This window comes from Mesitornis unicolor, unplaced genomic scaffold, assembly GCF_000695765.1.
Source record: "Mesitornis unicolor isolate BGI_N332 unplaced genomic scaffold, ASM69576v1 scaffold22348, whole genome shotgun sequence".
NCBI lineage: Eukaryota > Metazoa > Chordata > Aves > Mesitornithiformes > Mesitornithidae > Mesitornis > Mesitornis unicolor.
This window is the reverse complement of record NW_010201514.1, coordinates 1-61,952: the sequence shown is the minus strand read 5'-3', so window position 1 is coordinate 61,952 and position 61,952 is coordinate 1. Positions and strand designations below refer to the sequence as shown.

General features: G+C 42.3%; 1 protein-coding gene across 3 annotated transcripts; it reads left to right on the top strand.

Annotated features, from left to right (window-relative positions):
• Positions 1-25,547: 25,547 nt before the first annotated feature.
• On the top strand, positions 25,548-61,631 carry FYN (FYN proto-oncogene, Src family tyrosine kinase). 3 transcript variants are annotated; one of them, XM_010190131.1, is made up of 11 exons: positions 25,548-25,805; positions 26,406-26,502; positions 29,936-30,034; positions 31,128-31,231; positions 34,892-35,041; positions 38,839-38,994; positions 42,555-42,734; positions 44,518-44,594; positions 44,705-44,858; positions 52,914-53,045; positions 61,229-61,631. In XM_010190131.1, exons 1-11 carry the CDS (start codon positions 25,559-25,561, stop codon positions 61,435-61,437), a joined length of 1,605 nt encoding a protein of 534 aa, XP_010188433.1. In that variant the 5' UTR covers positions 25,548-25,558; the 3' UTR covers positions 61,438-61,631. The 3 variants fall into 3 exon arrangements, with proteins under 3 accessions (XP_010188433.1, XP_010188432.1, XP_010188434.1); XM_010190130.1 differs by lacking the exon at positions 38,839-38,994 and adding an exon at positions 38,204-38,368 and having other exon boundaries at positions 25,559-25,805; XM_010190132.1 differs by lacking the exon at positions 38,839-38,994 and having other exon boundaries at positions 25,559-25,805.
• The last annotated feature ends 321 nt before the right edge of the window (positions 61,632-61,952 follow it).

Genomic DNA, 61,952 nt, shown 5'->3' with positions numbered 1-61,952 from the left:
CTCTTCGACTTGTCCAGTGCAGGTGGGTTGTGACCAAGAACAACAGGGGAACAAGACCTGCGGGACAGGAGGAAAAAAGTATAAGCTAGGAGAAAAGGAGTAAATGAAGCTCCCTTAAGTCATTTAAACATGAACGTGTAACTCTTGAGTGCTTAATCTACTCTTGGCAAGTGGTGACAGGTAACTAATTTTCCCTCTTCCCTCTCCCACACCCTCCCAGTGTCTTCAGAAAGGACGTGTGACAGGAGTAATAAATCTCATTATTTTAACAGGTTACAATGAGAATTATGGATTAAAAGTGCTATGGATGCCTCAGGATAGAGAATTTGGCTGTTCCTAGGATCCCTAAAATATAGTTTCACTAGCATTGTTTTTAAGAACTTCCTAAATTATTCAGGCCCCTTCACGTATCTCTTTGACACAATAATTTTAAGCAAAGCAGTGTTAAAGGCATCAGGCTCCAATCGAGCAAGCCTCATTGCTCCTACCACTTGCAGAGAGCCACAGCCTGGCACTGAATGAGCTTAGGCTTTGGGGAAAGTCTGGATCTAAATCCAGACTGGATTACCTTTCCTCTTCATCTCTGAGCTGGAGCTTTGTGTTGCTGTTTTAAGGAAAGGCCTAGAAGGAGAAGGGGAGTTCAGGCTAACGTGCATAATGGTGTCGCCATCCTGTTGTATGCTACAAGACTGATCAGTTTGGGTGCCTTTGGCTTGGGAGGGGAGAGACATGGGTGAGAATAGCAGGTCCCCGTGTGCTTTGGGCAGCCAGGTGTCTGGAAAACCAGCGTCAGCTCTGAGGCAGTAGGAGCTCCCTCAGAACAGAGACTTGGGACATGAGTCTTGCAGGTCCCCAGGCCAAGGACACAAGCTCATTGGTTGCTGCAAGACTAATGCATGCCATAACTGCAAATAAGGATGGCAACCAAGCTAGATAAAGCACTTCCATGGATTAGCAGGTTTGTCAAAACTTTTTCCAGGTCTCTTGATAAAATCTGTCAAACCTGGCACATGACTGTCAACAGAACTAAGGCCTTGTTTGTCCTGTAATTTTACAGTACTCTACAACTTCATAACAGGTCCCTGTATATGGAGTGTGTTACCTCCCACATAGTGTGCTTTAAGTGTACAAGAAGTTGCTGTAGCATAAAAAGTGTGCACTGAATTTCCACCTAGTGCTAACTGCCAGTGGTAAACCACAGTTTACCACGCAGTTGTTCGGTTTTTCTTGCATCCCGTCTCTTAACGTCACCAGTTGAATTAGAGCACAGGTTCTAAAAAAAGGCAGGAATTTGAACGACACCATTTCCCTGCAAAACGTTTACCATGCTTTTGTTACATTACTGAATTGTTGCATTTGTCTCTGGTTTCTAAAAGGAGCGAGAGGAGGATTTTAAGTAAGTGCAGCAGGTTTACATTTTGGATACTCCAAACTCTTAACCATCTTTGTGGCTCTTTGCTGGATCCACTCGAATAAGTCCATGTCTTTTCTGTACTAGGGAGCTCCAGGTTTTAAGGAATTCCCAAACTGAACCCAGCACTCTGGGTGTGTCTTATCAGTGCTGAGTAAAGGGGAAGGACCACGTTCCTCAACCTGCTGGAAGTGCTGTTTCCAATGCAGGCCAGGATGCTGATGGCTGCCTTTTCCATAAGGGAGCATTGCTGGCTTATGTTCAAATTAGTGTCCACTGGAACACACAGGTTTTCTCCTGAAGAGCTACCTTCTGGCTGATCAGCCCTTAACATGTACCCGCCAGCATGGTGTTATTCCTCCCTAAGCAGCGGACTTTGCATTTCCCTTTGGTGAACTTCATGAGGCTCCTGTTGGCTCATTGTTCCAGCCTGTCAAGGTACCTGTGAATGGCAGCACAGCCACCTGGAATATCAGCCACTGTTCCCAAACCTCCTGAGGATGTACTGCCATCATGTAGATCACTAATCACCAGGTGGGCTTTGACTTTCCTAACCCCATCTGACCCTGCTTCCCTCTCTTGTGCACTTCCATTTCATGTTTGTGTTTAGTCAGAAGCTCCTTGTTCATCCATGTGGGCCTCCTGCTGTCTGTGCTTGACTCCCTGTGTGTTGAGATGGACCGTTCTGGAGCTCACAGGAGGTGATCCTTGAAAATCAACCGTGTTTCTTGGACCACCTTTTCCTCCAGGGCTGTATCCCATAGAATTCTTCTGAGCAGATCCCTGAAGAGGCCAAAGTCTGCTCTTTGTGAGAGTTGTGATCTGGCCTTTTGGAAAAAAGACCATCCACCATCTCATGGTCGGTGCAGCCCATGCTGTCCTTGACCTGCACATCTCCTAATCTTTCTTTGTAAGTATAAGGTTCAGCACAGCATCTCCCACCATTGGCTCTGTCACCTGTGTTAGGAAGACACCATCAATGCCTTTCAGGAATCTCCTGAATTTCTTGAGCCCTGCTGCTTCAGGTGGGCATTTTCAGCCTTTCCACATGTTTTATGTATCTGTAGCTACTATTTCTTTGTGCAAACTATGTGGTTGTTTTACATGATTAGACTTTTGAACCCCATCCTGAAATTATGTCCTATGGAAAGCAGTTTGGAAAAGAAGGCCAAGTGAAGCTTGTGCCAAAATGTAATGTGTAACCCACCTAACATGTTGGGTTTTATTTCCTCCCCTTTTCTCACGCTTAAATGTAAAATAAGCATTATACTTTAGGAACCAGGCAAAGGCTAATTTGCCTCATTTGAATGTGAAAAGGAGCCCACATCCTTCCTGTGCCCTGCAAAGAATGCAAAAAGACTTTACAGAGAAAACAGATGTACTAATATGTATCACTTGTTGGGGGCAGGGGGAATCCAGGGTGCTCCCATTAAAGCAATGCTGAACTTGCAAGAAAACAAAAGCACCAGTGTACAAAATATAGCACTGGAAGGCTGACAAAGTTGGAACTGTTTTGTTTTGCTTACATTTATGCTCCTGGCATCTGAAAAGCTGCTCTGAAAAAATGTATACAAAATAAAACATGTAGCCTCATTTTTCACGCTCAAGAAAATCTTCACTGAAGATCGTTAAGTGCCCTAATGCAAACAAAAAGCAGAAGCTCCAGCCCAGCCTCAGGGAAATCCTCTGCGTTTCAGAAGAGTATACTACTGACATCATAAACAAAACAAACATAAATTTTTGAATTATCCCTTGATTTTACTTATATTTTTAACTCCTCTACCTCTCTAATGCATAAATATGAAAATGTTAGTCCTGTCATCTCACCAAAAATGTAAGATGTAGTGGAGAGGGTTTTAATGGTTTACTGATTTTTAATGGTTCTCTATTTTCCTTCCTAGAATAGTAAGGAAGATAGCAAACAATTGAACTCTGGATGTTATTTCTACAGCTATGCAATCCACTCCAGAGTACTGCCCTTTCCTGATCCATCTGTTTATCCCTTCCTGAAAATTCTACAGTAAGTAGTCATCACTGACTTGCGAGTCTGTTGGTGCTCAAAAGTCCCCAAATTTGGCCCTGTAGCAGTATAAAGTCCTTTGCTAGCTTTTAGCTTGCAGACAGGAGGCAGTTATGTGTGGCCATTTACAATTTATTATGTACATGTATTGTCAGTCGCAGTAATCAATGGGCTAAGTATAAGAGAATGCTTGGAAGTTTCCTCTTGAAAAGCTACCTCAAACTTCCTAAATTAAAAACTGGTTTTGCAAAAGCAGAGAAGCGAGTCAGATTTCTTTTTTCAACAGTAGTAGCTGGGTAACATGGATTGGTTCAGCACTGTATAAAGACGTTGTGCTGCTTCCCTAAATGCAGCACAATGACCATTTTCTTAGAGTCTGCAGTACTGAGGTTCAGGGCCAAAGACCTTTCAAAATTTATGATTCCTGCTTTGTGTACTGTTTGCATCTTCAGGAAGTGTTCTTAATGCACAAGAGTTTTAGAACTATGGCATTGACGCAGAAATTACCAGCCATGGATAAGACAGGCTTAATAACCTTGAAATGAGGCATTTTAAGCCTACTTACCTGAATCACTTACATGAAGGTGAATGCAGTACAACAGCTTGAGGTGTTTGAATTGCAGTTTACCTGCAGGATTGTTTTGTAGGATCAGGATAAATAAAATCCTGGCCTTGAACTAATATCTGTGTTTTGAAACAAACATCTCAGTGCAGAACACTGCAGAAGGAAGGAAGCAGAATAGAAACTAGATCACTTTCCTGCATTATTTCTTGTAAATGAAGTCTTCTTATGTGTGGAATACACATTTCCTGTTATAAAAATATTCTAACAGCCTGCAGTAGCCAAACAACTGATAAGCTACTGTCGCTGAAAACTGGAGTGGTAGTAGAAGAGCATGTTTAGAGGGAAGCGTTCAAAGCCTGCAGATGATCTGATCTCTTGTGCTCTGAAAAGATAGTGAGCATGAACTACATAATATACTGCTGTGATTGTCATAACAACTGCAGCTTTGCAGTATGGAAGAAATAATAAACAACTTTGGTGCTTCATACAAATAGCAGTGTAAAGATGTGGATGCATTTGGTTCTTGCTTTTTTTTGTATCATCTGTGCATTTAGACAAAATCGTGTGGGTATCTTATCCTCTCTTTTTCATGTGCCTTAATCCTAGAGTGTGGGTACTTTCTTTATCTCAGTCTACAGTCAGACTGGTTTGTAACCCTATTCCACAAGTTGTTGTACAGCACCATTAAGCCACACTAGCTGCGTTGTCACTGCACTGTTATAGCAGCCACAAAGTTGGGAATCCAATAGCAACAGAATCATCAATCATAGAATGGTTTGGGTTGGGGGATCTTTAAAGATCATCTAGTCCAGCACCCATGCCCTGGAAAGGACATCTTCTGATAGACTAGGTTACTCAAAGCACCGTCCAACCTGACATTAAATCTTTACAATGATGGGGCATCCACAACTGCTCTGGGCAACCTGTTCTCATCATAGAAAATGTTTCCTATGACCAATCCAAATCCACCCTCTTTCAGTTTAAAACTGTTGCCCCTTGTCCTGTCACTACAGGTCCTGGTAAAAAGTCGTCTTCACATCTTTCTTTCCCAACTCTGTCAGCCTGTCCTCACAGGAGACATGTTCCAGTGCTTCAGTCATTTCATGGCCCTTCTCTGGACCTGCTTTAGCAGGTCCAACATCTTGTACTGGGCACCCCAGAACCAGATGCAATATGCTAGATGGGAGTCTCACAAGAATAAAGTAAAGGAGGATCACCTTCCTTGACCTGCTGACCACACTTCTTTTTATGCAGCCCAGGATATGATTGGCTTTCTGGACTGCAAGCGTACATTGTCAGCTCATGTCCAATTTTTCATCCACCGTTGTCCCCAAGTCCTTCTCCACAGGGCAGTTCTCAATCCCTTCATTGACCAGTCTGTACACACACTGGTGGCTGCCATGACCCAGGAGAAGAACCTTGCTCTTGGCCTTGTTGAACTTCACGAGATTCACAGGGGCCCATTTCTCAAGTCTGTCAAAGTCCCTCTGGATGGCATCCTTTCCCTAAAGTGTATCAGCTGCACCACTCAGCTTGGTGTCATCTGCAGACTTGCTGAGGATGTACTCAATCCCGCCATCTATGTCGTCAATAAAGATATTGAACAGTACCAGTCCCAATACAGACCCCTGAGGGACACCACTTGTTGCTGATTTCCATTTGGGCATTGAGGTATTGGCTGCAACTCTTTGAATGTGACCATCCAGCCAATTCCTAATCTGTCTAATAGTCCATCCATCCATCATGTCCATGTCTCTCCAATTTAGAGACAAGGATGTTGCATGGAACCATGTCAAATACCTTACAGGAGTGAAGGTAGATAATACTTGCTGATTTGTAGTCTTAAAACCCTTATTCCCTGAATATCACAACATTTACACAGGTTTCAACATAGCCAAAAAGGTTCCGCAGCCTCTGATGACCAGACAGACTGCATACCACACTTTGTGGCTACATTCTGGGAGCAGGTCACATAAAGGATGGTAGAGGAAGAAGGGCAAAAGTCTGTTTTTAATTTGTGTAGGGGTGGCTTGATATTCTAGATCAAGTAGTTTCAGTGGCTGTGACACATGATCACACTTCTCTTAGACACTGTGCTTCTTATGGACTTTCAGAATGGTAATTTTTATCTGTCTCTTCATCATGGTCAGATAGTACATGCAGACTTTCATTGTGGTAGAGTGACCCACACAAGGAGCTGCAGAAAATGGAAGTGAGGATCCATTTCTTCGAAGACTTTCTCTTCCTGAAAGCACTCTAGGCACACAGCAAGGGGAAGCCTTGAGGATCTCATCTGGTTTTTGCATTATAGCATTGCACACAATCTGTCTGCAAGGACTGATGGGGAGCTGGAGGAATGGAAGAAAAGGAAAATTGTGAGTAGCAGAGATGGAAGCCTTTCTTAGGAAGGGAAGTAAAAGAGGTAGGAGGAAATGAGTCTGGGATCTGGTTTTGTTTTCTGTTTTCATTGTATAAAGTTGAGGGACGAGCTACATTCAACCCTGGTATTTTCCCTTATACATTCTGAAAAACTGTACCATTGTTGTGTGGGCTTTTTCTCCTTTCCTTTTTATATGGAAGTTATTTATATGGAAGCGACCAGGTGGAGAAGCTTAATCTTTTACTCTCAAGATAGTCATCATGCCTTCCTTGATCCCATTTTCTACCATAATTTTTCTTTCCCTTGAAAAAAATATCCCCAGCTTCTATTCTTGCTGACCCTGTGCAGAAAAATCAGTGTTGCCTCAATGTTCTCTGACATCGAACTATGCAGCCTCATAGTTGCAAAATCTAGGGCATTTAAGTGAGTGGCAAGGCAGGTAGGTTTCATCCTGGGAATCATACTGAAAGCAGGTCCATGCAGTCCCCTAAGTTTTAGAAGAATGGGAGAAAGGGAAGAAAAGCAATGTGCTTTAAAGTGAGGGAATTATGTTGGTAACTTTTGAATGTACTGTGGCCACAAAGGACTGAATTATGCTGTTTCTGGGGCTTTAGATTAATATCTTCTATGGAACAGATATTTCATGCGTGTTATGTGCAAAGACATAATTATGTATACAAGTCATGTAAATTTAAACTATAAATGAAACACTGTGTATACATCCAAATGATACTTTAGAAGCGTTTGCCTTGGTTCTCCCTTTCTTAGACAGCATTATTAGTTTTGCTGCTGAGAGTTGAGCACACGTTTGGCTGTGCTTTGCATTATGCTTTGTTTTCTCTTATTGTTTTCTTCAGCGAGGGAAGAAGATTGGGTAAACCTCTTTTCTGGTCTCTGTTGACATCAGCACATTCGATCTGCCTGCGTCCAAAAGAATTATGTCAAAGCAATTGCCTGCGTTTGTTTCTTAGCGTGTTCTCCAGCAGCACTGTCGCTTGAGGGTCAAACTGGAATACATTAAACTGGAATTGGGGCAGAAACTGCAGCCAGCCTCAGGTCAATGATGCCTCTTGAGATTTGCGAAAGTGACACTTCTGGGGTTCATTGCATTCACTTTTGTAGCATTTCTGCGTCTCGTCTAGGTGACTTACAAAGGCGGATGGGATGGTTACTCTCACATTCTTCCATTTAATTCCTTCTCTCTGTGTCTGGAGTAAAAGGACAAGTCTTGCATCTGACTTATTTCTTAATATTTCAAAAAGATTGTTTCAAATTCACATGTTAAGGCTCTTTGCTTCTATGTAGTTTCTATGCATTTACGTTTAGGAAGATTACCACAGTTACATCATCTGTAAAAATAGATTTGTGAAGCCTAGCCTATGTGATCTTTGTAAGGGTACATCTTTTGACATAAGCAAGCCTTTACAAGGCTTAAAAACACGGTTGCACATCTGCTTAACGGAACGTCCTAACGCTATAGTATGTAGCTGGGGTTGTGTCAAAAGAAGAGGGAGAAAAATGAATCCAGGAGGACAGAAAGTATTAAGATGTTCAAATACACAATTCAAACTGTACTTCAGCAGGCTCTTATTCACCTTTTATTAGTAGCTCTGAAACTTTGCTCTTGATCAGATCAGTTTTCCCAAAACTTTTGCTTTTTTAGTGACTAAAGAGTTGCCAATCACACTTTTGAGTCCTGAGATCTGTTAATAAAAATACCAGGTATAGCAGAGACCAGGTGGTGACATGTATCTGAATGCATGTACACATGTGTGTACACACCACACTTGAAGAGGCCTTTTTCCTCCCTAATATTTTACAAGCTTTTTTGCCTTAGTTCTTTCTGTAGAAGTTTTGTACCACAATAGTTTGCTTAAGATGGGATGTTTATTTTATGTTTGTAACATTGCACTGAGACTTTACTATGCTATGAATGCTGGTTTTTAGCTGGCATCATTTACTGAAAGTGACAGAGAGTTTGAAAAATTTTTTACCACCTGTTGAACAGAAAAATATCTGTAGAATCATAATTAAACATAACTAAATGTTTGTATGAAATAATACCTTCTAAATCTCTGGAGTGGCATATTTAAACCAACGCTGAGCTCAAGTAATTGAGATTATTTTATGTGTTTTATTTGCAGAATTTACACTGCAGCACTCAGTCATAAGTGGGTTCATTCCAGAAGCATAAAATGAGCTGATGCCAGTGACTGGCACAAATCAAACACTCCCCAGCCTTGGCCACTCCTGCATATTGACGAGATTAATACTTTCTGGCCAAAGGCCCAGGTTAAGACAGACAGCATGGACAAAGGCTTGCACTGCATCCTTAAAAATCACCAAACTTAAATGTTGGTAGTCTGTGGGATGAAGCAAATTCAGTAGCCAGGGCTCCCCGTTGAGTATGTGGTCTTTAGGAGCCCACCTGCCAGACCCCGTCCTTGGGACGCAGAGCCAGAAGTTTTCTTGGCAGTACACAGTTCCCTCGGCCAGGTGAAGGGGAAGGAGATGACATGTGGACATCCCAAGTGAGCTGGGAGGTGCCTGCAGGAGCGGTGCTCACGTCCACTCACCATGCTTCAAGGCACCAACTTGCCTTCCTGGAGAAGATAGCTAGTCCATCAATTCATCCCACAGGGGTGCGGTTGGGTGAGGAAATATCTGTGAAGTATGGAGGACTCCCTCCCTCAGCCTAATTCTCTGAGGTTACCTTCTGTGGCTGGGCGATCCTGGGATGGGATCCTAGGCAGATCCCTGGGATGAGATTCCAGTAGCAGGCAGCAGGTGAAGTGAATTGCTGAAGCAAGGTCTTGTGAGGTTTTGTGTGAAGCCCAGTGCTGGGAATTCAGAGACAGCTGCCTGCAGGTCCTGCAGAAAATGGGCAGTTGGGTGTCATCTGTACTTAGATGACACCTCAGCTCCAAAAAGTAGAGTTTCATGTGAAGATATTGTGTAGGCCATGAAAGAGAAGGCTGCCAGGATTACTAGTCTGAGAGGGGAGTGAATGTCTCCTAATGGAATCACAAAGCACTGTCTGGTACAGTGACCACTCACCTGACATCCAGTTTTATGCAGGCTGTAGATCTCAGCTGCAGGAGCTCCTGCTTCATGCCTAATAACCCAGGCTGCATGGGTGTGAATCCTTTTTAAATCAAGCAGTCATTTTCACAACTTTGTAGAGATGGACAGTACATCACAGCCTGTGGTGTAAAGGATTAATTACTGCTTAATTACCCGTAACAGATCATTGCTGAAAAAGCAAAACAAAATTGCCTGTTCACAGTCTCAATTGGATTAGTTTCCAGTACCAGTGCATTTTCCACCTTTGCTAGACTAGAGCCCACTGTTACCAAATTTATTCCCCATATGAATGCTCCTATACAGGGAACAAAATAACAGAATTCACTTAAAGCGTTTTGTTTACAACAAAACATTCTGCTACCTAGTGTTTTCAGTTCTTTAATCCTTGTCCCCTGAACACCCTTCCAATTTTTCCAACACTTTATTTGAAAAATGAAGCAGCAGAACCTGATACATTATTCACGGAGCAGAGGAACAAGAGCCAAATCCAGCGCCACTGTAATCTACCTACTCATCTTTTGATTTTCATTTGTTTGTACAGCTGAGGCTCTCATTAGCCCTTTTGGCCACAGCCTTGCGTGGGGAATTCATGTCGAGCTGATTGCCTCCCAGGACCCCCAGTCTCATATCCAGTCTCTGCTTCGGAGGATAGAGTCCTCTCTCTCCCTCTCATCCTGTAAGTATGGCCTGTATTCCTTATTCTAAAAAGGTGATTCTGCACTTGGCCATGTTAACACCTAACCTGGTTTCTCCCATCTCTCTACAGAACCCTATTTCTCTATGTCAGGCTTATCCTTTCATTCTTTGGTTTTTACCCTCCCCAGTCTCACATCTGACCATAATGACTTAACTTTAATCCAGATCACTGATAAGACTATTAAATGGTAAAGGAATAATCACCAATACCTGTAGAAACCCAATAGGAACCCATCTGTTTGCTAATAATTAGTTTCTCTTTTACACTTTGGCTTCCTTAAGTCCTATGTTGCTTGTTCTATCCTATGCAAAATACTGGCAACGCAGCCAAGTGGCCTGTAATTACTTTCTACCCTCTTTAAACAGTGGCCCAGCATCAGCCTTCCTTCTGCCCCTGGTCCTTCCCTAGGGGCCCAGAACTGCTTTAGATGCAGCAGTAGCAGCTCCAAGAATAGCTCTGTAAAGCTCCTGAGACAAGTTTGCTTCTAGCAACTAATCTGAAACACCTAGAATCGTGTATCTGCTGCTTAATGTCCCCTCTCCAGGGGCTGCTGTTGTGGGAAGTTATTTCATCATCATCATAAACAGATCATCCGGCCTTTTACCTGCGTGCTAATCAGAAATACTTATTGAATAACTTCTGCTGCTGCTCTATTATTATGAAAGATTATATCACTTTTATTGTTTAGGATTTGTCTTTCATAATCTGATTAGAAAAAATATATATATCTGATTCTATGTGCCTTAATCTTTCCTAGTTTCTTCTTGTTTCCTCTATTTAATCTTTATTTTAGCCTTTTAACTCGTTATTATCTTTTCCCCTTTTCCCCTTCATGTGTTGGTTTTGTATATAACGTTTTATATGATCTTTCACTTCGCTGGTAAACCCGGCTGTTGGGTATTTCCATTGTGTGTTATTTTTATGTAGTCCAGTCTTCTTTTCATGGTTGCAGCATTATGGACATTTAGCAAATGTCTTAAACCGTCTGCAGATGTCAGCAACTTTCTGTATGTTCTGTCTTCAGCCTGATTTGACATTCACTATAGTTTTGTGAAATGGTCTCTCAGAAAGCATGCACTGTGATTTTAATTTACGCGTATATGAAGACGCTATGTTCATATATTGCATAAAATTTTCCTAGTGTGGATTAGATCGCAGACAGTATTCGTTATGTGCACCAAAAGCATTGGTCCTTTTCAGTCTAAACAAGCAGTAACCTTCTGGTTTGTGATCATTTCTTCCCTTCTGAGACAAGGTCTAGGGCAGGGATTGTCTGGCTCCTCTGCTAAACCACATATGACTCACAGGCAGTTCAGGTGTAGCAACATCATACAACCAGGGGTGAGCTGTGACTGTGCCAGCACTGCAGCTCCTGCCTGCTGCTGTCCCTGGCTGAAGCAGGGAGCAAGTCACAGACTCACAGAATGGTTTGGGTTCAAAGCCACCTTAAAGATCATCCAGTCCAACCCCCCTGCCATGGGCAAGGACACCTCCCATCAGACCAGGTTGCCCAAAGCCCTGTCCAACCTGGCCTTGAACACTTCCAGGGAGGGGGCATCCACAACTTCCCTGGGCAACCTGTGCCAGTGTCTCACCACCCTCACAGTAAAGAATTTCTTCCTAATGTCTAATCTAAATCTAGATCTTTCTGTTTTAATCCATTAGCTTTGTCCTGTTGCTACCTGCCCTTGTATAAAGTCCCTCTCCATCTTTTCTGTAGGCCCCCTTCAGATACTGGAAGCCTGCTATAACGCCTCCCCAGAGCCTTCTCTTGTCCAGGCTGAACTTCTCCAACTCTCTCAGCCTGCCTTCATGGAAAAGGTGCCCTAGCCCCCTTATCAACTTCGTGGCCCTTCTCTGGGCTCACTTCAACAGATCCTCATCCCTCTTATGTTGAGGGCCCCAGAACTGAACACAGTACTCCAGGTGGGATATCATAAGAGCGAAGTATAAGGGAGTCAACAGGTCCTGTTGCACCTGGCGTGGTAGGGTGACTGCCTTGGGGTTTAGTTGTGTGTGGTGCAGTTTAACTTTGTTCCCTGAGCTCTTCATGTAATGGTCTTTATGCTGTAAACGGCTCCTGAATTCTCCATTCCTTTTGATGCTGCAGGGCCTATACTGTATATGACTTATTTAGCTAATTGGCAAGAGCTTTAGTTCACAGGGTTAGGAAGGCTGATCTTTCCTTTAAAATAGGAGTTAGTAACTTGTCGTTTGCAGCCTTTTGGAAAGTACAGGCATGTTTTAGTGCTAGTGACTTAAGGTCTCCAGCATAAATAACACAAGGGGATTTTTATACTTCTCTTACACAGGTGTTGAAGAAGCCTATCACCCTGTGCTCTGCAGTGACTCCAATGGTCTGTCACAGATACCAACTAATACCCCATCTTGGGTGTATCTTGATTCATAAATATCCAAGATTACTTACTTCTAAGTTGTCAGTCACTTGGATAGGCATCATTTGTGACATATAGGGCCTATCGACTCCCCTCTTCCCTTTGAACTTATTAAATTGGTTACAACTTTCTCTTTTAGTATTCTAATAATCTAAATGTAGATTAAATCTATTTTTTTTCAGAAGTATTATTTTTGCATTGCTACTGTGCAAGCAGAGGGTTTATCCAGTTTTTTAGAATCTTGTAATTAGCATATAGGCACCTGAAAAAGGTCATCAAAACCTTTGCTTTGGTTAATATTGTGCTTGATGTCATGTTTTTGTGCTGAATGTGCTTTTGGTTTCTTATTTAATCAGACTTGCCTGGCCAGCCTGGTGTGCATTTATTCGCTATTCAGAGGTCACTTTCTCTTTACAACACAACCCACAGATCTAATGTCTGCCCCTGTGCTGTTCACCTTGCTGTTAACTTCAGCAGTTCAGGTATTTTTGTCTCTGTAGGCTAGGAAACAGGGAAGAAATCCAGACAGGTTCTCCAGATCTCCTGAATTATCAACATTTGTGTAGTTCACAAGGTTCATCACATAACTGTCACCTCCAGTGAAACCCTGCCTGTCTGTTCCAGATTACCATCCAGTCCTGCACTTCCCTTTTGTGTCTTAAATACAAAGAAACAGAGAAACCTCTGCTGTCTGCTGCTTCCTCACGCACTGCTCTTTTCATGTTCCTGATGAGAATGGTTGGAGCTGTCCTCAGGGGCACTTTGGGTCAGCGCTTTTCAACTGCTCATACTCAGAGAACCAGTTAAACTGGGGAGTGTGTGCAGGCAGTGTGAGGGGGAGCTCAAGCACTACCAGCAAATGCTGCACAATGTCCAGTGCATGTGCATTTGCCTGGTCATGTGTCTGCTATGGGCCTTTGGGCCACCTGATGATTTATGGACCCCAGTGCTCCCTGGATCACAGGTCAAGGAACACCATTGTAGATAATCCCACATGCTAGGTTGAGCATATGTCCATTTAGGCAAACATCGACACTTTGTTCTCTCTGACTAACAGGATCTTCAGGTGGGTTTTTAGAGCTTTGCAAATACACCTTCATTCACAGGCCACATTTAAAGTACAGTTTCTTCTCCTAAGTTGTGAAACTTGAGAAAGAATGAAAGAGGGACCAAGAGAAATAAAAAAATCACATTTCCTCAGGCTTGAGGTGAGTGGCTATTAAAAAGTAATAGAAAACTGTACTGAAAGAGACTCACCAGTCCTCCTGTCAGAGTCAGTACCATGCCTGGCAGATACTCGTGTAGCCTTCACATCGCCTTAGGCAATCTCTTCCAGGTTGTTTTGCTGTCCTTGCGAAGAGGAAGGATTCTCTTCCCTGACATCTAACCTAAATATCCACAGCTTCCATTTAGTCCATTATTTCAATGTCACTTTCTGCTTGGGCCATTAAGGATTAAAGTAGGACTTCCTATAGCTGTGCTAAGGAGATTGCAGTAGCTTTAAACTAAAGGACCAGGTTATGGACCTGTAGCTTAGAGTCAGTACACATGAGCATTCCTTGCAGATCATTTCTTGCACAGTATTTGTAATGACCTCAGGTTTATTATGAAATCAAATTGTCTCTTCTACTTGCCCTCAGACATAGACATAACGCTTAAAAGTAGATCTACCATAGGCTTAGTGATACTTAGATATTTTGACCAAAGTGGAAAGGCCCTTTAGCTTTTTGCTGTCTGACTGGAAAATGCTCACTAACCCAGTAGAATCTCTTTTTCATGGCCCTTAGATGGCATATGATCCCTTTTTAAGCCCAGTCTTCTCCGCCTAACAGAAGGCACCTTCCCTCATTATTTCTCCCCCTCCTCATCACCCCTTTTTTAAACTCCGAGTCCTGTCTCTTGAAGCACCTGTGACGTTCTGCCATGTTTCTTGTTGGCTCATTCTCCTCCAGGCTGTGATGTTCCAATTCAAGCAGCAGCCACCTAAGAGTCAGGGCAGGCTGCAGGATTAACCAGCAAAAATGAAACCTCATCAGTCCTACAACCATGCACATGGATACAAAGACAAAGAGGACAATACATCAAGGAGAGAAGGCATCTGTCCAGCACTGTTGTTTTATGTTCCTCCGTTTCTGCTGCTGGTGTCTTAAATGCTGTTATCTTTTCATCAGACAGGAGGAGAAGGAAACAGAGAGAGACAGAGAGCAACAGGCCTTTTGGGGTCTGTGTGTATCAGTTTTGGTACTACCTCCTAGAGATCCCTGAGGTAGCAGTGGGATGTAGGCAACCTCACTGGGCTTTGTGATACTGCAAGGTCCACTCTAAGCTAAACAATACTGATCCACCTTTGGAGCCAGAGGGACTTTGCTGTAGGTCACTGGTTCCCAGCAGATACCAAGGAGGGGGACAGTATCTTCTCTTTTTCCAACCATTCTTGTGGATCCTGCGTCTATTCCCCTCCTGTTACTCATCTCCTGCTCTGCAGATTGCCCTATCCAGGTTTGTGTAGGTTATCTCTGTTTCTAGGGGCATTTCTCAGCTTTTTGGCAGTAGGGACTGTGTGGTTAAAAGGAAGGAGAAACAGACCATAGACTTCTTATAAGACATCCTTGGTGGTACAGATGCAGTTTGCAGCAGCATAGGATTGTAGAATATGGGGACCTGCAGTCTAAAGGGTAGCTGGCAAAACAGAGTTGAGAATTGCTGGTCTTAGCAGCCTCACGGCTGGACTGTATGCATCAACACTGTCACTCTTCTGCAAGAAGGAATACAAATTAAGACCTGTCTCCTTCCACATCCCATTGTCCAGGGTACTTTTCACTAACATCTCAGCCTCCCACTCTCTTGTTATTCAGATTTCAAAATCTCTGCTAAAACTGAACTAGGTGGTAATGTGTCATCCTTGTAATCCTGACAAATTAATCTCATTTCTTGCCTGTCCGCTTAACATGGCTTAACCTGCGTGCCTCTGCAGTTACTTTCTGGACCAAAACCGTCACTTACATATTACTCACTGTGGTGGGTTGACTCTGGCCAGCAGCTAAGCCCCCGCCCACTCACCTGCTCAGTGCCCCCTGGCAGAATGGGGAAGAGAGTCAGAGAACAACTGCAAGAGAACTCGTGGGTTGAGATACAACAGTTTAATAAGCAACGGAAATAAAAAGAAAACAAGTGACGCAAAGGCATTCACTCACCACCTCCCACCAGCAGGAGGATACTCAGCCAGTCTCTGAGCAATGGCTGCTTTCAAAAACCTCCAAGCTTTTATTGCTGAGCACGATGTTATGTGGTGTGGGATATCCTTTTGGTCAGCTGCCCTGGCTGTGTCCCCTCCTGACCTCTTACCCGCCCCCAACTTACTGGCCACAGGGGCAGAGTAAGAAAAAAAGGTCTTGATGTTGTGCAAGCACTGCTCAACAGTAGCTGAAACATTGTTGTGTTACCAGTACTGTTTTGGTCACAAATCTGAAGCACAGAAGGATTCAGGCTGTTGTGAAGAAACTGAACCCCATCCAGAGCCAGCAAACTTACCTGAGCTCTCATACACTGAAGCCACTGTGGCAACAGCTGGGTTTGAGAAAGCAGGTCTCACTAGTGGCACTTTTCTTTGTGTGTGTGTAAGTGTAGGCAGAGTTTTCATGTCTTACCTTTACTGATGTAGCCAGTACCTTCAGCACTCTACTTCAGCACTCTGGTTGCTTGCTGGCCTTTGTCACCATGTGGTTGCCACCTTGTCTGGGGTCTCTATCTGTAAGCATCTTCACTGTTGTACGAGGCCAGCTGCAATGATGGTGAGAAGGCTGGGGATTTCTTTGTAACATGGCCACGGGCAAATTTTTACTCCTGCTTAGGAAAGAGAGTATGTTTTTTCTCCAGTGTAACTGAACAAACTAGGAATTTAAATAGCACTTCTACAATATTAGTAGTAGCAGCTTAGGTGAAAAGAGAGTTTCTTCAGGAGGGAACAGCATCTGGGATGGTCTTACAGTAAATCACCTCGTGATTTGAGTGTCAGCTTGCTCCCATGTCCTTGCTGTCACATCCTCCATGTTCTTTAGTCACAGAACAGAAACCAGACAAGGCAGAAAAGAGATTAGGTTTGTTTGTGTGCAGATAAAGGGGATTGGGGAGGGAGCAATAGGGTTTTCTGAGATAAAATATTTTTCTATGCATCTTACATATTCCAAAGAAGCAAACAGGCAGAACTTCTGTACCGCTCCCTTTCCCCATTTCCTCCCCTGCCTATCCCAGTTCACCTCCATGCCACTCCCCTTCTGCAGCTCAGATGAGCACCCATTAATCCCAGGCAGATTCTAAAAATAAGAATTGAAGTAAAAAAGTCAGAACAGTGTGAATCAACCTGCAATCATGTTTCTGTTCTCTTAAGGGGGCAAAATAAAGAGGAAATCAGTGGAGACATTGTTTCACTTCTTCTCTTTCCAAGATAAAATGATTCTGGCATTTGCAACAGTTGTTCTCTTGATACAAATTTTCCAATTTATGTACTTAAACGGCACTTCAAAATTTAGGTGCATTAGCTCAAAATGCTTATGCAGACCATCCATCCACTTCTCTCCGCTAGTGAATAGAGCTACCACAAGCAGCCTGATGAGGGAAGAATATAGCTTGAAATCACACTATTGCATTTACATGGTATTCTCGTGTGTTACTCAGAAGCAAGGGTAGACCCATCCTTTGGGGGGTTTAACCATAGAGTAAGCAGTGTGTTTGCCGTGGGTAGCTGCTGCATTTAAGCTGTTAATTTTAAGGCTTCCTTTAATTCATCTTAGTGGGGGGAGAATTTTAAAAAAAAAAAAAAAGGAAAAAAAGAAAGAAAGAAAGAAAGAAAGAAATCCTGAGCAAAGATTTGCTTTTTTGTGTATGAGTGTAAAACCTGCAGACCTTCCTTCTCAAGTTAGCTATGAGTAAACTTCTTTCTTTTAGATTACAAATGAGCTTTGGATGTTGGTAAGAAAAGAAAACCTCTCCTCAGAACTGATCTTCCTGTGCTGCATTTTTCTAGGGCAGCTTTTTTTTTAAAGTAATAAAAGCCTGAGACAGTACAAGGCATAACTCAGTTACTGTTACTTTAAGAGACTGCAGGGTGAGACTCTGCTTTAATCACTTCGGTTTTGTTCTGCTTTGGTTTTGCTGAAAGGGGTGTACCACAGAGAGTGTGAAAGAATTTGCTGGTTTTTGAAAAAGATGAGGCTGTAACATTCACAGACTGGGCTGGCAAAGAAGGTGCAGAAAACAAAAAGGGTGGCAATGAGTCCTTTTGTGGGCAGTTTGGAGGGTTTGTCTCCTCTTCTTTCACCAGTTGCATTGGGGAGCCTTTAATTACAGCTGCTCGAACAGCCACATTGTGCTAATGCATCTTCTTGTGGCCTTGCCAGGTGCCCCCCCTTACCAGCCAGCTACCCACCAGTCCCACCACCACAACTGTCCCTCACACAGGCACCACACATGGATACGGTCATTGTCCCTCCTGCCCAGCTGGACCACTGCCTTCCTTTTTCCTTTCTAGCTTGTAATAAATAGATTTATATAGACATACAGAGAATAAATAGTTTGTCTAGATTGTAATAGATCTCTTGCCAGAGAGGGACCATACCCCACCGATGGACAATGGATATGTTTGTCAAGATATTCATCGCTCTTTCTTCCTGGCATTCAGTGGCCCTGCCCCATGGACAGCTGTGCTCACAACCTCTGGCAGAAACCAAAGGTCTGGTTGTAGTTCAATTAAAACCTTCAGTGTGCACCTTTTCTTCACCAGTCCTGGCCTCCGAGGCTGGCTGAAATGAAATGGGCAAGAAGAAGCCCAAATTTTCATCTTTCAGAACTGACTCCTAGTTCATGTCCCAAAGAGGAAAAGGAGGGAAGGCAGGCACAGTGCTATATTTTGCAGACATGTGTTATGATTTAAACATTGTCTGTAGTGTCAGGAAGCTGTCGTTTCCAGAGCTGTGTCCCCAGTTGCTCAGTAGATGGGAAGAAACAACAGGGCAGAATATGGCACTTCAAAGCTCTTTGCAGGCTCCGGTCTCCTCATGGCAGCAGGAGCTGCTCATTTTCCTGAATCCCTTCTGACACCATCATAGAAGACTTCCAGAGCAACTTTAAGCCGACAAGAAACAATAGGAAGAGCTCTCCGACACTGTCAAAGGCATTGCTTTGGGCCAGAGCAGTATGACAGCAGGAGTTAATGTGAGACTGTTCGTCCTATGCTTCCGGCCATGGATGTCCACTGGGCATTGGCCTGACTTTGGACTGCTGCTGACAACAAGCAATTAAACTGCTGAGATTTTTCTGCTCAGACCTCTAAAGCAGAGTCTGGGGATAAAGTGTTAAAGGACAGTCTTCAAAAATCAAATGAATGCAGACCAGGCATTTTTAAGTGGGTTTTTTTTAAGTGTTTTTTTGATTCTGGTACATCCTGATCCTTGACTTGAAGTTTTGCCCTGGTGTTTCTGGCCTTTTGTTCAGGGATACCACATTGCGTATGTGAGATTTTTTTTGCATATCTTTAATAGTCACAGGACATCCAGCAGTAGTACTGTGTCTTCTGTGATTTATGTTTTCTAATGCAATATGACAGGTGTGGTGCACATGTAGGTTTGCAGGCACTATACACAAATCCCCAGTCTCCAGGCTCTTTTAAGCATGAGCCAGATCTATCACATTGCAGTAAAATGCTATTCTTTCTAGATCGGGCGATTAGTATAAAAAATATGTTTATATATATCTAGTAACCTGCAACCCACAAACCTGAAAAATAATGAAGAATACCCAATGATTCTAACTATTTTTAAACTTTTTTTTGTCTTTCTGACCTGCTTTATGATCCATAAAAATTGTAGAATCACTAGTCAAGCTGGAATGAAGGCAGTTCTCTAAAAGTTGCCAGAGTCAATACATACAAACAAAAATAATGCAACAAGTGTTGCTATTTCATTCTATCTGTTTAATTTGGTTTGGCTTGGAACTGATATAGAATGAATTCTGGAAATCCAAAATGCTCCCATCAACATAGATGTTAGTCAGAGAGGTCAGCAAGCAGACAGCACGAGAATTACTGACCTACACGGGATTAGTTTTAAGTGCCTGCTTGTTGCCCAACTTGGAGTGCATTCCTAGCAACTTAGAATAGCCAAAGTTGGTGACCAAGACTTCTCAAAAAATTGGGGGTTTTAATGTGTCTCAGACTTGTGTTTCAAAATATGCACTCCATCTATTTCTCTCGAGGGAACTAGTAATGGTGGCATGGAAAGTAAGATGTTTCAAATTCAGGGTGAATTTCTGTGTTGTTTATTCCCCCTATCCAGCCTGCAGGAGGCATTCCACAGAAAACTGAAGTCTCTTTTAAAAACTTTTGTAGTTCTTATTCTTGGAAAGCCTTTTCTGTCCTTGCATCTTCACGGTAACTCAGAATGTGGCATTGTGAATATTAAATCCTACTGTAGCTCATGAAATTTGGCTTATTTGATGTCGCAGGCTGATAATTCTGTGGTGCTTTCAGCAAAACATAAAACACCAAGTAGACATCTCTTGGAGAATATATTTTTCACAGTCATGCTGGATGCAACCCTTGGTTTGATTAACAAGCATGTTCACCACAGAGACTGAATAAAAGCCAAGGATTTTGTTTTTCTGATTCCCTTTTAACATAACTCTTTCTTAACTCAGCTTTCCTGCTGGTGCTTTCCAGACAAGATTTGTAGATTTGGTCAGAAAAAGACAGTTGACAGTTACCAGTCATCCGGTCTTTCCCTTTTATGTCTTTAACTGAAGGAAGTTCTCCTAAAATATACCATCAAATTTCATTCCAAAGAATACCATAGAGAGGACGGGGAATGCAGCCTGCTGGGTCTGGACCCGCTCCCTGTCTTTTCGGCAGGTCGGAGCCCTCTCCCATGGTGGTCTCCTTTTTACGCAAGGGGTTGGAGGACTGAGGTCATGGCATGGATAGGAGGATGCAGAATAGATTGGTGTCTCCCTGCATCTCCCTGTACCCCTCTCTCAAACTTTTTAAGGATCCACTGTTTTCTGTAACACTCAGAAGAGCAGGTTCTGAAGAGATATTGTAATTCAAAGTTTCAGCCACAAGTTGCAAAATCTTATGGATGGTCTGAAGGAGTGAATTTACACCAGACGTCTTCCCTTCCATCTTTTTCTGGTGGTTTACGGCTGCAGAAGCCAGACTAAGCAAAGGTTTATCAACACTTTTTACTTTTCAAGCACCACATGTTGGAGCTTTTCCTTTTAAAATAGAAGTATGAAAAATGGACTTTTCCTGGTACTCCTGGACTTTTGCTAGGCAATGATTAGCTGACAGAGAACTAACTGCTTTTGTTTCTGTTAACAGGGTTCACGTCTGGCTTTGGTAGGTGTTTCAGTCTTGGCTTCCATTTTGTATTGAGAACCAACAACCCACTATAAAAACAAAAGGAGGGTGATTTACAATAATAATAACAGTGTTAATAGCATCTCCTTAGCCTTCATCTGTTTCCTAACTGAAAGTAATTAAGGTGCTGTGATTATATAAATAATTAATAATTGAATAATTAATTTTGTATCTTTGTCGAATAACATTTCCATCATGTGGGAGGAAACTACTATTCTGGTTAGGCTGATGTTGGATTGCTTGCGATGTAAATGTTGGAGTCCAGGAAATACAACAAGGACAAGAAAGGAGACAAATAACATAGTGGTTATTTTCGTTTGTCTCTAAGGAAGTCTCAAAAAACCATGTAAATATTTTATGCTTTCATTAAAACACATGTTTTATATTGCCCATAAAAACACATCTTTAAAATAAATAAATTCAACTTGTTTGCATTAGAAAAGTTCTTTTTAATTAGTCTAGTTACATACCTTTTAACAATACCCGTGTCAAATTATGATAATGCTGTGTGACCCATAACTCACACATCTGAGAAATGCTGCCTTTACTAATGAAAATGGAATAAAATCTTGTTCCTTTACTGTAAGTTGTGCAGTATGTTGGATGAACAACGTTGCATGCTCATCTCTAGAGAATTTGGTGTAAAACAGCTCCAGATTTTCTTTGGTGAGCTCAGAGCTGGCTGAATAACTCCAGCCTTCCACATCTCCAAATGCTGACATGGGGAGATGAGACTTTTGGATACTAAAAGCCTGCTCTCTGATATCAAAGGAGATTAGTTTTTGGAATCCATTCATCGACACAAAGGCTGACACTGAATGGGGGTTATATTTATTGTCTATGAAGCCCCTGAGCTAGCTGAAGTCACTTTAAGCATGTACATGCATACATGTATTCTCTCACATTTAGTCAATTCCCCACAATGCTGGGGTTTTTGAGCCAGGAACAGACAACTTTCAGGGACTTGGCTTGAAAAGATGTGTGCATGTAACACCTGTGTCACGTTTTACAAGAAGCTACAATCAAGCAGTAGTATCCAATACTCAGATTGTCTCGACACTGTGACAAAGTGGGAAAGGGCAAGTGAAAGAAACAGCCCTTTTTATCAGTCATTCTCTCTGCATAAATTTTCGTTCCCTGTGCACTGCCATTGCCAGCACAAAGATAAAGGGAGCAAAAACCAAACAAAAATCAAGAAACTGATAATTCGCTGGTTTTCTATTCATGTCAATTCCTAGTACAAAGAAAACCTCAAACCATTATTTTTCTGAAACTACCAGAACATGTACAGAATCTCCTGGTTTGTTCATTTTTTTCAGAATTAATACTTTAAACAATTTTAATTTTGTGGCTGACTTGTAGTTCTAACTTTTCCTCATCAATTGACTAGAATGTGTAAATGAAGCATGTAGGGCTGTCTGTTGAGCACTTGTAACTTGGTATGTGAAATTTTCCCAGATTTCAGATCTTTCACTGCTCAGCTGAATGCTTGCAAATGAGTGACAACAAACCCCCTTCTCCCCAGCGCTCTCCCAGATTTCATGTTTCCCATTTCTTTTTTTCTTTCACTTTCTTTTCTGATTTTTCCCATGAAAGCACATGGGAAAAAATAAGAGGACAAACAGAGCAGGGAAGGGAGAGCAAGGAGGCGATAGAATTTCACTGTGAGGTAAGGTTGCAAGCCAACAAAAAGGTTGCTGAGATTCTTCTTTAAATAGTAAAGCCTGCACATCGCTTAACTGTTTTGAAGTGAGTAAGTGTATGTTCCAGCATGAGTCCTGGGCTCATCCCTCCCACCTGAAGTCCCCTGGGCTCTGTCAATGCTGTGAGCAGTGAGATGAGCCATTGCCCTGCAGGGCCCTCACTCTCCTTGTGGTGCTGCTTCACTCCCTGGCACTATCCTTGGAGCTTCTTGGCTCTGAGAGGAGCCAGGAAGACCTCACCTAGAACAGAAGGGCTCTGGAGCCAGACCATCCTTCTGCTGGAAGGGGTAAAAGCAGCAGAGGTATCTGCTCAAGCAATTTTTTGCAGCTGGCCAGGGCACCTCTGCACCCATCACAGTCTCTGTGGGCTCACCTGGAGTCACTGCCTGTCGGGGGATGGACAGCCTGGAGCCTGGAGCCCCAGCATGATACTCTGCACCAACCCAACTACTGGGGCAAGCAAAGGCTGGAGGCTGGCATGGCTGCTGCAGCACAGCAACGGCGTGTTTTGGCCTCTGCAGCCCCCTTCCCTTGACCTACTGTTACTTTAGTTTCTTGAGGGATCCCAGCTCATGCCACCCGTTGCAGCAAATGCAGGGTCAGGAATCCTGGTTTCTGTTCAACTCTTCCCATTTGTGTGAAGAAACTGAAAAGTTTTAGTGAGGGGACTCTGCTGAGTGGATGTTGTCGTCTTAAAGGAAATGGAGAGACTCTAGTGTAGACCCACTGAGATGATGAGTGAGCTGGAGCATCTCCCATATGAGGAAAGGCTGACAGAGCTGGGTCTGTTTAGCCTGGAAAAGAGGAGACTGAGGGGGGATCTCATTCATGCTTATAAATATCTAAAGGGTGGGTGTCAAGAGGATGGGACCAGACTCTTCTCAGTTGTGTCCAGTGACAGAACAAGGGGCAATGGTCACAAACTGAAACACAGGAGGTTCCATGTGAACATAGGGAAAAATTCTCTACTGTGAGGGTGACAGAGCACTGGAACAGGGGGCCCAGAGAGGTTGTGGAGTCTCCTTCTCTGGAGTCATTCAAAACTCACCTGGACGCAGTCCTGTGGGATCTTCTCTGGTTGATCCTTCTCTAGCAGGGGGTTGAACTGGATGATCTTCAGTGGTCCCTTCCAACCCCTACCATTCTGTGATTCTGCGAAATGCAAGAAGAGCACCTTTAAGTTAAGTGAAGAGGAAGAGACAGTAGACCTGTGCTAACTGCAGGCAATATGGCTCAGGGAAATATATTTAAATGGTGGTTGTTTTTCTGAACAGGCTTGTAGAATAACTGGAAGTATCTTCAAATTGTAGAAAATACCCTTCAATAGAAGGGCCTTTTTTAAAATTAGACTGGTTAGATTTAGGAAGCAGATATCCAGATTGTGTTCTGTCACAGACAAGCAGGGAGCTACTGCATAATTTTTCAAGTATTAGCAGCAGAGGAATGTGCTTTTTCTGAATCCCATGAATTTGTCAAAACCAATTTCCTGTGTTGCTGTTGGGGTAAAGCACACAAAAGAGCCAGCCTGGCAGCTACAGAAAAATGAGAATATTTGAAAAAGGGCAGGCTTTTTGTTTACCCTAAGTGACGGATATTGGCTGAAATGTGAAAAGAAATATGAAAAAAAAAATTATACACTACACTTCTTTTTTATGTTCTATGTATTTTCTCCCTGTCTATTTGTATATACTGGACAACTTATGTCCAGTGATTTTAAGTTTTTCGAAGATTCTTCTGTTGTCACTGCTCTTCTTGCAGTCCCAGTGTTTAAAGTATTTGGATTTTGTGCCAGGTTATGTGTAAGAGTCACCATTCCAGTTCAGATCAAGGGTGCATCCAGAAAAGTACCCGATTCTCAAGATTCATCACACCCGGCTTCAGGAACTCGGCTTTTGTGTCTAGATTAAAGCTTGAGTCAATAGGAAAGCATTTGGTAACACCAGCACATGGACTATAAGATGTTAGTGCTGACAAATGAAAAGCAATACCAGGTAACAGGACTAACCTCGGAGGGCAGCTTCTAAGATGTGGCGAATCACTCTCTGGCTCCCTCCACCCAGAGAGACATAGGCACCTAAAATTAAGTGAGATTAGCCCAGGCACTGGTAATGTCCCATGAGGGTGCTGAACAAGAGGTTGCAGGAATTACAAAACTTAGCACAACCTTTTCCAAGCCGTACCCTCATGGTTTCCTCTTGTCTGGTGTCTGGAATTTGAGACTTTCTGAATTTGACATGTTAACTTCTTTGTGACTTTCTCTGCTTTTTTAAAACGTATACCTCTGGCTGCCCTACCATCTGCTACTGGCAGGTAGTTTTACTCTTCAGTTTGGTGCTGTGTGAAAGGGAGCTTCTTGTGGTTTCTGTTGAACCATCTGACGAGCTCCCTCCTGCTTTCCTGTGCTGTGATAACTGTTGGCTCACTGTGTCTGCTCTTTTGTCTGCCACTAAGAGCTCCAGCAATGGAAAGAGTTGAAATGCCTTTAGATTAAGTCAGGTCTTGCATAGTTGGCAAGGTCAAACAAAGGCTTGAACACCTCTACTTGTGTCCTTTTGTGTCCTTTGCCCTTCTGGTGAAGGGTGAGTGAGAGAGGTTTCATCCTTTTGCTACCTCCGTGCAAGCCATTGCCTGGCCAGGGCTGGGCAGAGAGTTGCCACAACCCTGAGAGCAAGCAGGACCCAGGTCCCAATGGGAAACCACTGCAAGGAAGATTTTGTGTGAGGTTTTCATCCATATTGCTGTTTGAACTCAAACCACTGTGGGTTTTTTCCAAAGTATTTAACTTTTCAGTGGTGAACTTAATTTGATCCTTGTCATCTGTGGGTTTGGGGGAGATCTGGTGAGTGTCAATATATGAACGCCTGTCCTTTCCTTAATTTCCTAGGATTTTAGATAATGGGCTGTGTGCAATGTAAGGATAAAGAAGCAACAAAACTGACTGACGAGAGGGATGGCAGTTTAACTCAAAGCTCAGGCTACCGCTATGGGACAGATCCCACTCCGCAGCACTATCCTAGCTTTGGTGTGACTTCAATCCCAAACTACAACAACTTCCATGCCACAGGAGGCCAGGGACTGACTGTGTTTGGTGGAGTCAATTCCTCCTCTCATACAGGGACGCTGCGTACAAGAGGAGGAACAGGTGAGTTTCAAAGTCTTCTTTCAGTGCTCTTAGTGAGTACCAATCACATAATTACACCAGAGGCATGACTGTCTCAGCATGCTGCTTTTGGGAAGTGTTATCTTATTGAACAGTGCAAAGCATTGAAGTAGGGGTGGAGCTGGGTCTTCAGCCTTACCTGTGATAATCTGTAGGTGCTAGCTCATTTGGGAGTTGAGAAATTATGTACACATGCCTAATTTGCCTGCTTACCTGCCTCATCCTTCTGCCAGGGAAGGGAAAGTGTGGTCTGGGCCACCTCAAGCAGTTAACAGGAAATACTTGGCGTGGCCATGTCTAAACCCTCTCTTCAAATCCCCTTTGGTCACTTGGGATCCTGCACTGTGTGTGGTTACCAACCCAAGAGGACTGATGACTGTACAGAGTGAAGGAGGTGGTGTACCCACTGGCTGCATAAAAGCACAGGGGTTACACTGGTTGACCAAAAAGTGGGAGACTTCAGTTTATTTTGCTCCTCATCAACCAGAATAGTTTACGTTTGACTCAGCCACCTGATCTCTTGAGGCTCCTGTCCCTCCTGTTTTTTGTGATGGAGTGTAACTCGCCTATCTTCTTCTTTAGGTGTAACTCTTTTTGTGGCGCTTTATGACTATGAAGCAAGAACAGAAGATGACTTAAGTTTTCACAAAGGAGAAAAATTTCAAATACTTAACAGCTCGTAAGTTTTAGGCTTGGGAATATGCTTTTTAATATTTTAAAATTTATAATGTTGACAATTATATTTGCTTATTTTATTAGTAAAATTGAATGTTGTATACTCCAGATATGTAAGGGGTTTGCATGTCTTTGCATTTAGTGCACTTTTGCCAAGTGCTTTATTACTGAAAAACCTTTTAAACCCATGCAGCTTTACTTCAAAAATAAGTGTTAGATTTTGTGATTTGCTGCTTACATTTCAAAGTAAATTCACATTCAGAACTGAGAGCACCAGCTCTGTACTTTACCAGTAGTTACAGAAGTTTTGCAAGGCATGTTCAGACACTTTTTTGCAATCTGCTGCAAGTATCTCTACACAGAAACAAGCTAAAAAGTGATTCACAAAAGAGATGTTACCCAGACTTGCATGCCAAATAAGTTTAAAAGCTTTTTTTTTTCCTTTTAAAGGTAAGTGATACAGCCAGAACGTGCTAGGAAGTTCTGTTAAGTGAGAATGTACAGTTCCATTTGGCAAGAAAACCACACTTCCATCCTGGAAATTATCAACTTAAAATTAATTTTATTAACTGCCCACAGAAAAAACTCCCTTAGCAATTTAAAAATAACATCTAAAACTTACTGTGCTACTGACCTATATCTGAACATCTTGAAATTCTTGGCTAAGAATATAAAGTTGAAGGCTCTGTGTTATGTTCAGTATTGCTATCATGTAAAGGTAAAAATGGGTTAACAACCAAGTATGTCACTTTCTAGAGACTTTGTGATATTACTCTCATCCTTTTTTTCTTTCTTACACTGTGTGACAGTGAGGTAAATTCATCCCTCGTGCAACTCCTGTTAATTTTAATAGAACAACTCCAGGGTTGGAGTTGGCTCGGTGTGCATTAAACGGAGAAAAAAAAAAGTCAGGTAATTCTGTGGAATATTTCATGAAGCCATGAAGCTGAAGAGCTTTGATGTAGATGAAAGTGCAGAAACTTCAGTTACAACTTGCAGAGAGAGCAGCAGTTTTTAAACCTCCAATTAGCACTTGGCAAAAACCCCTTTTTTAACTTATCATCCATTTTTTGTTCATGTTGCCTGCTGCTTTCCTAACCTTGGCAAACTATGCCATAAAAAAGAAAAAGAAACTAAAAGAAATTCCATACGTTATAAATTCCTTGCACGTGCCGGTTGATGAAATCAAGGGGTGCTCACCAGGTCTCACGGAGCAAGCATAGCTGGAATCAGTAGGACAGAGAGAGTGCCCCACGTGTGGGCAGTTGCAGTCCATGTGTTGATGCAAGAAATTACTGCCTGAAGGAAGGGTTTCCAAGAGGAAATAATAAGGAAAAAAATCCACTGATTTTCTTATAGGATTAGAGAAGCTCAGTTCCCATCATAGTCAACTCTGCTTGCAAACATGGACCTAACCACACTCCTGGAGTACTGACAGCCAGGCTGGGAATCTCCAGAAAGCAGCTTTTCTGTGAGAATTCTTCCTCTCTTTCACTTATATCAGAAATGATAGGAAAGAAGCCCATTTTTTTAAGAGTCTGGCAGTGGTGCTTGCAACCAGAAAGAATATGTGTACAAAACTAGTTTGACTGGAATTTTTTTGGAGGGGTTTGGATTTTTTGTTAACTCTCAACAATTGAAATCTGACTTGTGCTTTGGATTAAAAGCTCAGGACAGCAATACCTGAAATGACGTACAGAGGGGTTATCCCTGCAATTCGAAGTCTGAAATTATACCAAGGGCAGTCTGGGGAAAAGAGGTACCTGCAGGGGTGATTTAGAGCAGAGCCTGAGTTCGATGCTCAGAAACACTTGGCCATCCCCTGCATCCCCACTCCTGCCCACCCTGGCTACCCACATTGACTCATCTCCTCCCACCTCAGTTAGGTGTCTAAAATTAAGAGCTGTCAGAAAAGTCTGTGTTCCTTCTCCTTTCTGGCAGCTTTGAGAGATTTAAGCTTCTCTGTCAAAGCAGAGGGGGTTGTTCCCAATGTTGTGATCACCTATGGGACTGCTTTTTTCCTCCCTAGATATGATAAAATACCTCCATCTAGTGGACTCTTTGTACAGTAAGGAGAAGAAATGCAATGGTACAATTTATCAGCCACGGTATGGCATAATCTCTCAGAAATATTCTACACCAACATAAGGGGGAAGCCTTACCACTTGATGTGGTAAAATTAGGGACATAAACAGGTAGGGCCATTTGCCTGACATACTGATGCACACAAAGTGGATTAAAATAGGGTCAGCTGCCAGCCTTTAGAAAAGCTACTTGTTCTTCACTTTTTTGAACTGTAGAATTGGAAACACCTGCTTTTGACTAATTACAGCTGTTTTCTAGTTGTTTTCCATAGTGTTCATACTCCTTCAAACTGTTAAAGAAGAGTTGAAAATTTAAAGCAAGAGCTTGACACAACCTTTCCTGTCAGTAACAGCTTAAAAAATGTGTTTTCTGTAACTGCTTGCTTAAAGAAGAGGCTGAATTCTCTGGCCATGTTTGAGAATAGTGTTTTAATTAGTGAACAAATCTCTGTTTTACAGAGAGGGGAACTGAGAAAGAGTTTCTAAGCAGTCCAGAAATAGAAAAGAGAATGCTTATTAGTAGCGTTAGGAGTTAAACATCAGTGAATCTGGTGCTGAGAATGAAATACAAATTGCTAAATGTCAAATCATTGTGTCCTGTAAATAGCTGAGAAATAAATTTATCCTAAAGTTACACATTCTACAGTAACACACGTTGTCTGAAGGGCGGTACCATGTCCCACTGTGCACACCAGTGTACGACAAAAATGGATGCTAAGCCTGTGGAACACTGCCGTAAGATGGTCCTGCATGGACCTCTTCATATTTAAGTGTTATAGAAGAATGGGTTTTGCAAGTAATTGAAAATGCCTCAGAGTCCTTTACTGCTTCAGATGCCTTCTCTAGGTGACCAGGAGAGGGAATGTAGACAATCAAGTGTGATCTTTAAGGGCTTAAGGCTTGATAGATGGCTTTTTGATGCCTTTGGGTTTCACAGTAATTAACCTCATAAAAATTTAAAATTAGCAGTGGATGTGGCAGTGATCAGTTTGGCAGTTTTTCTATAAGCTCTCTCAAGAGTCTGTATTAGAGTAATTGCTATGGAGACAGCTTTTGATATTCCAGTCCAAATCCAGCCCTAATCAAGCCTGATTTCACTGGATTGTTATGCCTGTTTATGCCATTATGCTACGTTTGGAAGGCTGCATTACTAATCACCACTGAAATAATCATAGGTGTAAAGAAAGATGTATATTATTTGGGTTTAGCTGCAAACAGCTCTCTCAGAAGCAGTAAAGAGCCGAGTTGCTATGGATTCTCACACCACACAGCTGCAGGTGCTGTTAGCAAAGTCAGATCATTGCCTTTACAGCTGTGTCTCGCTCTCACTTCTCCTCATCTCTGTTTCTGCAGGGAAGGAGACTGGTGGGAGGCCCGGTCCTTGACAACAGGCGAAACTGGTTACATTCCCAGTAATTATGTGGCTCCAGTCGATTCCATCCAAGCAGAGGAGTATGTTTTCATTTCATTGTAAAGACATATTAGTGCTGTATTTGAAGGAGGTTTGAGGAGTTGGTTTTGATTGATTGCAGCGATTTTTCAAATTACTTACATTATTTTTATTTCGGTTCTTAACTGCACTGATAAATAATTAGGTAATTAGTAACAAAAACACAAGCTCAGTGCTTTCTCAGTGTCAAAACAAAGGAAGAAAACCTAAAGAAACATAGGTCTGCTTCCTTTTTTCAAATGTTGACTGATTTCAAGCTTTAAGTGAAACGTGCCCTTGCTTTTCCTGAGCTGACTTATAAAAACATATGGAGTCAATTAGTGTGCAAATTGTCTATTAAAAAGGGCATGCTGTATCAACAAATACCTACCAATAGGTAGGATGCCTACAATGCCTACAGCAGGCAGCATAATGAGGACATATCTATGTGAAAAGTGGAGTGCTGTGTTTATCCATATTATTTCCAGTATAAAAGAGACACTGGAGGAGCTTATATAGCTGAGCAGCTACTACTGTAGTCTGTAATTCAGGTTGTATTTGGTTGATTGTGAAAACAAACAAAAAAATTGCTGCAGGAAGGAAAAAGGTACTGAAACTCTGAAAGCCTTATACAACCGCAGTAAAGTGGTTGCATCTGATCCTTTTACTGTGCTTTTATAGCTGTGCTGCAACAAAAATACTGAATACTAATACATTACTATGTAAGTCAAATATGTAGTTTATAGCAACAACTGTAAAAATACTGCTCGTCGGCAGTGATGCATTTTTCTGCCCTTTTCCATGTCTCTTCCTTCCCCTCACCAAGTCTTACTCTTTGTTAAAGTCTGGCCTTTGGCACCAGACACCAAACCAGCACTCTCAGCATCGACTGATTATAGGCTTAATGGAAGGTGCTACTGCACAACGTATACAACATCTACCACAGTTTGTCACATTAGCTTCCCACTGCAATCAAAGAGACACAGCGTGACAAAAATGATTGAATATACTTAAGTAACCATAGTTTCTGCAAATAATCCTCCCTGTCTGAACTCTGTGGCACTACCTAGTAATGCTATGTGGCATTTGTCTTACTATTTCTGATGTTTGCCTTAGGTGGTACTTTGGCAAGCTTGGCCGAAAAGATGCTGAGAGGCAGCTGTTGTCATTTGGAAACCCCAGAGGTACCTTCCTGATCCGGGAAAGTGAAACTACCAAAGGTAGGTGGGCCAAAGCTATTCTGACAACACATGAGAAGATATATGAAAAAAGTTGAGCTAAGTTTGTGAAATACTGTTTTCAGCATATATGTGTGCTAGGGAATTAGATGTCTGGACATCCTAGGTCTTAGTGTGAGTGTTCAAAGCAGAGAACAGCCCAAGTGCAATCCGTGCCACGCTCAACCTGGAGTATCTGCAGTGCAAGTCATGCACAGGCAGGGTGCTCTGCTCTGCTGTCACACTCCTAACACCACACTGTCTCACTCAACATGTGTGTTGAGGCTGCTGCTATTGCAATGGAGTTGGGTGGAAAGTGGTCCTTCAGAGCAGCAGCTATGGGGCTGCAAGAAGCAGTATCCATATCCAGGTCCAGCCACAGCCAGCTATCTTACTGTGAACAGATGCTGGGAATCTCCAGTCTAGTTTGGAGAAAATTGCTCCTTACTTCTGAACAAGCAGAATATTTAAACCTTTCCTGGAAGATGTAAGACAAGATTTTTGGGGGGAGGGAGGTACTCGTTATTCTTTTGAGAAGATTAAGGAAATTTTTGGCCTTTCACCTTTGAAATTATGGATCCCTGGGAGGAAAGATGTTGCCGTTTTAAATTCATAGATTAACAGTGAAAAGACTTGAAAATATTTATAATTAATATATTCATAAAGTATTCAACTGTATCCACTCTGCTGAAGTCAAGTGGAAGGATGTACTGTCCTTCTTCCCTCTAAAAATATTGGAGGAGTTCCAGTTTTCTTGGTGGGTGCTATCTTTGCTTTAACATTTTGTTCATGAGGCCTATCAACATCATATTCAAAGCTTCACATATGTGAAAAGATCTCTCTAACTCATACAACTATTGAGGACAAAACCTGCAACTAAGTGAAAAAAACTGGCCATTTCTCAATTAACCAGCAATCCAAAACAATAGCTATGGGAAGCATGAGTCACTGGAATTAATTCCATGTAAGTTCCAAAGTCTAATGATGGTTCATGTAATTAAAGCACTGACTTGTCAGTGCTTTGATCAGAGCACACTCTATCAGCTGGAGTTAGCATGCCAAGTGGCTGGACTCATGGCTGGTAAAGAGGCTATAAGAACAGAAGCACGACTTCCCCCTCCTCTTGACCTATCTTCAGATGCTGCGTTCTGTCATTTAAAATTGTAGAAGTTTTACATTTTTGGCCTCTGCAGTCACTGGATTCTTCCTTCGCTACCAGTACCCCTGAAGACTGTTTCTGGTGCAAAATCTCAATAAGCACACTGTTGTTCCAGACAGTTCATTTCCCATCTTGTCACTCCACGGCTTCACCATACCTTATCTCGCAGTGAGGCATTCTCACCAGGAGCAAGACAGGTTCTGACTTGCTCCTTTTCTGCTAATAGCTTCCACCTGTTCCTTTTCACCAGCAGTTGTTGTGTGAGGAGCAGGACTTCATTCCACGCTGTGCCGAGTTTAAAAGCTCACTCCTATAGGCCTGCAACACGACACTGTTTCTCTAAACCACATTAGCAGTTTCATCTGTTTTGACCATTTTTATACAATGATAGGGGACATGTTTTGTAGGGCTGTTTACTTAGCTAAGTCAGGGCTTTTTTCCAGAGCTTCTTGTGGGATGCAAAAGCATTGGGGAAATGGAGTAATCTATCATGGATAGACTTATAGCAGCAAGATTAATTTCTCTCCATTTGAACTTAGGGCTTTCTACATCTTCAGGCTAAGTTTGCATCAAAGCCATTGGAAAAAAACCAAACATGCGTGTTTTTTTAAAAAAATGTCTTTTTCCCTTCTCATCCTTGTAGTGTTTCAGTATGTTGTTAGAAGAAAACAGACAGAGCTTGTTGTTCATGAGAGAGAAAAAAAGTCAGCAGGGAGGGCTCAAATGCTGCGTTCTCCTATAAGTCTTCTTCCAACAAGTCATCTTGGGCTTGAGGCAGGAATTGTTTTGTGACCTGGAATTGTCTCCTCTGCTTTAAATAATAGCAAAAATAAAATTAATCAGGATCATGTTAAAAGTATCACTGTGGATGACTTCAGCATGAATTTAACCTCCCTTAACCATAGTTGCCTCCTCTTCTTACTTCCAAAATAAATCATATGGAGCTGGCTTTTCAGTTTTTCAATGCCTGACTACCCAGGTACTTCATCAGCTCTTGTCTATATAATCTTTCACCTGGTTTCAATCTCCACTCTCCAAGGCTGTCTGGTTTTAGGTTTGTTTTCTTTTTTAAAAAAATCATTAGTATGACATATTGTAATGTCTTGTTTCCTTCCAAATTTTTATTATGTATATCTCTTATATTTGAATTTATCATCAGATAATGATGAATAGTATAAATAACCAGCAGCCTAAAGAAATGAATAATGAAATCCATCTTGGTTCTTGTTTTTGTCCAGATTTGAACTAAAGCTCTGGTCCTGCAACTTGATCTGAGGTCAGCGGGGGTCCACAGGGGGCCACCCACATAGCTCTGTTTGCAGACCTGGAGCCACAGATTGTTTACATTTTCCTAAAGAATCTAAAATAGTGACCAGATAGGCAGGGAGCATGTCTAAAGACAATACAGCTGCTGCCAGGGGATCAAAACTCACAAATGTGGAGGTGGAGAACACTGCCTGGAAAATTTTGAGAACAGGCTGACAGCGTACAAGCCAGAGTGATGGTACAGAGTATGCACAAGATGTGCTTGCAAATCCCCAAAAAGCTACGAACTCCTAGCTCAGAGAGATGTACTTACTCAGGGGGAGAACCTCCTCAGAAAAATATCCTAAACAAACTGTATTTTTCCACACTTCGAAATAAAAACTCTGTCACTCCTCTCAGGGTGTCTTCTATTTGCATAAACCAGAATCATCTGTGTGAGTGCTGGCTCTTTTCTTCCTATTTAGAAGACAAACAACAGGGAATCTGAGAAGTCCTTGTAGTCAGGGTGGAGACGTTTTGGTCGCTGCAGCTCCCTCGGCAGCGAGCCACCCACCAGCACAGCCTACTGCAGGTTAACATGGTCAGGGAAACTTCTTCCTGAGGAGACATCTTGGGGCATCTTATATGGCATTTAATCCCTGTGTTTGGGTATCTGAATCCCACCAGTAAGCTCTAAAATTCCAGTGTGGATGTGGAAAGTGAAACATGCAGTTCTTGACAGTCTCCTGGTACACAGTCTTGGTGTAGTACCACCTTCCAAAGACTGTGACGTGCACCGTTTGCTAATTTGGTTGTTTAATGTTTATAAAGAAGTTTGGGATCCATCTGGGTAACAACACTACACATATATAAAGTCATTATCTCCAGTGCTTCCTATGAAAATCTTGATATTTACCACCCACTGGCATTTACCTAAAGTATAGTATTTGCAGTATAACCTGCCACTTAGAATAGGAAAACTCAGTTTAACAACCTGAAGTAGTAAATGTTAAAATACGATTTTTCTTTTACACAGAAGTCCTGATTTCTTTCTAGAGAAGTATGAAAGGGACATGATTTGCACATTATAAGGTTTCTGTGATACTTACTTGGTTGTGTTAGGTTCTTCTTCTTTTTCAAAGTACAGTAAGCATTTTTTGGAAGCCATTTCTCTTTCACTCTGTAACAACTGATCAGCAAACAAATCTTTGTATCTAAAAGCTACTTACAATTTTTTCTTTCTCCTTTTCTTGGAACAGGTGCCTATTCCCTGTCTATTCGTGACTGGGATGATATGAAAGGAGATCATGTCAAACATTATAAGATTCGTAAACTTGACAATGGTGGATATTATATCACAACTCGGGCACAGTTTGAAACTCTTCAGCAGCTGGTTCAGCATTATTCAGGTAATTTTTCAGATAATACATGGCACTCTTAAGTATCGTAAAACAAAAGTGTTTGCTGCTGAGCTGACGTATGTGTAAGATGCCCTAAAGAGTCATTTGAGCTATGTCTCCTGCTTGTTGTAACACATCTTCCATTATCCCTTTCCCATTACAGTTATAAATGGCCTTGAGTGCTGTTGGCAGTGTACAGCAGCAGAGCTTTTAAAAGCTAGCACTCTATTGAAGTAAAGAGTTTGCCTGCTCTCCCTCTCCTAAGCAAGCAGAATTACTGAATTTGACTTGCACATCTCAAAGCCTGTATTTCCTGTGCAAAAGCGAGTGCTAATGAGTACCATTTTGCAGCACAATATTGCTAATAAAGCAAATAGGGAATTGTATTGTGGAATTCAGTCACTTAAAGAAATGACCAAAAGGTTTACATATATTAACTGACTCAAAAATTCCCACTGGATTTGTGTTCAATGTGCAAAGTATTAACATTTAAATTATAATCAGTTTAATTTTTAAAATAAATATGGCAAGGTGGGTGTTTCTTTATGCACACTGTTTGTGTCCACCCACCAAGTTATTTTTTTTTTTGTATTCCTATGATTAGAACATGGTATGCAAAAGTGCACCCTGCTGTCACTGGGGGTTGGTATACAATAGACACAACTTTAAAGTCCTCCAAACACCTGCACAGGTCATTCATTCTTGTGTAGAAGATTGCCATACTTCTCAACATGGTCATTTTTAAAGCAGAAATTCATATTTTAAATTATTTTCCTTTTTATTTTTTCCTTTAGCTTTTCATAATATTAACAGATGACCTCAAATGCTCACTGCTCAAAAACTTTTCATATTTTCTACTTGGGAAATCAGCTTCTCCATGGGGTGTTTTTTCTGTATTCTTTGTATTCTGTCTGCTGTATTCTTATGCTATTCATACTGGACATCTGGCTGTCTTCTCCGCCCAGTTTCTGATGGATGTATGCTGCCTGGGAGGTTTCGTAGTTGTTTCTGGTGACTCTACATTAAACTAAGATAAATAGTGTATAAAAACCCACATCTAAGGAAGATAATTTCCAACCCCACTGTACCAACTGGTATATGTCAACTTTTAGTTTTTGTGTGGTCAAATTATTTGGGTCATGTATTTTCCATGGACAGATTCAAAAACAGATCTGGAAGCAGCCATTTCTGTCCAACACAGAGGGATAATCAGTAGGATTTGGATAGGGTAGCTCAGGAGGATGTGGTACAGTCCCACACTCCAGAGGTTTCACCTGTGGTCTCCAGACCCAGGTAAACACAGGAGCCCTCATTCCATGCCAGCCCCAGGTGACTCAAAACATAAAAGGGGGCCTCTAACCCCCTGCTCCACACTCTGGATTGTGAGAGGTAGATTAGCGCAATGCCTTGTGAGTGCCTGGATTTACTTCTAGGGAGAGCTCAAAGGTGTCCAAATGACTCCATAAAGGTCAGATGGCTCCTGAAGAACCACTGCTGAGACTGCAGGTCAGTGTCTATACAGCAGGACAGGTATGCTCTGCAGCTCACCCTTCAGCCTTCAACCCATAGCTGTCCAGGCTGGAGGGCCTGTCCTGTCCAGGCATCTGGAAACGGGGCTACCCAGGTAGTGCAGCTTGGTCTCCTGTAAGCAGTCCTGGGTTGGGAGTTGGAAGTACAAAGTGTACTTCTGTGCAGACACAGCACGGGTATCCCATTGCACTGCCGAGTACCCTCGTTACCCAGACTTCCCTCTTATCCCAGCCTCTTCTTACCTGGGTGATAAAACCAACTGCAGGGTCTGGGCTTTTGCAGATGAGATTTACAAGTGAAAAATACTGAGATCTTCAGGGTATCCTGACATCAGGCTAAAGCCCAATAACAGCACATGTGAAATTAAAGCACCATTCATCCAATCCCTAGCAGCTGCCCTGTCAAGCATAAGCTCCTGTGTGTGCAGACTAGATTTAACTGCAGCACCAGCATGTCAAAGTTTTTCTTTTCTTTTTTCAGTTAAAGAAACAAGGAGGTTTTAAAAACCCCCAGTTTCTTTCTGCAGCTGTCCAAACTCATAAGGAAACTTTCCAGGTACTATCCATATTTTGAGTAGTCCCTCTCCTAATGTTCTCATTAGAATTAACTTGGAGGAAGACATGCCAACTGGTCAGCTTATCTTCCCTCTTTTGTGGCCTTTGTTGTCTTGCTACGGGAGACACAACGAAGCCCAAGTCAGGGTGTCTGTAGGTACTTCCCCACCATCCCACAACATTTGTGCTGAGGAGGTGTGATGCTGACACAAACTGTTCACCTGCCCAAGAAGAAACCTTGCACTGGAGAAAGAAGATTATGTTTGAGTCTGAAATACAGTTGTCGTTCCCTGTCTTGTTCTGCTCTGCTGCAGCTGTTTTAAGATACAAGTCGCTGTGCAAGCTTTATATTGCAGTCTGCTTTGTGCAGCATAGTATACTACACAACAATACATATATGTACCATATATATATATAATTGTTTTTACTCCTACCAAAATATCTTGTAACTTTTTTCACAATTCACTTTTCTGTGAAGCTTTGCAAGAGACAAGGATAATGAATCTGCTCCAAACAATGTAGGACTGGCTGCATATGCTATAAAGAATGGCAGAAAAAGCCTTTAAAAGGACACCTAGAAAAACACCTTTTCAGAGCAGCGTATAGAAAATACCTTTTCCCAGGATACCTAGGAAGAAAAATTAGCAACAAAGTCCACCAAATTTTCATTGCTGTGATTTTCAGAAAAAGTAAATCTTCTCTGTGTTTCTTTTACTCAGTTCAGAAGCAATCCAGTTTGTGACATACAGATGATTTTTTAAAAGTTATACTGTACTATAGTGTACCAGTTACTTGTGAAGGTATCTTAACACAGTATTATGGGAGAAGGGAAATCCTGAGTCCACAAGAGAAACCATTTGCGGTCACCTTCCATTTCAGGCTGTGGAAGCAGAGACTAAAATATTTCCTGTTCTGTCTCAAATGAATATGTTTCAGTGTTCAATTTCTAATCTTCCAGGTTGCTTTGTGGTATGCAACTAACAGCTGTTGTGAGTAGCGTTGTTTTTATGCTTACTGTTTTTGTTTCATGTCACACTTTTTTTTCTTTCCTCTCCTTTGCTGTTGGCTTCACTTCTGGCTCCATCAGAGAGAGCTGCAGGTCTTTGCTGCCGCTTAGTAGTCCCCTGTCATAAAGGAATGCCAAGGCTTACTGATCTGTCTGTCAAAACCAAAGATGTCTGGGAAATTCCACGAGAATCCCTACAGTTGATCAAGAGACTGGGAAATGGGCAGTTTGGGGAAGTATGGATGGGTATGGAGCAAAATAATTATTCTAAAATAGCTCTCTGTGTGGGGATTGCAAGATGGAAGGTGAAAATACAGGACATTTTGACCCACAAGAAAAAATAAGCAAAGCTCAAGCTGTTCAGAAAAGTACCTTTGGAAACATATCTTTGACTTTGAAATACTTTAATCTTCAACTTTTACTGTAATTGATGGTAAAAGAAAGCTGAAATTCCATGTTTTCTTGGAAGGTTTTGATTTTGACAAATTAGCGCTGTTTTAATAATAAATCAAGGCTCACATGGTCATCTATTAATTATACCAAGGAGCCTTTTTCTGGAAGCTATCAAAAAAGTCCTGACCCTCAGTATCCAAAAATCAGTGTTTGCAAATGAACTTTAATGCAGCACTGAGAGACAAGTCACCTTCCATCTTTCTCAATGCATGCATAAGTTTGGATTATAAGTGTGTTTTTTTTATTAATTTCCTCTCCTATAGAGAAAGCTGATGGTTTGTGTTTTAACTTAACTGTGATTGCTACGAATAATACCCCACAAACTGTTGGATTGGCTAAAGATGCATGGGAAGTTGCACGTGATTCATTATTTCTGGAACAGAAGCTTGGTCAGGGGTGTTTCGCTGAAGTGTGGCGTGGTAAGGCAGAGAATATATTTTGCTTTGGATGGATCTTTTAAGACCCTCTTGGCAGAAATAAACATTTCAAGTAGAGATCTTAAAGCTAAAAGATCAGCATGGTACGAAATATTGGTCTGTATCACCTCTAACAGTCAGACCTAAATACAGTAATCCTTGGGGAAGCTTCCTTTCATTTGCACACACTGGTATGAGAGGTTAGGGCATTAAACTTCATGAATTGCATTGCATTTATTTGGGTGACTACACAATTGCTAGGTATAAAAATAGGAATAATGCTAAACTTGTAAGGCAGAATGGCTAACCAGAATTTAATCTGGTAAGTAGATGTTTTTATTTCCTCATATGTTTTAGCATTGATGGGTTCAGACCCTGCAAATGCTTCCATCCACTCTCCCAAGTGTCAGCAAGCTGATATTGTCAAGCTAGCTTTCCCATGCATCCACTTCTTTGAGTCTGTTTTGAAATTTGTATCTGCAGCAGAAGCCCGTAACTCGATACAGAGACATGGGACAATGAAGGCAAGACTTGCCCAGCCCAGCTGAACCTCCACTTTGAAGTCCAGAAATACTGACGTTTTCCAAATCCACTGACATTGTTTTCTACACACTTGCCAGCTTTACTTACTACTCCCCTTGCTATGGGCCTCATTCTTTTAATGATTATAAAACAATGGCAATTTAAAATATACATAAATCTAATGTAGCCATAGCATTGAAACACAATATAGTGGCTCAATTTTTGTGCCAAATTGCATTCTGTGTAGCCTATTTAAAATGACCAATTCAAATAAAGAATTGCTAAATGTTGTTTCTTTACATCAGAAGCATTTGGTGGAGCAGTTTGGCCACTCTTCTTGTTGCAGTGACACAAAAGTATGTACAACCAAAATAACCAGTGGGCTCTCCTGGACTCTTACAGCTGTTTTCTGTTGCAAGACTACATCAAGGAGCATGGCAGCAAGTCTGTGAAATTTATAGACTTTACAGACTACAAATATAGAAATTTATGCAATTTCACAGAATTACAGTTAACCTGTTGCAACGAAAACTACCTGTGTTTTATATTAGCATCCCCAGATAACTGCAGTCTCATCTTCCTGTTCTCCATGTTGAATGCATGCAAGAGTTTCAGGTCGATGTGAATACTTAATGGTCAGCTTTGTGTGCCATAGATCTTAAACTGTTACAAGCTAAAGTAACAAATGCAATTTTTAAAAAAAATCAGCTATGAGAAATACAGTGACAAGTATCAGTACCAAATATGTCAGAAATGTAAAAATTATTATTATAATTATGATATTATGTTTCTTAAAGTAATGTATAGTAAAAATATTTTAACAGTTGTGAAGCATTACTAAATTGGAATAATTAACAGGGTAAAAATTAATTTTAAAGTATTAAGTAGTAACTAACTACATATGGGAGGAATTCAGAGGGAGGTCTCTGTTTATTTTCTATTAGAGAGAAAATTACCAAACCACAACAAGAAAATTTAACAATTTAAACTGAAATCTGGGCTGAGAGGATAAGTTAACCCCTTTTTGCTTGATTTTATTTTTTTAAACCAGAGAAACTCATAAAAGTATTTAAAAATAGAACTGCTGAAAACACTTCATCGTAATAGAATGAGTCCTGGGATTTTTATTAAAGCAACGCAAACAGATATTACACAGTTAATCCTGTTCACACAGCAGGTAAAATCCTAGCTTATTAATGCCTGGGACAGAAACCCCTGTGCCCATGAAAGCAGGGTTTCATTCCTGGTTCATATAATCTGTGGTACCTCTGCAAAGAGGCTGTGACAGACAGCACTCTGCAGTCCAGAGCCTCAGTGGCTCCAGATAAATCACGCTTCCTTTCACCCATCAGAAAATATTTTGGCCACCCTCCTTGAAATTAGGAGGTGAAAACACATCCTTCCCAGCTTACACGGGAGTGCCACTAAAGCAAAGTCCTGCTTCAGTCCTGGTTTGTAGGACTGAATGAAACTCAAGCGCGGTGGAGTAGCAGTGGTAGTATCTCAAGACACTACTCCACCAGCGGTAGGGGTGACAGCACCGGGCACTGAGCTGGCAGAAGAAAATCAAGGTGCAGTGAAAAATGAACCTGCACTGCACACTTGTGGCTAATATGTGCCTCAAGCCCCGCCTCAGACAGCATCGTGTGTTGCTGCAGGGATTGCCCTGTAATTGAGGGGTGACAGAGGCAGTGGCTCCTCCACTGCTCCTCCCCTGTTCTTGGCTAGGTGAGGTGGCAGCTGGAACCTGACCACTTGCACAAAATCCAGCTTGTTTTATGCTCTGGCAGGTTGCAAAAGGTTATGATGATGTTATTTTGGCTTAAACAGTTCCCATGCAGCAGCTGAGCCCCAGTAACTGTTAATGAGGTTTTAACAAAGATGAACAGAGCTTGTTTTATATGTTACCTTTTTTGTTGACAATTTATAGAAACTACATCTGAGTCTGAGTCTTCATGTACTTTGTACTTCTGCTGTCCTCATCCTTAAGGGTATAGGAGTAATGTTTACCCAATGTGATTAATTCCTGAAGGCATTTAGTATTGTTCTGCCTTATCACACAGCAGCTCCCTGTCAATAGATCACAGGTCCTGTTCAAAGCCATTTCAGCCCTTGCTCTGGTGCAGGGTTCTGGCAAATCTGGGTAAGGGACAAGCACTAGGAAAATTATTTTTCTGTACATTTTAATTTTCCTTCCTTTCTTTTCCCCAGTCCCCATACCAAAAAAACCCAGTTAACATATGTTTTGTGTTTTTTTTCTTTCCAGTCCTCCTTCTCTCCTTTCCAAATAACCAAGTGAAGCCCCACATCTTGTGGCACCCCCTGAGTCAGCCTTCTCCAGCTCTTTTCAGGCTTTCAGGTGTTACAGAAGGCTTGGTAGATAAAGGCTGAAAAATGATGCAACTTGTCCATTTCAGTGCTTACCACAAGTTAAGAACAAAGTGAAGTGGACAGGAACCACCTCATTTTCAATCAGCAGCTGCTGGGCTTCTGGGGAAGAAGAGAGGAAGGAAAAAGACGCATTTCAGTTTGGAGACACACCCATGTTTCTAAAATGAAATCTATTCAGAATTTGTTTCTTGGCAATTTTTCTTAGAGTATTCTTAAACAAAATGTTAAAATGTCTTGCAAATGGAAAGTTCTGGGTTTAGCCAGTTTTGTTATCCAAATCTGTGACTTTAGCTGTGTTGCTGTCTGCAGCAATTACTTGCTAGCAAGGGAATACCTGAAGATGGGTTTCAGCAGTCCTGTTTCTTACTCAGAGAAGGTTTCTATGGGCATCAGTGGAAGCACTGTCTGAGTAGGACAACAGCAACTGTGCCCCAGTGCCAATGGGAGTATTATTTCTCAGTACAATAGAAAAAGACTAAAATATGAGGGAGGTGTGGGAGGAATATAATGATAAGCCAACATGGGAAGCCACACTTTAAAAAAAAATATTATATTAAGTGTCTTTGCTAGTTTATTCTTTGGTTACATTAGACATCGGGCAGAAAAAGGAGCAGATGATGTTCCATCTAACTAAGTATCTGTGCTTGTAGGTACATGGAATGGAAATACTAAAGTGGCTATCAAGACCCTGAAGCCTGGCACTATGTCTCCAGAATCCTTCTTAGAGGAAGCCCAAATCATGAAGAAGCTAAAACATGACAAACTGGTCCAACTTTATGCTGTGGTATCTGAAGAACCTATCTATATTGTCACGGAGTACATGAGCAAAGGTGAAGCCAGAGCTACTGCCCTTGATAACAATGTTTGGGTTATTTAGTTGATGCTCCTTGGGGATACGCAGGGAGATGCAGTGTGATGCATGAGGAAGGAAAGGGAACAGGAAGCTAAACTCACCTCTGGCTTCAAAAGAATTATGATTTCAACTCTGAACTGGGCCCAAAACCTGAAATCCACTACATGTACAGAGAAAAGTTGCACTAGGTGGGGAAGGGAGAAGTTGGTGCAGCCTAAGTGCTTCCAACTGCATCAGCGTCTAAACTTCCCTGACAAGTGGAGATTTGCATTTTCTAGGTTTGAATGAAATTGCATGCTGCTTCCCAAGATCTTAGCTTTTCCTGGCACCAGAGATTTCATGTGACATCTTATTTCAGTGTTTACTTGTTGGTCTAAGATTTCTGTTTCTTCTTTCAGCAGTCCTGAGTTCCACTGCATGTATCTCACTCCCAAATCACACCTTAATTTTCAGTCAACCCCATTAATCATTTTAATACATGATTGGCATATATGATTCTTTCCACCTTTTTCCCATTGCCTTTCCCCTTCTCCCTTCTCTTTCTCTTTAAGCTACTTAACCGGTAACGATATAGTAAAATGAGAAAAGGAAAACTTTTCACTCCGTCAGATCTCCAGCAGGGGTGCTGAGAGCAGAGCAAAAAATCTGCCTGTTTTGGAAGAGCAAATGAACCAAATAGGAAACATAAGTTCTCACAAGGAAGTTTCATTGTACATTGGAGGATGCACTCTGAAATTTTAAGTGCATTTTTTTCAGTCTATTTGGAGTTGATTTTTATTTTCCTGGCAGGTACCTGCCCACCTCCCTCCTCAGAGGCATCTAAGCCCTGACTAACTCACACTTTAATCATATTTCTCAGTGACAAGCATGTGCTTTCTCCCCTTTAAAAAAAAGACTTCTCAAAATCCTTCTGAAGTACGTGGTTTGTTTTGGCATGCTTTACTAGTTTTTACTGTAACATTTTACATCTTTGGATCTGAGCTTGAGGCTGACAATTTATCAAGGGAGAAACGCCTAATCATCTGTCTTTTCCCCTTATTTATTAAAGCAATTCACTGACCTTATTTAAAGGAGACTGACACACTTCTCTGTTTGAATACAAGATTGGGAAGGGAGCTATAGCTTCTTAGTCTTTTTTAAAAAGCTACTGGGAATCTCCTTGCTTTTTCTTGCACAGGGGAGCTACGTCCTTACTGCTTTTGCTAAAATTGCTTTCATTTGATCTCTGCTTTGTCTTCTCTAGTTTTGCATAGTGGGCTTCTAATATTAATGGTTCATGATACATTTAGTTATGTGTTACCTAGAGAAGGACTACTACTGATTTCTAATGAAAATTAGCCTTTGTTAATGCCAGCCCCTTTGGGCTTACCAGGCTCCAGGCTGACCTTTCTTTTGGAGCAGGTTGAGCTGGGTTCTGACTTTTTCCATAGCTTGTGTGCCTTGGACCTGAGCTGATGCTTTACAGCTTGCCGAGGCCTTTAGAGAGCAGCAGGTACATTGTTTCAAAGAGCACTGGAGAAGTTAAGGAAGATCAGCTTTCTCAGTAATGGTCAGGAAAATTAAAACCAATGTTGTTTCTTTTTCCCTGCAACTGTCTTTGGACTAGTGACATATTATTCTGCAAGCCAAAACTAAAGCATAGTGAAACAAGATTTCTAAGATATTGTCTTTATTAACAGCACATATTGCTGCACCTCCATCCTGATGAATAGCCATTGTTTCCCTAACATCCCTCTATTGTGTCAACTTTGCATTTGCAGGGAGTTTGCTAGATTTCTTAAAAGATGGAGAAGGAAGAGCTTTGAAGTTACCAAATTTGGTGGACATGGCAGCCCAGGTATGTTTTCAGAGTATTGGCCATTTAGGTGTATATGTTTATTACATATGTATATGTGTACGTCTGAGTTCATTTTAAACTGCACCAACTGTGTTTCGTGCTTCTTGCAGGTGGCTGCAGGAATGGCGTACATCGAGCGAATGAATTACATACACAGAGATCTGCGGTCTGCAAATATTCTGGTGGGGAATGGCCTAATATGCAAGATTGCTGACTTTGGATTGGCAAGACTGATAGAAGACAACGAATATACAGCCAGACAAGGTAGATACAGCAGCAGGCGTTGCACTGAGTGTCATTCCTGTGACAGGAGAAGAGTGGAACATGGCTATTAAAAGTGCTCTCTCATATGCTTTGGAGTTGCTTTCAGTAAATCCTGAACTCATATTGACTCCTAGCCCAAAACTTCACTGATGAATGCATGTCCTGAAAAGAATGTTTTATTTAGTTGTCATCCCTTTAAACATTGACCACAATGAAACAAAGATGATGAGTGGGACCACAGGTGTGTGAAGTGACAGTAAAGACAGGATCCTCATGGTGCCATAACAAAGAGGATACTTTACTTACCAGCCTTGAAAGCCTAAATGGGGTAATCCAGAAAAGCCTATGTAAGCTATTTCTTTTGTAGTGTTCCTTGTAGTATCATTGCTGTGCTATTCTTCTTTTCTTTATTTCAAACGGGTCAAATAATTGTGTATCTATGCAATGGAGCTGTCTCTTTGAGCACTATGTTTTGTTTTGGAACTTAAAAATTACTTTAATAGGAAAACTGTTTTCCAGTGCCACACAAAGTGCTGGGCACAGCCAACCACTGATACACTACAAAAATGTATCAACGAGTATAATAGCCTTTTTTAAAAAGCATGTGTGTGCTCAGACTGAGCCATGACACAGACTCTTTGTAGTTAGCCATTCTTTACAAGTCATGCTTAGTTGTCAGATGTTGGTCCAAGTTTGCAGGGCTACAGTTTTGTTCTCTTTCTGTTGGCAGTACATTGGTAGCGCTTGCTCAATCTGTGTCAGTAAATACCATTCCGTCCATTTCAGTGCCAAAGCCGAGGAGTGTACTATTAAACTCTGTTGTATGTCATCAGAAAGGACGGGTCAGCTAAGTACTTCAGAACCTGCATTTACCCCTTCCTGTTGTGAGTTTTTTCTTTTGACCAGGAGTCCCTGTTTCAGCATGGATTTTGGCATTAATTCTTAGGAGAGAGTAGGTTACTCTCTGTAACTCTCAAGTGTTGACAGAAGGAGCCAGAGAGTTTCCAGCACACCTTGTGTTGGCCTGGGAGCAACAGCTCTCACGCGGTTCACACCCCTCTCAACTGCTGTCAGCAGTACCTAGTTGCAGGGATGTGGACCACAGGCTGCGTCCACCCTAAAAGTTGCCTGCTTCACACTTGAAAGGCAAGGCCTGATTATTTTGAAGGGGATGGGGGAAACCTTGAAGAATCCATGGTAAGTACTAATACTGAGAGTTAACCACTGTTGGTTTCGGCCTGAGAGTGGGAGTTGCTCCTTACTAGAAAAAATAGCCTCGTGCCATTCTCTCCAGAGTAAGCAGAGTGTCTGCAGGCTCTGGTAGACAGAAAGCTGCCTGCTGGCCCTTCCCCTCTGTAAAACAAGAACCATTTTCCTTGAGCAAGGCACCCAGACCCAGTCTGCAAAATGGCTTTGAAACTGTCCTGTATTATCTCTGTTTCTGTCTGGTATACTGCCATGTCTTTTGTTCCCTTTGGAAATCACCCAACGTATAGTTTGACATGACTAATTATTTGTTTTAATAGACAAGTATGTGACCTACTTCTGGCCAGATTTCTTCAGGCTCCTGATCCCTAGGAAATCCTCTGATGACCTGTTTGCTTCCTGGTTTAAATCTCTCAGAATAGTTTTGCCCTCTTCTCATGTTAGAAAGCTGTGAAAACCTGCCTGACTGATGCTGAGGGGAAGCTTAGATATTTTAAGACAATAAAAATGATTGCATTTTGGGTGGGAAAACTTTGAGCTGAGGAAAGCTCAGTTACCACAAGGACTGTCAGGGAGAGGGAGCATAGTTGTGGGTATTTCCTGCCTGTCACCCACAGCAGAAATCACTTGTATTGTGGAAAAAGTGGCTGGGAAGGGAGAAGTAGTTTGGCTTTTAACCTGCATTGCTGATGATCAAGAGAGCTGAATTGTGTTTGCTTCATGTCATGGTGCCAGAATGGAGAAGTCACCCATTCTTCCCATACTTCAGGGCAATGGGCAATGCTTCCTTCCCCTAACCTCAGGGTCAGGCTTAAGCCCTTCAGAGCTACAGAATTCCTTAAAAGAGAGACACAAAGAGCTGCAATCACAGGCATCCTGTGGAAAGGTTTTCCTACTTTCGCTAATGTATTTTTGACCCTCTCTTAAGTGGTAGATTGTTCTAGGGAGGGGTGCATTTTTGACCAAGCAGCACGCTCTGAATTTACATTTCACTGCAATTAACTTGGCTTCTAAGCCAGCTGGGCAGCCAGGGTGAGCCTAGGACCTTTAATTTATTGAGGAAGAAACATGGTTTCTAATGTGCCACTGGAATTTTTCTTCCAGTGGGATTCAGACCTGGTTTGTTTAGTTAAACTGCAGTTTGAGCATTACTTGGTGGAGACCACAGTATCAGAAGGAAATGGTTGCCTCCGCTTGTTTCCCATGACCTATTACTTCAGCCTCCAAGGGGATCTATCTGGGGATTGCTCTGTTTATCTAGCTGACTACTGCTTCACTGGGAATTTTGACATGGGAGGAGAGCCTGGCCAGTGGAGGGGAGGGGGATGGGGAGCGGTCCAGACTGGCAGCTCCTGTGGGAGAAAGTGTTTTGCCTCATGAAATCTGAAGATTAAGGCCTTTGGTCATTCCTCAGCAGTCGTCTTTCTCTTGGCTTAAGAGTGTTAGTACAGAGCTCGTTGTCGGTGTGGGGCAGAGGTGGTTTTCTCCAGCCTTGCTTGATCTCCTGCTCCCTTCCCCCACTGTCACTGTTGTCTCTGATTAAATGTTTTGAAAGGAAACAGATGGGGATGCTTTGAGCCCCAGCGGGCTGGAGTGCAGGATTCCTGAACCTGTGCGGGTATTACTCAGCCTGGTGGTAATGTTTTACTGACCGGTTTATTTTCTTTTTGATTTGAACAAAGGAGGCCTGGCTGCTCCTGATTTATGAGAGTTAAATAAAAAGCGGTTCGTTGTCTGCACTGCCATTTCTCAGCAATTGTCAGGAAGGAAAGAGATGGTCACGCCACTAATGATTTAAAGTGTGTGACTAGCAGCTATACACTGCCATTAAATAATACAAAAAAAAAAAGTTCTTGGCTTGTAATGAGCATTTGGCTCCTCTTGCTTTTAGAGGAAGTGAATAATCAAAGGGGAAAAACATGCCTATTAAAGTGACGTCCATTTTAAAGACTACACTGGTGGACTGTATTGCAGCCTGCACCATCAGGGCTTGCTTCTTTTGGCTGCTGCTGTTACAACATCTTCCCCCACACACAGTGTCAGGCATTCAGTCTCGTTTCCTTCCACCAGTGACGAAGCTTATGTCAGCCCTGTAAGTCAGGCCTTAAAACCTCTGATATCCTACAGAACAGAGAGAAACTTCCCATCAACTCCAACACAGGATTTCCCATGCAGTTCTGCTATCCTTATGCTGATCTGGTTCACAGAGCTATGTGGAGTTTTGGCCAAGCACACGGCATTTTTGTGGAGAGTGCCGAGTGCTCCACAGAGTTGCTGGGGAAGAGTTGTTACTATTCTAAGCAGTAGCAGCTGATACAAATTTAAAATTGCCTTAACAAAAAAAGAGCAGAGTTCTTTTCCAGGCCTTGTTTCTACTGCCTACACTGGCAGCACTTGCAGCAATGCCACTCCAAGCACACATGAAACAATAAGGATCTTTCTGATGCATTCCAGACAATTCAGAGCTATTTTGGGAGCTCTAGTATGTGTTTGTAAACTCTCAGATCATTTTTGCCTCCTTAACACTTAGAAATATCTCCTCCTTCCCACCCTGCTTAAAAACGAGTGAAGTTTCTTATTTTGATTTCCTAGAAATGAATGGGGATGTTCATTCTTCCAGGCTCTCCTCATTCTTTTTGTGGAGACTTGGCTCCCATCTCACCAGCCACTCAGATCCCTTTTGTTCACGACTGACTGTACTGCAGGGCCGTAATGTCCAGGGCTTTGTTCTTGCTCTTTGCCTGCCGGTCCCCAGGCGAGCCGTGGAGCAGACAGGAGGAAGGACTCCTGTTTCTCAGCAGCCAGCGCCCGGGGTCCCGGAGGGGGATCACTGAAACGCTCCTACGGAGATGCCATCTGCTCTGCGAGAAGGAGCACAGCCAGGTCAAGAGGAAGGGTGAGGGGAAGGGAGGCGTGCAGGCAGAGGGTGAGAGGGGTACTTAGACCCACAGTTCCACTCCTTGTCCCTCATTTCCCAGGGAAGAGTCAGCCTGCAGAGCCTGCTTCTGATCACTGATGGTTTTCCAGGCTTGTAATTTCATGTTCGTTCTCACAGCACAAAAAAGGTAATTGCACAGTCCCTCCCACATGGCACTCATCATCGCCTACCAGGGCTGACTAGTTTCCTATTACATGCTTGCTTCAGCACTTCATTTTTACCTTTTGTGGCTTTCCCTTTCCAGCCTCAGGAGCAATTCACTGCTGCACTACGTTCTCTGGTCACTAACCCAAGAGTTTCCATGCTTTTGGGTCTTAGAGCTTGGGGTGCTGCGTTGGTTTTGGTATTAAGGTACGAGAGATAGCAGCTTTGTCTCATTTCCGGAAACAGGATCATTATCAAGCTGGCAGTGGCTCTGGGGCATGAATTTCAGAGGTTTCTGCTTCATCGAGATTTAGATTTGAAAAAGCAAAGCTCTGAGGGATTTTCACTCACCTCTGAAGAAACCATGCTGAGAGCTGTACGTCAAGGTCACTCAATTATCCCAGCCCCCTCCGCTTCTTCTCATTACACAACTTGCTTATAGCCGACGAGGAACTACAGCAGGGCCAGGGATTGATTTTTCCCAAAGAAATCCTTCTGGGAGATAACCTGTGTGAATGCCTGGGCCGACCTGGGCAGAGGCCCCAAAAACAGGGTTGAGCCTCACAGAATCCCTCAGAGATAGGAGGCAGGGCTGGCTGCCCTAACAGTAAATAGTACAAGCAGCTTTGACTTGCTGTGGTCGCAAGCAGTGCAGAAACCCAAAAAAGGCTTTCTCCAGACTGAAATGTTTTTTTAAAAAAAAACAAAACCCAGAGATAAAAGCTGCAGATTAGTGCCTCGCACTGGGGCAAAGACAGGCTATCCTGACCCAATGCAAACGGTACATGGTTGATTTGTACGTGTGAAGTTACTGATCTGCTGGTTTGTAATGAAGTGGGTTCCAGCAAAAAAAAAGAGACAACCTTCTCCCCGCTGATGTAAAATCTGCCTTCAAAGTAGGAGATAGGCTGCCTTGTCAGCTGGGGTAATTTGGCTTATCAGATTTATTAACATGCTTGTCAGTAATACACATTTTATCTGATGATCTGATGCTGTAATTTGTTTGCAGCACAAAGTCAGCTTGTTTAATAAGCTGCTGAGACCTCTGCAGAGGGAGGGGGAGGGATTTTTAATTGCTGTGTCGGGAAGAGAGTGAGTACAGAGACTGTGTCAGTCAGGAGCCATGCACAGCATCTGGCCTGTGCAAGTGCCTTGTATAGCTATAGCAATCGGGAGCCTTTGGAGCAGCGCTCAACATGTTTGGGGATTTTTGGGTTTTCACAGAAGTGCCCTGCCTGTGTCTGCAATGCCATAGGAGCTGCCACCTGTTTGGGCTCTTCTGGAAGCACACGTAGCTTGTGATGGTGTCCAGACAGCGCTGCACACCCTTGCTATTTTTTATCCTTGTTGACATAAACCGTATGTGTGATCTCTTTGTGTTACACACAGACTCTGTGTGTGATCCTAAGTGTGCAGATGGTCAGCCTGGTGCATCCTCACTGGTCTCTGCTCTGCCATACTGGGTTGTGGGCTTTCCTGGACCATCTCAACCATCCAGAAGACCATGAAGCAGGTCTCTGCTAGTGACCTCTCTGCAACCTCCCCTTCCCCTTCACAACATGTGATTTTTTTGTTAGTTGTTTTAGCCAGAAAATCATCCATAGCAGGGCCAGCATAGAAATGTAGTGAGTAGCTATCTTGTCATCAGAAAATCCACAGCACAGACATTTGTCTTCCTCCAGCGGTCCTCCTCATAGTCCAATGGGGTTTGTACAGCTCTAGCTCTCAGGAAAAGGGGTGTGCTGGAATTGTCCCCCTTTCTCACCTACTTACCTTGCTTCTCACCTTCCCATGGTCTGTGGACACTCCAAATACCTCCTGATGCCATACCAGCAGTAGATGAGGAAGGCAAAAATACCAGAGGAGATGGCCACAAACGAGTCTGAAGAGATTGCTTTCCTCCAAAGATGAGTTGTGAGTGGCTGTGACCTTTGGATCTGAGTATGAAGCACAAGGGAACCAGACCAGCTTTGACTCAGCTTCTCAGAAAAACACAGCTGATTTAAAAAAAAGAAGAATTTGAATAAAATGTGTGCAACAAGCGCACGAGCAAACTCTCGTGCTTGGCTGTCTCACACACCACCAGACAACATCCAGGCCTTCAGGCTGCTGGCCAACCTGGAGCTATTCGCTCAGCTGGCACGGTGTTTGTGTACTAACTCAGCTGCACGTATGAGAGAGCAGAGGGACATTAGTCCTCCGATTTGTGGCATGCCTGCATAAGCCCATCTAAAGCCATGACTGTAGGCCTAGGGAACCCAACCTCCAGATATACACAGCTTGCAGTTTTTCCAGGGGCTGGCAAGGGGTATATAGCCCCCAAATCTGCCTGTGACTGGGGAAGCTGGTTGCCAGCCCCACGTGGCTGCTGGTGCTGCTGGAGCAGGGACAGCTTCTGGCACAGGGGCTCAAGTGATGGCAGGCTGCTGCTGCAGAGATCCTAGACATCACAGCCAAGGTGAATTTTAAGAGAAGAGGAAGCAGATTTTGGAGTCTTGTAAACTAAGATTGGTCCCATGAAGAAGTCTTGTTTAATTTAGCAGGACTTAGTTGAGAAACTGCAGTTTTCCCTGGAAAAAATGTATTTGTTTCTGAGTAATAGTCTCTTTTAGTATCACTTACATGTAGGGCAAGAAAAAGTTTAGCACACCTGATATTTTACTGAGTAAGGAGATGAGAATTACCACATTTACTTTGAACTCTGAATGAAGTCAGATTGTGGCATATAGCAGAAGATATGGGGCATCAAGCACTGGATGTGATGGCAGAACAGTGCCAGCAGGGAACTGTAAACAGCAACTTCACTCCCTGAGAGGCATTGACCACGTTGTCACGCTTTCCTCACTCCTCCTTCCAAATTTGAGAGTGTTTGTCACTAGGGATCAGCAATAAGCAACGCAACTCTTTTGCCTGTATGCTAATACAAGGCACCAGGGAAATGTCTGCGTATGTTTTCTTACGTACTACGAGTTTATTACCACAAGACTTTAAAGTCATACTGAAAATATTTTCCCTAAGAAAACAGTAAATGATTGGAAAAGCAAATAAATCAGTGTTTAAAGGCTTGTTATCTTACCATCCTTACCACAACTGGCTCCTGCAAGCTCTGATGATGGATGAGCACATTAGAACTGCACGTATTTAAGGCACTACAGGCTTGTCAGTGCCAGGAGCTTAGAGTACTCTGTCAGGTTATAAATCACAGGCCGAAGTTGTGCCTTGACATCATTGCACTCCAAGCAACTCAAATGGCAGTGTTGTTTTCAAGTCCTTTCATGTCTCTAATGAAATATCAGGTTTGTTTTTAATTTACGTTTTTACCATGTTTGTTTGTTTTGCATTTTGCTCAGCTTGAGCAGGGAAACGGGGGGATACATTTCTAATAAATCTCACTTCTGTTCATACATGCTAACTGTGTTTGACTTGCAAGTATCACAGGGAAAGAATTTAAAACAAGAAATAATTTCTATTATATTTGGCTTATTGGTTTTTAAAACATTTTTTTTCTTTTGTAACTCTTCAAACCTAAAATGGCTTAGCCTTCTCATGGGATGTGGGACAAGCCCACCCCTTCCCTGCTGAGTCTTTCCTTCTGCCCTACATGTGCCACTCGTCTGTCCTCTCTGACCCTTCTCCGTGGAGGTGTTTGTTAACACTCACCTGCAGCTCCATCCTACTGGACATGTTGCAAGACACGACAGTCACCCTCAAACAGGTACTTTGGTTCTGTCTCTATTCTGATTAAGAGTCATTTATGCTTTCATTAGGTGCAAAGTTTCCCATTAAATGGACGGCACCAGAAGCAGCGTTGTACGGAAGGTTCACAATAAAGTCGGATGTGTGGTCTTTTGGCATCCTACTGACAGAGCTGGTAACAAAAGGGAGAGTGCCATACCCAGGTAAGAAAACGGTCTGAGCCCTGCTTCACCTGGGGAGAGGAGTGGGAACAAGCTGTATGCTTAACTTGGGATGTATATTCATTTTCACTGAGCTCCAAGGAGGATACCGTGCATAAGTTCTGAATGTGCCCAAAAATAGCCCTGACTGAAAGCCACCGTGTGATGGTCTTGATAAAGGTGACGAGAGGACAGAAAATCCAACATATTCTGTTCTATTTTTTTAATTAATATACTTCCTAACCAAATAATGAAAGCAAATAGCTCTCCATAATATTGCACTCACTTTAAGATACCAACAGTTAAACTCTCAGAGTGGCATTACTCCATTTATTCTGTCAGTCTGGTTCTCTACAAGGTTTGATGACTATCTGAAAGTCTGGTATTACCGAATCTCTTTTTTACAAACCCTTAAATTTTAAACCTTGCTTTTAAGGTGAATGAAAAGGAAAGGAAATTATCCTGTAATGTGCAGGCCAGAGCTCGTTGCAGGGTCACAGCAGGGCCAGATTCTCTGCATGGGGGAACCGGAGGCCCCTTGGCTCTTTGTTGAAACCCTGCCAAGTATCCAATGGATTAAGATTTGTAGGAGGGATGATTGCATCTGCCTATGCAGAAAGAGCTTTTCATTCTGTTGCCTCTTGAAGATCATAGGCCTTCAGGTGAAGAGGAAAGGGGTGAGGCAAAAGCAGTGCATTACATGGAAAAGAATTTAATCCCTTCATTTTCTTATCAGCACAGATACTAGCAACAGGGCATCTAGCTTCATCTTTGTTCTTTTATTTTTATTTTTTTAATGTTTCTAAATACTCACCAGTATGGCTGTATGCACTGCAGCTGATTTAATAGAAAGCACCCAAAAGCAGTTTCAATTTTTCAATCTGTGCTGTGATCAAGCAGTCAGATCCATACATCAAGTTGTGCAGGAGAAGCACCAAGGTGTAATTCAGTTTATCCTGTGGTTCCTCTCACCACTTCAGAAGACTGAGCTCAGCAAAACCAAACTCTCAGAGTTTTACCAGGAATTTCAACTTTACTAGTGCCTAGCAGCCAGTAGCTGATTTTTGGAAAGAGGATATGGGGACTGGAAAGCTTCTCATGATCAGCAGTGAATTTTGGCATGAGTAACAGGGAGCAGCTTAGTAAGCTGTGACAGTGACAACAGCGTGAGGTAGCAGAAAGCAAGATGATGTGTTTCTGTGAGATGGATGAGTCCCTCTGCCCAGCACTTCCCCATACAGTTAAAGAACAGTGGGTGTTGTCACTGCACAGCGTGGCTGTGTCAGTCCCCAGCACAAAGGTCTTCTTGCCATGAGAATTACTGGCAGCTGTGTGGGAAAGCTGTGATTTCCGCTGCTTTATTGAGGGTTAAATGCAGATGTGTGTGCAAAGGTCAAAGACAGAAGGAAGATGTGTAAGACACAGCTGATATGGTGTTATTTACAGAAAATGGGCTATGCTTCTGGCTGGGCTGCAGGAAGAGGAAATTCCACTTCCAGCAGAGTGGGTGTACCGAGGATCCTACCACTGAGGCAGAGTTAAGGTGAATTTGTTTCCCTGAGCTCTGCATTGGTGGGGCAGAGATGCTTAGTGACCATCCTTCTCTCTTATCACATGCACAGGAGCACAGACACACTCACACAGAGGAAAAATACTGTTAAGTCAAAAGTGACAATTTAAGCCCTGTGTTAACTCATAGGTTTGTAACTGGACACAGTGTTAGCCATAGCAGCAGAGGATGTCTGCACTTCCCACATGTTCCTGTCTCTCTCTGAAGGAAAAAGAGGCCACTGAGTGTGCATTTAAGTGCTTGCAATATATAACTTCTTGTGGGATCTGTGACAGAAGTCCCAGGCATGGTCTATGTCCTGAAAATGTGGACAGTTTTATTACATGGCAGTTTGAGCACATCAAAGACAACCAGTGGCATCTCTCCTCTTTCAGCACCATCCTCCCCCTTCATCCTTCACTGCATAAAGCCCTCACATCCTGAAAGTCCTTCCTGCTCACTCTCCCTTATCCATGCTAGGAAGACATCAAGTAGCTGGAAACAACTTTTTGTGTGTTATATATCACAGAGTGAGCAATTTTCTGGAAGGTCATGTATGTGGTTATGCACTGCTCGAGCTCTTTGCCAGGGTCCTTCCTCCTCACTGGGACTCTCACCCTGCTTAGTCAGGAGGCCTTAATCATTCTCATGGTTACCATCACTCCCCTCTCTGTCAGTTTTACCTAAGGGCAATCTCTATTTTAAATTTGTATTTCCAACCCCTTAGAGGTTTCAATATGGTCTCATTCCCCAGATCCTAACTGGGAAGGCTTTATAGGCTGAGGCAAATGTGGAGGGGAACTAGGGCCCTCTCAGAAGCCTGCCTTTGCATGTGGGATAGAAAGAAGGTTCAGACTTCCCAAAGGTGACAAAGACCTTCTGAGCCCCTCAGAAAGGACTCTATTTTCCCCAGACATAGAAAGGATTGTCTACATCCTGCTTTATGCTGGGGAGAGGAAGGATATCCTGGAAGGATAGAGCTTCATGAATTCAGGCCCCTTTCTAGAGCAGGGAGTAGGGTTCATATGTACCCACGGGGCTTTTCCTGCCATCACCATATGGCTGGCACGAGGAGGAGATGGGAGTTCAACCACCCTGAGAGGCAGATCTTGGCCCTCCTCACCCAAGTCATAGTAAATGACCTATAGGTAAGAGAACGCAGTTCGTAGGCACTGCTGACCACTTTAGCACCCAATGCATGTGGGTTTGCAACCTCTGGAAATGGTCAGCCTTGAAACAAAGATGATCATGGAGCTGATACTCACTGTAATACACAGTTTCTGAAGTAATTGTGGGCATGTTGTCTCAGTGTTCCTGCTTACAGCTTGTAGCAGGCCAGGGGAAGCGGGGAGAGGCCCTCAGGCAAAGGGACTGCTCTCTTGTTTGAGAAGACCTTAGTGCCTGGAGAGGTTAGTTATAGCACACACCCCAGTCCTGTGGTGGTAACCATGCCCACAGGGCACTTTACCTCAGGCCTTGGAGAACCAGACATTATTTTAAGCTTGTGTAGAAGGAGGGAGAAGCACAACAAGGAGGATGGAAAGAGAAGGCAGGCAGCATATATGAGGGGAACAGACTGTGTAAGGAACAGGACTTGGTATTCATTGTTCCCCAGATTTCAACCCCATTCCTCTTCTGATGCCCCATTTTGAGAGGGAGGCTGGAGTGGTGGCAGGACAGGGGAGCAGTAAGGATTTCGCTGGCAGAGTTGAAGATCAGACTAAAGTTCATAATCAAGCCTTGCCCCAAACCCCTAAGCAAGACTGACTTTTTGGCAGATGTCCTCATCTTCATCTTTCAACCAAGCCTGTTTCTCTGTCAATGGATGTAATGGGCCACGATGATAATTAACTTATTAGTGCTTCTCCTAGCCTTCCCATTCTTTTCATCAGGCAGCAGATTGAAACAAGCAACTTTCACAGTCTTTCTGGGCATTGAGGTTCTATTTCCACTGTCACACTGGGGAAATAAAAACTAGATATGGGCAGCAGAGGAGCCAAAAAAACTTTTAAAACCTGTTACTACTTTTGCACAGAAATAACTAGGTTCATACTGTACTCAGTAAAGAAGAGCATTATTCTTCAAAGGTTATCTTCCTTCAAGATCAGCTTTCCTGTTCCCTTCAGTACACTATCATGCCTGTGTATGGAATAATGTCCCTGCCTGTGTCCCATATCCCATCCCTGTGCCCTCACCTCTGGTATTTCTTTGGGGCTGTCCATGGAAGTTAGAAATTTTGCTTCTAGATCAAACAGAACAACACCCCAAAATCAGTCTGCCTCCATTGTACCTCCCTCTGCTGAGAGAATACTCTGAGTGCCAACATGATCCAGCTCCTCTGGAGGACTTCACAGTTTTACCTTCTCAGCTGTACTAGAGAAGGGCCATCATGTCCATGTCTGAGGAACCTTTAAATATGCACAGCTGTGGGTTCTTGGAGAATCTGAAATACAGCATTTCTGGGGATGGGCAGCAGTTGAGCTCTTGTTTGAAGAGTCCTTGAGCATTTGTGTCTGTATTAGTTTGATCATTGGTCTGAAAGTGTGCAGCGGGTCTTGAAGAAGCATAATTCTTGGTCCAACAGAAGAAAGCAAGAATAAAGTGGCTTAAAACCACCACTGTCCTCACTGGACTTCCTGTTGCCCAAATTAATCTGTATAGCTTATTAGTCTTGGATGTGGGGATGCTACCTAGTTACAGTAATGCTTTCGATCTTCTGGAAGAGCAGCATTGCCCAGATCTGTGCTATTTGCACATCTGCTGTGCTCCATCTACTCAGGCTCCTCAGAACACTCCAAAGCACTTTCCAGTGTTTTCTTCAGCCAAAACTGGAAACCTTACATCCTCTTTTCTGTCACAGTAACTCTTACTACTGCAGCTTTTCCAGGAAAAGTCCAGCCGCATTGCGTTTCTGTCCCCAGTCCATATGGGCAGTAGATTTTTACCGTATTGAGCATTAAAGTGGCCATATCCTGTGCATCCTAAGACTATTGAAGGTTTCACAAATAAAGCTGGATGGTGAGAGGTTATTTCAGTTTTGCTCTTCTCAGGGAATAAAAAGCGAATGGAGAAGCCATCTTTTGGAAATTGAATGTTTCCTTCTTGGTCCAAATGGTAGTTCTAGAAAAATCATGAGCGCAAACTGATTTTCAAGCAGGTGAAATAGCTGTAGTCTACAGATAACTCTTGCTGAGTAGTTTATTCCACAGATTTAAAGATTTTAGGACAAACATTTAAGGGGTCTAGAAGTGTACTGAAAGCAAAATTTCATTTATTATTTACTAAAAGAGTTGAAACTCTTGGGTATTCATTAGGAGAGAGGAATTGTACAGAATGCTCAAGTATTCTCTTTGTGATGTTAGAAGTGCAGATACAACAGACTCCTGGTATCAAAAGAGAAACACTAAAACTTGTAGGATAAGATAAGTGAATCTAGATAATAGGTTTTTAAACATAAGTAGACCTTTTAAGAAGTAAAAAGTATACCTGCAACACTGCTATTTTTATAAGTCTGACTAATAAGCAAATTGATTTTGAAAAAAAATATTTTATTTGAAACTGCCTTTTAAAATTGACAGCACACATCAAAACTGACAGATTTCTTTGGCAAATCCAAGGTGTTGCAGCCCTTACTGGATGTATGAATTCCAGTAAGGAACATGAGGATTATTTGGTTTAGTTTCATATCTGGGTTTTACTGGGAGAGAGGGGAAAGAAGAAAGGAAAAGAAGGGCATTTTCCTGATGAGAAAACCTGGCTTAACTGACTTTCCAGGGACAAAAAATGGCTATGTTTTCAGACAGCAATGTTTCTTTTATATTCTTTTTTCTATCTGTTGGGTTTTGTTTTAAAGAGAAGTGAAGATCTGTTTATGTTTTTCCTTCCCCCTCTCTCTCCTCAGGGTTTCTCTTCCAGCATACAGTTCATTATCAAGTTTCAGAGTGTGCTTTGCGGCACTGAGTAATGCACTGGATAAAAATACCAAACATTTGATATCTTGGAATAACAAATCAGTTGGGAAGGAGCTTTTCTGCTGCTGTTGCTTCCACTTATGTTGTACTTAAAGAAGTACTGCCAAAATAAAAGCAAAGAGTGTCATTTGTTTGTGGTTTAGGTATATACAGTAGATGAGTTACTGGTAACACTTTTTTTGTAGCCTTTAATATGTAATGGAAGCAAAGCACAGCAGAAGTTCTTACCCCAAAACATGAAGTAATTCAGCTGACTCAAAGACAAGGATATGAAAAAGGGTGCAGATTTTTGTTCAAAACATACATTAAAAGAGCTAATACTGAGAACACAGCATGAGCAAAATGCACATTTTTTTTCTTGTAGCATCTTGAAAACAGCAAGGCCAAAAGGCTTGGTTTGCTGCTGCCGCCTTTGGGTTGGTGATGACTAACAGACTACTAGCATTGTTTTGTAATTTAATAAAATAGTAGAATATGTTTGAAAATGTTCTTGTTGGATAATGAGGAACACCCCAACATTTGTTCAATGTGTGCAAGCTTTTCTGGTTTGTTGTGAGTCTGTAAGACCTAATAACATCAATTTGGAGCCAGTAATACAGGAGAACTTGAGCACTATGCAGAGTCTGCGGAGGAATGTTATTACTCTATTCTGATCATTCTGTAAAGCCTTAACCACAGACCATTTTAGGTGCCAAACAAAGTGCTTGCTCCTACCTGTAAACATCTAGCACCAACAATACTGTGCGTGGATACAGGTGATAAACCAAACACAAGAAACCAGTGCTAAAGTGTTGGTCTGCAGGTTAGGAAATACATAAATCAGTAATCTAACCTTTCTTTTTGCAATTATCACTGTTAAAGGGAACGGTAAGGAGAAGTTTGTAGGAGGATGAGGCAGTTGTCTAAGGAGGTTCCTCCATGCACAACAGGCAGTCTGAGAAACAGTGCACAAGTGCTTGTTTAAAGATCGAAGGTACTGCAGTAGCTTAACCAGAACTGTGGATTGACCAGGACATTGCCAAATGAGAGCCTAAGTGCTAACAGAGCAGCCTGTGAGAGGCTTCAAAAATGAAATCAAGCAGCTTGCACCAAGGAGCAAGTGGCAAGGGGTAGTTCCAGCAACAGGCTGGGAAAATGATCCTTTCGGAGACACTGCAAATCAGCAGGAGGAAAATACCCTGTCAAGATAAGAGGAAAAAGTGGTTTTTTATACCACCATGAGATGAGAATGTAGATGTGGATGGTCAGGAAAGGCTGTATTTTGCAGATGCTTATTTTAAAGCATCTTTACAAAAATAACACAGCCAGGACATGAAGACAATGAAGAGAGTAAAGACCAAATCCAAGAATACAGCCAAGTAAAGAGCCAAAATGCCATAGTGTAGAGTAGACAAATGAATCTGTATTGAAGAAGGTGTGTGAACTATTTCTCACAAATAAGTTTACCAAAAATATGGAGTAGAGAGAAGAGATGATCCCTTTGGTCCTGAAGGTGGTAAAAGAAAGTTCATCAAGAGGACACCCTGGAAGAACAGAGCAGACAAGACCCAGGGAAGTATGGTGCCATGGAAACCAGGGGGAGGAGAAGCTAATGGAAAGAGCAACAACAAGGTGCTGGTTTCTAGATCCAGTCATGGAGGAACTTAAGTGTCCCTCCTAGCTCTCCTGCAGAGCTGCTTGGCAGGACCCACTAAGTCTGTGGAGTAAAGCCTGCAGATATTTCAACAAGGACTGGGCAGGGCTTGCCAACTGGCAAGCCGCAAAGCTTGCAGTCAATGTGCATGCTTTCTCTGAAATACTTCTGCATGCCTGCGGTGTTAGTCTTACTCTTGGTACTGTTAAAAAGACAAAAGAATTACTGGAAGAGCTGTTTAAACTAAGGTTGGGGTTGACTGCAATTAAGGTACAGTAAAAAACTCCCTTCAGCAGAGGAATCAAGAGTTGCATAGCAAAGGGCCTGGCTGCCTGTTAGAGACAAGCATGATGGTAATATAACTTTTAACTTTTGTGAGAGAGAACTGTGGTTCTGCAGTGGAGCTGTTTTGCTTGGCAGTTGGCTTGTTTTCTGAGCAACTTTGTTCTCTTCTGCGTTGGGGTGGGACAGGTAAATGTGTTAGAAACAATACTAAGGATGGAGGGAGTGCAAATCATCAGCAGGAGCAAACTTCTGAACCAGTGCTGAAGGTAATGCTGCTGGGCATCCCTGGTAGCCCCAAGTGGCAGAGTTTGTCTGCAGCATGACCTCACAGAGCACTTCGAGAAAGGCCCACACTCAGTGTGAGGGTTTCAAATATTCCTCTGAATTTCTATAATTTTGCACAGTATTTGTTATTTTCTTTAACCACCTGACACAATAGATTTCACAGCTACTGTTGCTGCAGAGGGAATGTGCCAAATCCTGCCCATTGTGAGTAAGCCAAGAGAGTAACCATGGGAGCAGCATTTTACTCATCACTGGATCTTAAAGCCCTCTGTTGAGAAAGAAAATAATCCAGGTTACCCTGCAATAGATGAAGAGCTGAAACAGGACATTGCAGTGGTTTTGTTTCACTTGTCTGAACCAAAGAAATTAGTATGACTGAGAAAATTATAGGTATTGTAGATATAGCTATACTCCGGTCAATTTTCCTGTAATTTAACCCTGTGGATTTGTCTGCCCATTACAGGCATGAATAATCGCGAAGTCTTGGAGCAAGTAGAGCGTGGTTATCGGATGCCGTGTCCTCAGGACTGTCCCATCTCCTTGCACGAGCTCATGATCCACTGCTGGAAAAAAGACCCAGAGGAGCGCCCAACTTTCGAGTATTTGCAGGGTTTCCTTGAAGACTACTTCACTGCAACAGAACCCCAGTACCAGCCCGGTGACAACCTGTAAATCCTTGGTCTCCAGACACTGTCATGAATTGCCAGGTGTTTCTCAGCCCTGCCTAATCTGCCCTTCAGCTTCCAACTCTGTGATCAGCTTCTCCAGATCATCTTCCAGCACCGCCATGCACAGGAGGGGCCGAAGCTGGGAACTTCTGTAGCCCTTGCCTGCAACCACTTGTCCTAATAATCTGAATGTCCTGGATGAAAAGGAAAAACAGAAAAAGGAAAAACAAACAAACAAAAAAAACACTTGTTTTTTTCTTAATCAAAGACTCCAAAACTGCATTGTATTGATGTTATGTAAACTGCAAAACCTCTGTTCATTGTAAATAGTAACTCAGTGCCAATAACTGATCCTAGTGCTTTCCTTTTTTTAAAACGCAAAACCTATGTGATTTTAACTAGTCTTCTCCTGATTCAACTAAAAGTATTATTTTCCAGAAGTGGCCTCTTTGTCTAAAACATTTTTTTTCATGTTTTAACAAATAAATAAAAAAATCAGGACAGGTGTTTGGTTTTTTG

Bases quoted from the DNA above. Each gene is read 5' to 3' on its own strand.
- FYN (XM_010190130.1), top strand. From the start codon at position 25,559: ATGGGCTGTGTGCAATGTAAGGATAAAGAAGCAACAAAACTGACTGAC. The intron at 35,042-38,203 runs GTAATTTTTCAG...TGGCTCCATCAG, and splicing joins GCTGGTTCAGCATTATTCAG to AGAGAGCTGCAGGTCTTTGC. The intron at 44,859-52,913 runs GTAGATACAGCA...TGCTTTCATTAG, and splicing joins CGAATATACAGCCAGACAAG to GTGCAAAGTTTCCCATTAAA.